Here is a 72,089-nt window from a genome sequence, read left to right as displayed (position 1 = left end):
TTCGTGCCAACTATTTGAACCCTTCGGGGATTTTTATCACTGTTTCCTTACTGCTTGACTTATTATTTGAACTCAGTCCTGTTGATATCTTCTGTTTTACAAACTCAACCACTTTTACTCAAATTTGAAACTTAAATAATATTTCTACATCATGTTTTGGGCTGAGAACTACTGTTTTACTAATGCCCAAGGGGCTTATGATGATTTCTGAACTGAGTGAGGCCGAGTGCCATATGTAAGGATATGCTGAGTGATATGAGGCCGAGGGCCTGAGATACTATTTATGCCATGCGGTGGCTTGAGTGATGTGAGGATATGCTGAGTGATGATGCCACGAGGTGGCTTGATATAGCGCTTGGGCTGTAAGGGGGCCCTCTAGAGTCTGCACACCCACAGTGAGCGCAGGTACCCATGTGATTTGAAACAGTGGTAACAATGACACTATATGATGCAATTTGGTCAGTTAACAATGGCTGACCATTATACTGAGTGATTGTGAGGTAGCCCGAGGGGCTGATACTGTACTGAGAGTGAGCTCGAGAGGCTGATACTATGCTGAGCGATTGATACTGTGCCCGAGGGGCGGATTTCTACTTGTTAATTACCTGTTAAATTACCTGTTTTACTTGTTTTAAAAAGGAATATCATTTGATTTCTTCACTAATTTACTGCTTTAAGTGATTTTACTACTTGATATGGAATTGCTTTGTGCCTTTACGTGTTTTCATACTCTCAGCCTTATTTATAATTATTACTCACTGAGTCAGAGTACTCACATTACCCCTACACTGTGTGTGCAGATTTAGGTATAGCAGAGTCCGCACCTGAGCGTTGATTCCTTCTAGGCTAGGCAGTGATTTGGAGTTACGAGGTAGCTGTTGACGTCCGCAACCCTTTATCTCTCTTATCCTCTATCATCTATGTTTTCATCAGACTGTTGTATCGGATTCTGTACTTTGTTGACCTATAGCAGATTCTGTAGTAGCTAATGACTTGTGACACCCCGGTTTGGGCTGTGTCGGGATGGTTCCTGCTGTTATTATCGTTAAATTCCGCAATTTATGATTATTATATTATATGTTAGTACTGTTTATGATGATTAACTGTTTAAAAGAGGTGTTCTATTTTGGTCTGGCTGGCCTTGTCTCCGCGAGAGGCACCATCACGACCGGGTTTGGGGATTGGGTCGTGACAAGTTAGTATCAGAGCCTAGGTTACTTAGGTTTCACGAGTCATGAGCAGGTATAGTAGAGTCTCGCGGATCGATACAGAGATGTCTGTATTTATCCTCGAGAGGCTGCAGAACCTTTAAGAAAAATTTCATATTCTTGAAACTCTTGTCGTGCGAACTTGTTGGTCCGAGTACTAAACTTCTGATATTCCATTCTCTCACAGATGGTGAGGACGCGAGCTACCGGACGAGGTGGACGACCACCAGTGCCATCCACTGAGGCTACCAAAGGCCATAGACGCGGTCGTGGATGTGGCAGAGGTAGAGCAGCAAGGGCAGCACGTGTTGATGCACCGGCTGCCCTGGTTCCGGATCAGGCTCCCGCTATAGATGCTCCAGCAGCACCAGTTCAGGCATCAGTTGTGCCTATCGTGGTTCAGGATCTTCAGGAGGCCTTGGCATAGATCTTATCAGTTTGCACTGGCCTGGCTCTAGCAGTTTCAGCCACTACAGCAGCAGCTACTTCACAGGCCAGGGGACGCAATCAGACCCCTGCTGCTCGCACACCTGAGCAAGTAATGCAGGGACTACAGACATTGGGGGCACCTCCAGCTCAGCCGGTTGCACCAACTCAGGAGTTTATTGTGTCAGTTATGCCGGATGATGAGCAGCGTCGTCTTGAGAGGTTTGGTAAACTCTAGCCTCCGTCATTCAGTGGTGCCGAGGGCGAGGATGCCCAGGGTTTTCTTGATAAGTGTCAGCGGATGCTCCGTACAGCAGGGATTCTTGAGACTAGTGGTGTGGCATTTACCACCTTTCAGTTTACTGGGGCTGCCTTCACATGGTGGGAGGCATATGAGAGGCGTAGGCCGGTTGGAGCAGTGCCCCTTACTTGGCAGCAGTTCTCCACTCTCTTCTTGGAGAAGTATGTGCCGTAGTCCCGTAGAGAGGAGCTGCGTAGACAGTTTGAGTGATTGCGACAGGGGGATATGACTGTGTCACAGTATGAGTCGAGGTTTTCTGAGTTGGCTCGTCATGCCATTTGGATGGTTCTGACAGATCGTGAGATGATCAAGAGATTTGTTAATGGCCTTAACTATCACCTCCATATTCTTATGACCCGAGAGAGGGTGTTGGGTGCTACGTTCGAGGAGGTGGTCGATATCGCTCGCGAGATTAAGACGGTTCGCCGTCAGGATCGAGAGGAGAGGGAGGCCAAGAAGCCTCGAGGATCTGGCAGTTATAGTGGTGCTTCTTCGAGGGGCCAATTTCAGCATGGTAGAGGTCGTTCTTTCAAGCATGCTCAGTCAGCCCGCCCAAAGTATCATGGGGCATCTTCGGGTCATGGTCATCATGGATCTCAGCGGGGCCAGTCATCACTAAGTGCCCTTCCAGCCCAGAGTTCATCTTGTGCCCTGTCAGCTCAGGGTTCTTCTATGTTGAGTGCATCAGCTGGTCACTCCGGTGTGAGGGGTTCCCTTCAGTCCCCTTCTCCAGCACCTGGGAGTTTTTATGAGTGTAGAGAGTTTGGACATGTGTGGAGGCAGTGTCCTCGTCGTATGGCTAGTTCATCTCAGCAAAGGGGGCAGCCCTCAACTATTACTCCAGTTACCTCACCACCCGCCCATCCAGCTAGGGGTGGAGGTCATGTAGCTAGGGGTCGCCCCAGAGGGGGAGGTCGATCAAGGGGCGGTCAGGCCCATTTCTATGCACTTCCTGGTAGGCCAGATGCTATTGCTTCAGATGCTGTCATTACAGGTATTGTTTCGGTCTGCGACAAAGATGCCTCTGTATTATTTGATCTCGATTCCACCTTTTCTTATGTGTTATCATACTTTGCTCGTTATTTGGGTACGCCCCGTGAGTTTCTTACTTTACCTGTTCATGTATCTACCCTAGTGGGCGATACTATTGTTGTAGACTGTGTGTACCAGTCATATGTGGTGACTATTGGGGGTCTGGAGACCCGATTGGATCTATTTCTATTGAGCATGGTGGATTTTGATGTCATTTTGGGCATGGATTGGCTATCTCCGTGTCGTGCTATTCTAGACTGTCATGCTAAGATAGTCACTTTGGCTATGTTGGGTGTACCGCGGATCGAGTGGCGTGGTGTGACTGATTATATCCCTAGTAGAGTGATCTCTTTCTTGAAGGCCCAGCATATAGTTGGGAAGGGTTGCCTTTCATATCTAGCATTTGTGAGGGATGTTGGAGCTGAGACTCCTAGCATTGATTCTGTCCCAGTTGTGAGGGATTTTCCTGATGTTTTTCCTGCAGACCTGCCGGGCATGCCACCGGACAGGGATATTGACTTTGGTATTAACCTGGTTCCGGGCACTCAGCCCATTTCTATTCTGCCATATCGTATGGCACCAACAGAGTTGAAGGAATTGAAAGAACAGCTTCAGGAACTCCTAGATAAGGGGTTCATTCGGCCTAGTGTGTCCCTTTGGGGTGCACCGGTTTTGCTTGTGAAGAAGAAGGATGGCACGATGAGAATGTGCATTGATTATAGGCAATTGAACAAAGTAACAATCAAGAACAAGTATCCTTTCCCTCGCATTGATGATTTATTTGATCAGCTTCAGGGAGCGAGGGTGTTCTCTAAGATTGATCTCCGTTCGGGTTATCACCAGTTGAAGATCAGGGATTCAGATATTCTTAAGACTGCTTTTAGGACCAGATATGGTCATTATGAGTTTCTTGTTATGTCCTTCGGGCTAACCAATACCCCAGTAGCATTCATGCATTTGATGAACAGTATATTTCGGCCTTATCTGGATTCGTTCGTTATTGTATTCATTGATGATATTCTGGTGTACTCGCGCAGTCAGGAGGAGCACGCGGAGCATTTGAGAGTTGTGTTGCAGAGACTGAGGGAGGAGAAGCTTTATGCAAAATTCTCCAAGTGTGAATTTTGGCTCAGTTCAGTGGCTTTCTTGGGGCACGTGGTGTCCAACGAGGGTATACAGGTTGATCCGAAGAAGATCTAGGCGGTTCAGAGTTGGCTCAAACCGTCCTCAGCCACAGAGATTCGTAGTTTTCTTGGGTTAGCAGGCTATTATCGCCGGTTTGTTCAGGAATTTTCATCCATTGCATCGCCCTTGACCAAGTTGACTTAGAAGGGTGCTCCATTCGTATGGTCGGACGAGTGTGAGGAGAGCTTTCAGAAGCTCAAGACAGCCTTGACCACAGCTCCAGTGTTGGTTTTGCCATCAACTTTAGGTTCATATACTGTGTATTGTGATGCTTCAAGAGTTGGGATTGGTTGTGTGTTGATGCATGAAGGTAGAGTTATTGCTTATGCTTCTCGGCAGTTGAAGCCCTATGAGAAGAACTACCCCGTTCATGATTTGGAGTTGGCTACCATAGTTCACGCATTAAAGATTTGGAGGCATTACTTGTATGGCGTATCTTGTGAGGTGTTCACTGATCATCGCAGTCTTCAGCATTTGTTCAAGCAAAAGGATCTTAATTTGAGGCAGCGGAGATGGTTGGAGTTGCTTAAGGATTATCATATCACTATATTGTACCATCCGGGAAAGGCCAATGTGGTGGCCGATGCTTTGAGTGGAAAGGCAGTGAGTATGGGGAGTTTGGCATATATCCCAGTTGGGGAGAGACCTCTTGCGGCTGATGTTCAGGCCTTGGCCAATTAGTTCGTGAGGTTGGATATTTCAGAGCCCAGTCGGGTGTTGGCTTGTGTGGTTTCTCGGTCTTCTTTATATGATCGCATCAGAGAGTGCCAGTATGATGATCCGAATTTGCTTGTCCTTACGGATAGTGTCCAGCATGATGATGCTAGAGATGTGACCATCGGTGATGATGGTGTGTTGAGGATGCAGGGCCGGATTTGTGTGCCCAATGTGGATGGGCTTAGAGAGCTAATTCTGGAAGAGGCCCATAGCTCACGGTATTCCATTCATCCGGGTGCCGCGAATATGTATAGGATTTGAGGCAGCACTATTGGTGGAGAAGAATGAAGAAAGATATTATGGGATTTGTAGCTCGGTGTCTCAACTGTCAGCAGGTGAAGTATGAGCATCAGAGACTGGGTGGCTTGTTTCAGTAGATGGTTATTCCCGAGTGGAAGTGAGAGTGAATCACTATGGACTTTGTGGTTGGACTTCCTCGGACTTTGAAGAAGTTCGATGCTATTTGGGTGATTGTGGATCGGCTGACCAAGTTTGCACACTTCATTCCTATGTGTACTACCTATTCTTCAGAGCGGTTGCAGGGATTTATATCCAGGAGATTGTTCGGTTGCATGGTGTTCATGTTTCCATCATCTCAGATAGAGGTACTCAGTTTACTTCGCAGTTTTGGAGAGCCGTGCAGAGAGAGTTGGGTACTCCGGTAGAGTTGAGCACAGCGTTTCATCCTCAGACGGACGGACAGTCCGAGCGTACTATTCAAATATTGGAGAACATGTTGCGTGCTTGTGTTATTGACTTTGGAGGTTCATGGGATAAGTTTCTACCACTTGCAGAGTTTGCTTACAACAACAGCTACCAGTCGAGTATTCAGATGGCTCCATATGAGGCTTTGTACGAGAGGCGGTGTAGATCTCTAGTTGGTTGGTTCGAGCCCGGCGAGGCTAGACTATTGGGGACAGATTTGGTTCAGAATGACTTAGAGAAAGTGAAGGTGATTCAGGAGAGGCTTCGTACAACGGATCACGTCAGAAGAGTTATGCGTACCGGAAGGTTCGAGATATGTCCTAAATGGTCGGTGAGAAGGTCTTGCTGAAGGTTTCGCCCATGAAGGGTGTTATGAGATTTGGGAAGAAAGGCAAGTTGAGTCCTCGGTTCATTGGGAATTTTGAGGTGCTTTAGAGGATTGGGGAGGTGGCTTATAAGCTTGCTTTGCCACCCAGCCTGTCGAGTGTGCATCCGGTATTTCATGTTTCTATGCTCCGGAAGAATAGTGGGGATCCGTCTCATGTTTTGGATTACAGCACGGTTCGTTTGGATGAGGATTTGACCTTTGATGTGGAGCCAGTAGCTATTTTGGGTCGCCAGGTTCGGAAGTTGAGGTCAAAGGATATAGCTTCAATGAAGGTGCAGTGGAGAGGTCGGCCCGTGGAGGAGGCTACCTGGGAGACCGAGCGGGAGATACAGAGCAGATATCCTCATCTGTTTGAGGCTTCAGGTATGTTCCTTGACTCATTCGAGGACAAACATTTGTTTAAGTTGGGGAGGATGTGACGTCCCGGCCAGTCGTCTCGTGAGTTACCGCTCCATTTCCCCCATTCAGCTTCTTTACGCTTCGTTATCCGTGTTTTATGTGATCGATTTTATTAGTTCGAGTTCGGAGAGGATTTGGTAAGAAATGACACTTAGTCTCTTTTAAGAAGGCTTAAATTGGAAAAGTCAACCAGATGTTGACTTATGTGTTAGAAGGCTCAGAAGTGAGTTCTGATGGTTCGGTTTGCTTCGGGAGGTGATTTGTGACTTAGGAGTGCGATCGGAATGGGTTTTGGAGTTGTAGAGATGATTTAGGCTTGAATTAGCGAAATTGATATTTTGGCAAACTCCGGTTGATAGACCAGATTTTGATATAGGGGTCGGAATGGAATTCTGAGAGTTGCAGTAGCTTCATTGTGTCATTTGGGATGTGTGTGCAAAATTTCAGGTCATTCGGACGAGATTTGATAGACCTTTGGATTAAAAGCATAATTTAAGAGTTCTTGGAGCTCTTAGGCCTAAATCCTATGTTAAATTGGTGATTTGATGTTGTTGTGAGCGTTCCGAAGTTTTGAGAAAGTTTGAACGATGTCATGATATGTGTTGGTACAATTGGTTTGAAGTTCCGGGTAGGTTCCGGGATGTTTTAGCGCAAAAATCATAGCTGTAGCAGGTATACAGGGGTTGCAGGCCCCGGAACTCACTCACGCGGTCTGCACAAAAATGAGTGCACCCGCGGTGAGTGCTGTGCGGACCTCACAAAAGCGGGCGCGGCCGCGGTGAGTGTTTTGCGGACCGCACAAAAATGGGTGCGGCCGCAGTGAAGAACCCTCACGATGGTCCTACTTCAGAAGCTCATATCTTTTAATATACAAGGAATTTTGGGATGATTCAAAAACGAAAGATGTATCCCTTCATGTCTAGTTTCCATAAAGGTATAGATATTGCAATTTGGACATTTGTAGCAAAACTTATGGCCAAAATACTAAAGTCTGGCACTGCAGCGGGAGGCCTCTGCGGCTGCACGCTGCCTTTGCGCGGACCGCACTGGCTTGCGCGGACCGCATGAGTTTTGGTGCGGCCCACGGTAGCTGAAACCTGAGGGGTACCTATAAATATGAGGTTTTGGGTTTTATTTAATATTTTGACCTAAGGAGCTCGGATTTAGGCGATTTTTCGAAGGTTTTTCAAGAAATTCATCGGGGTAAGTGATTTTAACTCAGATTTGTCTAGAATACATGAACCTATCACTGAATTCATCATTTAATTCGTGATTTGAGATGGAATTTGGGAAGAAAATTGTGAAACCTTTCAAAAATATAAAATGATGATTTCAAAGACCAAATGGTATCGGAATTGGATAATTTTGGTATGGTTAGACTCATGAGGGTATGAGGATTCTGAAAATGTAAATTTTACCCGATTTCGAGACGTGGGCCCGGGGCTCAGGTTTTACTAATTTCGAGATTTTTGATATTTTTCGAATGTTTTCGAATGGGCTTTGTTCCCTTAGCATATTGTGTCGTATTCATTCTGCTTTTGGATAGATTCGACGCACGTGGAGGCCAATTCGAGGGGCAAAAGTCGTCGCGAGCTAGAGAATTAGCCAGTTCGAGGTGAGTAATGGTTGTAAATGATGTTCTGAGGGTTTGAAACCCCGGATTGCACATCGTAGTGCTATATTGAGGCAAGATACGCACGAGATGATGAGCGTGGGGTCTTTCACTACTGGGGATTGTGACTTGGTCCATCCCGATTGATGACTTTACTGAATATTTGACTGAAATTCATTTGTTATCATCATGATTTGGGCTGATTGTCATACTTGGGCTTCGTGCCAACTATTTGAACCCTTCGGGGATTTTTATCACTGTTTCCTTACTGCTTGACTTATTATTTGAACTCAGTCCTGTTGATATCTACTGTTTTACAAACTCAGCCACTTTTACTCAGATTTGAAACTTAAATAATATTTCTACATCATGTTTTGGGCTGAGAACTACTGTTTTACTAATGCCCAAGGGGCTTATGATGATTTCTGAAATGAGTGAGGCCAAGGGCCATATGTGAGGATATGCTGAGTGATATGAGGCCGAGGGCCTGAGATACTATTTATGCCATGGGGTGGCTTAAGTGATGTGAGGATATGCTGAGTGATGATGCCACGAGGTGGCTTGATATAGCGCTAGGGCCGTAAGGGGCCCCTCCGGAGTCTACACACCCACAGTGAGCGCGGGCACCCATGTGATTTGAAACAGTAGTAACAATGACACTGTATGATGCAATTTGGTCAGTTAACAATGGCTAAACATTATGCTGAGTGATTGTGAGGTAGCCCGAGGGGCTGATACTGTACTAAGAGTGAGCCCGAGGGGTTGATACTATGCTGAGCGATTGATACTGTGCTCGAGGGGCGAATTTCCACTTGTTAATTACCTGTTAAATTACCTGTTTTACTTGTTTTAAAAAGGAATATCATTTGATTTCTTCACTGATTTACTGCTTTAAGTGATTTTACTACTTGATATGGAATTGCTTTGTGCCTTTACGTGTTTTCATACTTTCAGCCATTATTTGTAATTATTACTCACTGAGTCGGAGTACTCACATTACTCCATGCACTGTGTGTGCAGATTCAGGTATAGCAGAGTCCGCACCTGAGCGCTGATTCCTTCCAGGTTAGGCAGTGATTTGGAGTTACGAGGTAGCTGTTGACGTCCGCAGCCCCTTGTCTCTCTTATCCTCTATCATTTATGTTTTCTTCAGACTATTATATCGGATTCCGTACTTTGTTGACCTATAACAGATTCTGTAGTAGCTCATAACTTGTGACACCTCGGTTTGGGCTGTGTCGAGATGGTTCCTGCTGTTATTATCGTTAAATTTCGCAATTTATGATTATTATATTATATGTTACTACTGTTTATGATGATTAACCGTTTAAAAGAGGTGTTCCGTTTTGGTCTGGCTGGCCTTGTCTCCGCGAGAGGCGCCATCACGACCGGGTTCGGGATTGGGTCGTGACAGACTCGATGCACCTGCCGAACCTGGGTACCTTCTTGAATATTTGGTCGTATCAAACAAAAGCTCAGTAAATCAATCTTGCCATCTTTTCTTTACCTCAATTTTGGAACAGAGTTAGCTCGAAAGGGATTCAAAGAAAACAAACAATGGAATGGAGAATGAGTTTAAAACAAGAAGTGTCCCTTTCGGGGAAAGGAAAGAAGGACTTATCTGGATTACATGCGAACTTCAATGAACATGACATGCCTTTTGGACTGGACTCATGATCTGTATAAACCGTCCGACACTCAAAAATTCATCACAACTTTTGCCTCAAAATCAAGAAACCTTGCCAGGACTCTGTCGGTGCCGATGGCTGTGAGGATCCTTTTTTCGATCAGGGGTTCCCTTTGCGGGTTTTCACGACTGACCTTTCTCATTTCTCTTCTCACCATCGCCTTATAGTGCCCGTGTGGGTTTTCACTAACAAGACTCTCTCATTTTGATTTCTTTGCTTACTGTCGCCTCACGGTAACAAGACTCTCTCATTTTGATTTCTTTGCTTACTATCGCATCACGGTGCTCGTGTGGGTTTTCACAGATAAGATTCTCTCACTTTATTTCTCTCATTTTGACTATATCGGATCCAAGTAACTATATTCTTTGGTCCTTGAACATTCTTACCGATTGATCGGAAGGACTTGAATATGGTTTGGGTATAAAAGGATTTGGATTGAGTTACTACTTTGGAACCTTTTGGGCGGGATCATCGTCGAACCATTATAATATATGCCTAGTTTCACTTTTTGGGGGAATGTGGATTTTTATTTTGGTGTGACTGAACCCCCGAGAGAGTCCGCCTACGTATCCTTTCGGAATCAAATCGAACGTAATTCAGGAAATTTATTTTTGATTTTTCTGTTTTGTTTTGTTTTCTCTTTCTTTTTCCTTTCCTTTTTCCTCTTTTCCCTTTTTTCATTTTTCATTTTTTTTTCTTTTTTTTTTAATTTCATTTTTTCATTTTTTTTCAATAACACTTTCAGGTTCCAAAGAGGGTAATCAAAGAAGAGTAACCGGCTCAAATGGATTTGCAAAGGGTTAAGTGTTTGGATAATGAGAAAGAAAGCCTTTTTCATCCCAACCGGAGAACATTAATGCTATATAGAGGATCCAACATAGTACCTTTTGGCTGCATTTGCATTGGCAGTTATTTCAAGGACATTTTCTTTGATGTGTCTCAAGTACAACACATTGTTTTGGCAGTACTCTTGTTGCAATGTATGGACCATTCGAATCTGGAACCAATTTTCCTTCAGCTGTTCCAAATCTTTGTTTTATTTCCTTAAACTTATCTTCATTGCGATCTAATTTTTGATTCACTATTTCAAGGTCTGACAGCTTTCAGGATCTAGGCATGAAGTGTACGTCATATTATTGAAATCTGCATTTAGCAGAACTAAAAAGAGAATAAGAAAGAAAAATGACAAGATTAAGAAAAGAGACATTTCTGGACAATGAAATATTAATTTCATTTAATTTTTGGATTTTTGATTTTTGGATTTTTATTTCTTTTTTTTCAATTTTTTTGTAGATAGAAGGGTTTAAATAAGAAAGTAAGACAATAAGGTAAAACATCCGGATCACACCCTGAGATAATCCGGACATAGAAAGGATAGCAAGACTGGCTACTAAGACTCCCGTCTGATGGGGAATTTTCATGCTTGGCAACCATTTTTTAGCTTTTCTTCTGTCTCGGCAATGGATGCAATGGCCTTCAGTGCTGGATCAAATTCCTCATCTTCAAAAATCATTCTGACTATTTGCCCGTTGTTGTGGGCAGGCAACATATTGTTCATCACATTAGGAGCTTCAATCAAATCTTCAACTGCCCTTTTGAGGGTCCAACAGTCCTTTGTACTGTGTCTCACTGCTCCAGAGTGGTATTCACATCTAGCATCAACTCAGTGCGAGGGGGACTCGGGGTTTGGTCGGTTCGGGGCCACTGGCTGCAATAGATCTAGCATGATTAGCTTTTGGAACAAGCTTGAATACGATTCACCTATAGGGATGAACTGATACTTTCTGAAAGGCTCTCTTGGGTGAGGATTGTATTGGGGATCATTTGGTTGAGGATTATATGGAGCTTGTTAAGGATGGGCATTTCTGGGAGGTGGAGCTCGGTTTTGTGTATAATGTTGTGGATGCGTGTAAGATTGCACGCTCATCACCGCATAGGGAGGTGGTGCCACGGCATAAGCAGCATCTTGAAGAGGATAATAATGTTGAGGGACCTCATAAAGCATATATGATCGACTGGATGACCTGCGGGTCCCCCTCGAGCTTGAAACCATCATGGCTCCCTCTTCAACCCCATTTCTGTTCATCAAACTCTCCAAACCATTTTGAACAGCCTGTGATGTGGCCTTAAAGGCAGCATGACTCAAGATTCGCCCTGTTTTTAAACCGTTTTCAACCATTTCTCCAATTTTGATAGCCTTAGCGAACGACTTACCCATAACGGACATCATGTTCTGGAAGTAGTCCGCCTCTTGGGCCTGTAGAAAGACCGTGACCATTTCAATTTCGTTCATTAGAGGGTTTACCCTAGCAGCTTGTTCACGCCATTTGACAGCATTTTCGCGGAAGCTTTCTGCGGTTTTCTTTTTCAAATTGGACCGAGAGCTTCTGTCGGGAGCAATGTCCACATTATATTGGAACTGGCGGATAAAATCTCGGGCCATATCGTCCCACACATGACAATGGGTAATTTTTTGATCCGTATACCACTTAGAAGCAATTCCGGTGAGGCTTTCCCCAAAATAGGTCATTAGCAGCTCCTCTTTTCCACCAGCACCCGTCAACTGGTTACAGTATCGTCTCAGATGAGCGATCGGGTCTCCATGCCCGTCGTACTTTTCAAATTTTGGCATCTTGAAGTCAACTGACAAGTGGACATGGGGAAACATCCAAAGGTCAGAATATGAGTCACTCTTTTGGCCACTCAAACCTTGCATGTCTTTCAGGCTTTGTTCCAGGCTCTTCATCTTCCGAGCCATTTCTTCTTGCTCGGGTTTTTTAACAACTTTTTCTTGGTCCCCTGAGAGATCATATTGCGGAGGTTGAGTGAAAGAGTACGGGGTCACATATGTTATTTCTGGTTGAAGTTGTGGACCCTGAAAGATGAACGTTGGAGGCGGTGCCCTTGAAGCCGGTGCCTGGGGGCGAACCACAGAAGACATGCCAGGATCATTGGAGGGCATTGGAGGGTGCCCGCATGGGATAAGAGGGTTAGGCACATGGGCGTTGGTAACATTACCTGACCTGGGGATCAATTCAGGGAACCTAGAGATTGCACTTGGTGGTTCCCTACCATTAGACCAGGCGTCCCACATTTCCAATATGCGGAGACGCAACATCTTATTCTCTTCAGCAACTGCTGATTCTAGCTGCAGAATAGCCGATGCTGGGCTATCCTCGGGACCAATGATTGGTAGATTGCTTGCGGAAGCCATCTGTGCCTTTGAATTTTGTAAAGGAGGGAAGGCTAGACTACCAACAAAACCTAGCTAGTTTGCATATCCAACAACTTTGTTAGTTTTGAAACATTTAACATATAGGAAATCGCACGTTGGGATACAATGCACCTAATAGTTAAACGCTTCTACCGTGTGATTGAACGGTTGCATGTTTCATCCCGGCCTTAACTAGCCCTTTTCACTCTGTACCATTTTTCTTCATGTCTGCCTCTCTTTACTCACTCTTGATTTTTTTCCATATCGTTTTTGCCGCTCTTTTATTTTTTGCACTCTCTTTTTCTCTTTTGTTTGTCAGTCTTTTATTTCTTGTCGCTCTCTTTTTTTTTTCTTTTTTTCACTTTTTCTTTCTTTTTCACTCAATTTTTTTTCAGTTTATTTTATCACTCAATTAATTTTATGACTATGATCGAATCCGATGAGAATTGCTTACGTATCATGACGCCGCATGAATCAGATCTTGTGTAGTTCGAAAAGATTGAGAATAGAGTAAATAGGCTAACTCTTTTTTTTTGTTTACTTTTATAAAACTCAGACCATGAAAGTTTTAAGTAAAGGAAAAACATAATTAATTTTTGATTTTGTTTCCTTTTGGAATTTTCTAAAAAAATGCTTTAAAAGAAGAAAGGGAATTATTTTTTTGGATTTTTATTTTGATTTTGATTTTTCTTTTATTTTTGAAAGAAAGACTTCTAAAAATTTCTTTTCTTTTGATTGGAACTTTGGGAATTTCAAAAGTAAAAGAAAAATATTTTTGTTTGAATTTTCATTTGTTTTCTCTTTTTCTAAAGAAGAAAGAAAATATTTTTGGATTTTGGATGTTGCCTCTTAATTTTCGAAAGAGGAACTTTTAAAAAAATATTTTGGATTTTTGAATTTTTATTTATTTACGAAAGCACTTCTAAAGAAACGCGAAAATATTTTTGGGCTTCAATTTTTTCAAATTCTTTTTTTGTTGACATTTACGAAAGATATACTTTTAAAGAAAGAAAAGAATATTTTCTTTTTCTTTTTTTTGGCTTTTTAATTTTGAAAAAATAATTCAGAATAAAGGAAACCCGTATTTTGGATTTTGACTATTTATTGATTTTTTTTTTATTTTTTTCCGTATGAAAGACTTCAGAAAGAAGGAAACTACTCTTTTTTTTTTAGTTTTTAAAATATATTTTTTTTTGAATTTTCTAAGGAAATGTTTCTAAGGACAGAATTAATGGAAATTATTTTTGGAATTTTTAAAAAAAAAAATTGGGGTCGGAACCGATGAGGTTTGCCTACGTATCTCACATCCGATCAGAATCAGACCCGCGTAGTTTGGTCAGTTTTGACAGAACAGGGAAACGTGACTTTTGAAAACATTGGCTTATTTTCTTTTCTTCTTTTTTCTTCTTCAAATTTTCGTAGAGTTTCAGGATTTTCAAATACCTATCTCTCACTCTTGTTTTTTTTTTCTCTTTATTTTCTTTTCCTAGCCGGTCAACATGCAAGCCGAAACAACTAAATGTTCACATAGCACGTAGGATGCATCAGAATGGTCTGTTATTTTGGGTACATCTGTCCTAGACGGACCAAACCCCTGTGTTGAGTCCCCAAAGTCAAATGCACATGATGCAAACAAGCGTTCCTACTAGGGATCCGGCATGAGGCTGAGTTATTTTAAGTTTAAAACCTGGGAGTATTGTTCTAGACTTGGTTTACCCGAGCGGACAATTCGAGCCAGGGAGGGTTACGTACCGGGAACCAAAAGGTCATCCAGCTTTGTAACTTGTCCGAGCCTCTTTCTAATTCAAGGTATGACACTAACAGAAAAGGAGTCACGCCAACGTACACATCCCCGAAGATGAGAAGAGAAGGGTTTCGTAACAGGTTATATACAGTTCAAATAATATCAAAGCGGTAAAAAGCGACAATTAGAACATCATGCCCAAACATGTAAAAATCAGATAAAAAACAAAGCCAAATATAACAGTTATTCTAAGCTCGAATTCTTGAACCCTGAACCGAAAGTTCTGGGTTTTGATCCCCAGTAGAGTCGCCAGAGCTGTCACACCTCCTTTTTACACCCCGAGGACGGATAAGGAATTTTTCCAATTTAAGTGACATTAATCGAAATGGGATTATTTTATTTATTTTTCAGAGTCGCCACTTAGGATAATTATTTTGGTGTCCTAAGTCACCGGTTTATTTTTTTAAATTCCAAATCGAGGAAAATCGACTTTATTTTAAAAGTCTGCGAACCAGAAATTCTAGATAAGGAATTCTGTTAACCCGGGAGAAGGTGTAGGCATTCCCGGGTTCCATGGTTCTAGCACAGTCGCTTAAACTATTAATAATTGGCCTATTATCTTATTTACTACACATTTTAAATCTATGGTGCATTTTTAACTTTATGGCCGCTTTTTAATTATTTTATGAAATTATTCTGGAACAAGTTATGATTGTCGTACACTTGTTTGTTTGATACACATTGTGAATTGTGTCACGGGAACCGTACTCACGATCTACAACATGTTTAGTTTATTAAAGTTATTAGAAGTTGTGGCCGGATCACATAAATGTACCCACGAATTTGGAAATTAGGTATCACAACTACGTCACGGGAACCGTACCCGTAGCTATGATGATTTTATTATAAATGCGCCTAAAGCAAACTACGAATGTTCAAAGAATGTTTTCTATTTATACTAGTGTGAGGGCCATAGATTAAGTGATTCATTTGTGTATGGGACGCCTCAATTTATTTCAAAAGGTTTTGCTCCACTAAAACAAACTATGAATGTTCATATTTAAAAACTAATTTTAAATTAGGTATCACAACTACGCCACGGAAACTGTACCCATAATCATGATGATTTAATTATAACGTGCCTAAAGTAAGCTACGATTTTCATAATTGATTTATTTCCCATGCGTTTGAGATTGCTTGGGAGAGTCTAAAGTTTATGAAATATTGTGAAAAGAACAAAGTTGATTGATTGTGGAAACAATGAGCTAGATTATGGATTTTGCTATTATCAAAAGGTCGGTCTTTAAAAAGGCTAAATGGATAATATAGGATAGAGTTAATATAAAAAGCCCAAATTTTGTAAAATCTCATTATCCAGAACAATTTCTCCACTTCCCCTTAATTTCCCTTCCACCAAGCTAGCATTAAAAAAATAAAAAAAGAATTCTGTTTGGCATTACTTCTTCTTCAAAGTAATAAGAGGAAAGCCAAGAATATTCCTCTTCGTTTCTTGTTCTACGAGTCTGGTTTTAGACTTTGTGCATTGTTTACCCTTATTTCTCAATTAACTCAAAACTAACATTAAAAATCTCATCCCTAACAATTAAGAAATAAACAGTAACATGAATAATTACAAACAAAACTACTACCAACCTCAACATGTGACAATACCAAGCAGTAAATGGTTAGCTGAAATACGAATCGGATAAATCAGCCCATGGCATAAAATAGACTAAGTTAACTAGGACTAAATAATGAAAGAGAAGCTAATCCAAAAGCGCAACCGCTGAACAAAAACCATTCGGTAAACTAGCAAAAGGAAATGGAGATAAAATAAGTATAAGAATGGACCTTTGTTTTTAACCAAAAAAATGAATTTTAGTCAAAGCTAGAATTTAGAAGAACACGGGTTACTGATAATCAAAAAGATGTATAAAGGAATCAATTTAGGTAGCAAGAGAATAATCAAGAGAAAAACAAGTAAACCAAAGTTTATACCAATAGTATTTCGTGTCCTCACAATTGAACAGATATCTCCCTTTTATAGATATCTTGGAGATATACGTTTTGCCCAAATCATAATGAGATTATTATGAGTAATTAAAGATATTGAATGCTACGTTACATAATCATTACATTCAATACAAATTCTCTAACGTATTCCATATTTAATACCTATTAAATGTCGTATCTGCACTCTTTTCTATTGTCAGATTCATTCCTTTTGATTTTCGGACATAAATGACTTAGATAGGTACGGGCGCTGGGTTATTTGTATGACTGCCCGTGCCTCTTCCTCTGCCATTTGCTCGTATCTGTTGCAACTCGTGCCTCTTGGCTAGTTGTAATTCTTTGACCATTTGACCAGTCTACGTGTTTTGACACGTCACCTTTATATTTAAATACAATTTTTCCCAATACAGATAGTCCCCCCACTTTCTATTTATTCATCAGTTGAATATTTGGGAAGTGGATTTCATTAAAAGAGAATTTTTGTCCCCATTAATGCTATGACAAAATTGACGCTTCAATTGTTGCTTCCATTTAATGCTCCGTACACGTGTCATTTTTCCATTGGTTTTGCAGTTTTGCAGCCCTTTTCAAGGCTTTTTACAGCTCCATTATTCACGAAGTGCCAGTTATCATTATTATGGTCCTTCCATCACTGCACTTTTACCTTTGGCAGTGGCTTATTAATATAGATATAACTTCTTTCCTTGTCTTTTACCACATAAAGCTTTTTGAACACTTAATTCCTCAAATCTCAGTTCACTTCTTCCTCACATTATTCTTCTTCGCCATGTCTTCACCAAATCCTAACCCTAGGAGAGTTCCCATTGTCGATACCTTCCCTAATGCCCCAATTAGGCATAGAAGGGGAGGTAGGCTTCATAGCTTAGGGTCTACTCGTGGTGGTGGTTCATCTATTCCTTCTCCTAGTTCTGGTCCTTCTTCTAGAACCAGAGGTTCCCTTTCTCACAAATCTTCTTCTAGGGTTAAAGAACCTTCTGAACCATTACGTGAGCCTTTAGTAGAGGAGATAGTCCCTACAAAACTATTCTTGTACCATGATAGGGAATCTCTTAGAAACCAGGTTTCCGCTTTAGATCGTGCTGATGCTTACCCTACTCAAATTACAGAAGTTTTGACTCCTGTAGTTTGCAAAGACTGCCATTGGAGTAATGACTTTCCCATTATTATCCCTAATCCAAATCAGAGAATTACTTCTTACTTGACTGGGTTCTCTTTTGTTTATACATACCATTTCACTTTAGGGTTCAAACCAGCTGTTGACCCAGTCATTCTTGAATTTTGCCGTTTCTTTAATGTTTGGTTGGGCCAAATTGGCCCAATCATATGGAGGGTTGTTGCCTGTTTGAGGCATTTAACCAATATGGCTGACGTTTCCTTTACTTTTCCTCACCTGATTCATCTTTACTCCCCTAGACTTTTTCGTAATGATATTTTTACCTTAGTAGCCAGGAGTAAGAGGGTTTTGGTGAACCCTAAAGATGACAAGGACCGTGACTGGTATGCCTGGTTTATTGCTACCCCCACTGTTGGCTTAGTGAGTGAGGATAACGTTCTCTTCCCTGAGAAGTGGAATTTTGCACGTAAGTCTTTTATCCTTCTCGTGCCTTTTTTCTTCAAGTTTACCAACTTCTCTAATTCCCCCCCCCCCTTTTTAGCAACCATGGGAGTGGTGGAGGATATTCCCAATTTTCGTGGTTGGGTAGATAAATTGCTGAAGACCACACCAATAGATAGTAAGTCTTGGAAAACACTTTCTAACCGTTACGGTTGGAAAGTAAAGACTCATGGTAAGAGTTTTTATTTCATATTTGACGCATGTATATATTTTTATTTTATTTCATCTTTCACGCATATATATTTCTTTATTGCTCTAACTCACATCCTTCTTTTTATCAGGATTTGCTATTCGAGGAGTTACTGCTGAAGCGGTTGCAGCCTCTCGCGTCTTTTCGAGAACTCGTACTCCTTCGGGGACCCGTATCTCTTTAGAAAGAGTCCGAGAAATAGTCTTGGGTTCTTCTTCAGCGAAAAGGAAAGTTGTTGAAGAGAAAGACTCTAAAGAAGAGGAAGATGGGGGCTCCATGGTGACGAGACCACGAGCTAGGAGATGCATTGTCTCTGATGACGAAGCTGAAGTTTCCCCTCGTCTTTCTGTTCTCTTACCGAACTTGTTGAAACCCCAATAATAATTCCTGACGATGACGTCACTCCTCATGATACCCGTGAATCTATTGATCAACTTTTCATCAGTGATTTTGGTAGTGGAAGTTTAGGGCATGTTTTAGATGAAATACTCTTATCTTCTTTTTCAACTCCCGTGCCTGTGATTCGTTCCTTACCAGGACCAGTCGTTTTTGTTCCTTCTTCTAGTGTTTTCACTTCTTCTACCGCTCCTTCTTTGATAATTCCTACTCCTATTGTTCATCATACGGAAATGGGATCTTTAAGTAGAAATGCCGCTATGAGGAGGGTAATCATTGAAGTTCTTGCTGATAGCAGCCTTTTAAGGAAGTCAGGTCAGGCAGATGTATGGCTGGAACCTTTAATTGGCCCAATTGAATAAGCAAAGCTGGAGAGCCATAGTTCCCTAACTCTAATGAATGATATCGTGCATGCCACTTTGAAAGTATTTTCCTTATCTCCCTTCTTTACTTTGTAAAAAAAATTAAAAATTTTTTATCTTTGGGATTTTTATTTCCCTTCCTTTTTTTTAGGCCAATCTTATCGGCACAGAAATGATGAACAGGATCCCCCTCTTGGAGAAGGTAGCATATGATTCTCAGTTGGAGGCGATCAATTGGAAGGAACAATTTGAGAGTGCACAAATTGATATGGAAGATTTACAAGAAAGCAAGAGTACCTTAGAGCAGCAGGTGCGGGCTTTAACTTCATAGTTAGTGGTTGTAAAAGCTTCCTCAAGCCAAGCAGAAAAAGACAAAGAATGTCTCGAATCCTCCTTCTCAGAGCAACTATCTAAGGCCAGTGAAGAGAACAGAGAGTTGAAGGCTCTTTTGAGTCAAAAAGAAGTTTACGTTGGGGAGCTCGTGCAAAGCTTAACTCAAGCACAAGAAGTCTTTCGAGTTTCTGTTGATAAGGTGCGTGCTTTAGAGAGCTCCCATGCCTCTCTTCAAGCTTCTTATAACTCTACCTTGGCTGAAAATGAAGAGCTAAAGAATGTGATTGCTGATTGGGAAAAGGATTATGAGATCCCTGAAGAAAAATCTGTTGTTGATGTAAGTTGGGCATTTTTGAATTCACGTTGTGATACCCTAATTGAAGTTGGCCAAGAAAACTTTAACCTGGAGTCGGAGTTAGCTAAGATCAATGAGACCATTGAAAAAGCTCAGCAAACCCAGGACTTCCCTTCTCCCGTGGTTGAAACTCCCGTGAATGTTGAAGCTGATACAGGTATCCCAACTCTTTCAAGCCCAATCGTGCTTGTTGCTGCAAGCCAAGTTGAAACCGCATCTGTTAATGCATCTGCCCAAATTGAGCCCGCTGCTAGTGATGCTCTTGCTTCAGTTCCACAAACCTCTCAGTGACAAGTTTTAATCATTTGAATGATTTTGTTTTTGTTTTTATTTTGGAAAATTGTAATCAAACCCTTAGCTTCATTTGAGGGTTGGTTTTAGAAACGCAAGTTCCAAGTCTTTTATGGGGCAATTTGTATAAACAATTTCATAGTTTTATGACTAAGTTCGTACTTAGTCTTCAGTTTTTAAGTATTAAGAAGTTCTTCATGTTATTATCTTAAACTTCTATCTGTTTTATTCTTGCCCTTATTTTTAAAGACTTATAGAATAATTTGCATTTTTGTTCTTCGAAAATGCTTCTGTTAATCTCATGACTAACTAATTTAAACATGAGTTTTATAAAAGAGGGCCCTTTTATATTTCGACACTTATTGAAGAAGACGTCTCAACTTCATAATGGTGTTATCATACGATAAAAGAAATAGGAATACACATGTTTCTTTGACAAGTTTTGAATAATACTTTACATGTATTTGAATTATATCTATAACTTTCTCGTAACTGTTTTTCTTGTAACAGATTTTTACAAAAGAAGAATAATAGACACGGGGTTTTTCCTTTCTTATAACCAGTTTTAGTACATAGCCTTTACCCTAACTATAGTGAGGTTTTTCTTTGGCCTTAACTCGTGGCTCCATCTCATGACTTTTTCTCTGCACTTGACTCTTTTAGGCTTGATTTTTCCTCAATCTTCTTTGCCATTTTTATACACATGTCTGTGGATATTATGTAGTCCCCCAAGTGTTTGAGTGTTGAAGTATGAAGCCTCGAGCACTGGATAGTTTCTCTCATTTGGTCTTTTTCCTGAAAAGGAAAAACATACGGGACTCGGAGGTGCGATTATAGATGAAGACTGCTTAACCCATGTTTCTATCAGAATAATTGTAACCCTAGGCCAGGAATTTTAGGTTATTTCGTGTGCCTTACAGGTCGTGACTCATCATTTAGTATGGGTTAGCTTTTTGCCTATCATCTAAAATCGTTAGTAAAATTTTAACAATTCAAAAATTAAATTTAAAATGGTAATACCTGACCGTGGGTATTCCTTATAAATAGTATCTCTTCAAATGAACAGTATTCCAATGTGAAGGTAGTGCCTTGCCGTCCATTGTCTCCAGTTCATATGCTCCCTTTCCTGCAATATCTCGATCTCTATAGGGTCTTTCCCATGTTTGACTTAATTTACCCGCGTTAGCTGCCTTTGTAGATTGAAAAACCTTTTTAAGCACGAAGTCCCCCATTTTGAAGAATCTGAGGCATTGTAATATCGTTCTATGACTTGCTTTTGTGCTGTCATTCTTATTAATCCAGCTTCTCTCCTCCCCTCGAGTAAATCTAGATTGACCCGCATCTCCTTGTCATTAGATTCTTGTGTCGCCTGTGTGAACCGTGTACTTGGTTCCCCTATCTCAACTGGAATTAAAGCCCCAGCTCCATAAACCAATGAATACAGTGTTTCTCCTGTACTTGTCTTTGCAGTTGTGCGATATGCCCATAAAACTCCAGGTAACACTTCAGGTAAGTTACCTTTTGATTCCTCTAATTGTTTCTTTAAATTATTGATAATAAGCTTGTTCGTTGATTCTGCTTGCCCATTACCCACCAGATGATAAGGTGTTGACATAATCCTTTTAATTTGCCAACTTTGAAAGAATTCCGTGAATTGAGCTCCAATAAATTGAGGGTCATTATCACACACGGTCTCCTTTGATACACCGAATCGGCATATGATATTCCGCCAAATAAAATCTTTGACTTCCTTTTCTCGCACCTGTTTAAATGCTCCTGCCTCCACCCATTTAGTAAAATAATCAGTGAGTACGGGCGGAAACTTTACCTGTCCTTTTGCTTATGGTAATGGACCCACGATATCTATTCCCCATTTCATAAATGGCCATAGCGCAATGATCGGATGTAATAACTCCGTAGGTCTACGCATATTGTTACCGTACCTTTGACATTTATCACATTTGGCCACGAAACTTTCTGCTTCTTCTTCCATTTTAGGCCAGTAATAACCTGCCCTAATTAAGGTTCTTACCAATGACCTTCCTCCTGCGTGATTCCCGCAATGTCCCTCGTGTATTTCTTTCATTACATACTCCATTTGCGAAGGTCCGAGGCATCATGCTAAGGGACTACCGAACATTTTACAATATAAATTTCCTTGCTTTAAGCAGTGCCGAGCAGCCTTCTTTCAAAGCGCATGAGCTTTTTTCTTATCATCAGGGACAGTACCATACTGCAAAAAAGCAACAATCTCGTTCCTCCAATCCCAAGTTAAATTATTAAAATTTACCTCATTCTTATCAGGATCGAGAACTGAATGAAATAAATGTAGAACTGAGGCGTTTGCATTGCTTACCACATCACCTGCAGATACGAGATTAGCTAGGGCGTCCGCTTCAACATTTTCATTCCGTGGTATTTATATAACTTTCCAGGTTTGAAATTGCTTTATCAATTCCCGTACCTTTTTTAAGTATTGTTGCATCCTTGCTTCCCTAGCTGTATAAGTCCCCAGCATTTGATTAATCATGAGTTGCGAATCACTCTTGATTATAATCTAATTTATGCCAAGCTCTCGTGCCAATTCTAGACCTGCAATCACAGCTTCATACTCCGATTCATTGTTAGTTATGGAGTGACATTTAATAGCTTGTCGTATGTTTTCACTCGTAGGTGGTACCAAGATGATCTCTAAACCTGCACCTTTTACATTAGATAAGCCATCAGTGAATAAAGTCCAAGTTCCTGGGTTAGCTCCATTGAATACCTGTAATTCTTTTTCCGCTTCTAATTGCATCCCCTGGCTAAAATCAGCCACGAAATCAACTAACACTTGTGATTTTATAGCAGTTCTAGGTTGGTATGTGATTTCGTATTCACTTAATTCTATTGCCCACTTAGCTAACCTACCTGATAACTCATGCTTATGTAATATATTACATAAAGGGTAGGCAGTTACTACAGTGATAGGATAACACTGAAAGTAAGGTCTTAACTTTCTAGATGCCATGATTAATGCAAGTGCAAGTTTTTCTAACTGAGGATACCGCGTCTCCACATCTAACAAAGATTTACTAACATAATCGATAGGGGATTGTTTACCTTATTCTTCTCGGACCAAACAGCGATTACCGCAACTTCTGAAACAGCAAGGTAAATGAGTAGTCTTTCCCCAGCCTTTGGTTTTGCCAGCAAAGTTGGATTTGATAAGTACGTTTTCAAATTTCTGAGTGCCAGTTGACATTCCTCATTCCATTCAAAATGATCCTACTTCTTAAGGGCTGAGAAAAATTTAAAATACTTCTCTGATGATTTAGAAATGAATCTTCCCAAGGCTGCAATTCTCCCTGTTAATCTTTGAACTTCTTTCTTGTTTGAAAGTATGTCAGGTATTTCCTCAATGGCCTTAATCTATGTAGGATTCACTTCAATACCACGGTTAGAAACAAGAAAATCCAAAAACTTACCTGATGCAATGCCAAATGCACATTTTTCGGGATTTAACTTCATATTAAATTTGCACAAAATTGAAAATGTGTCAGATAAGTGTGATATGTGATCTTTTGAATACTGAGTTTTAAAAGCATATCATCTATATATACCTTCATAGTCTTTCCTAAATGCTCTTGAAACATTTTGGTAACTAACCTCCAATACGTTGCACCTGCATTCTTTAGACTAAAGGGCATTACTTTATAATAGTAAGTCCCCCTGTCTGTTATGAATGAAGTTTTTTCTTCATCTCCTGGATCCATTTTAATCTGATTATAACCTGAATATGCATCTAAAAAACTTAATAGTTCGTGACCTGCAGTTGCATCAATCAATTGATCTATGTGTGGTAGTGGAAAAGAGTCTTTAGGGCAGGCTTTATTAAGATCTGTGTAATCTACACAAACCCGTCACTTACCGTTCTTCTTTGGAACTACAACAGTGTTAGCTAACCAGTTAGAATACTTTACCTCACGAATGGAACCAATTTTTAGCAATTTTTGGACTTCTTCTTGAATCACCTGATTCTTGAAAGTTCCTTGCTTTCTTTTCTTTTGCTTGACATGAGGGTATAATGGATCTTCATTTAGTTTATGAATCATCACCTCCGATGGTATTCCTGTCATGTCAGAATGGGACCAAGCAAAGTAGTCCACGTTAGTTTTTAAAAATTCAATTAACTTACCTCTCATACCTTGGCTAAGATTGGCTCCAACACAGACTTTTTTATTAGGCCATTGAGCAAATAACACGGCAGGCTCTAATTCCTCTATTGTTGTTTTGATATTTTCATTCTCTTCTGGTTCTTGAATGGTATCAGACCTTAAATCTACATCTGTTTGCCCTTGTTCAGTTGAGGTTTGTGTTGTGGTATCCTCAACTGCCTTCTGTGATTTCTATTTACTTTCATTTCTCGTGCTTGTATCCGCAACAAAGTTGATAGCCCTGGTTGTATGTTTATCTCCACGAATTTGACAGATTCCCCATGGCAATGGAAATTTAATAACTTGATGCAAGGTTGAAGGAACAGCATCCATTTCGTGGATCCATGGTCTCTCAAGAATCATGTTGTAAGCCATCTCCATATCTACCACTTGGAACTTTGTATCTTTAACGACTCCTTCAGCGAATGTGGTGAGTGATACCTCTCCTTTGGTGAGGACACTAGAATTATCAAATCCAGATAGAGTATGCGGCTTTGGTATCACTTTATCTTCTGCTTGCATCTCACGTAACACTCTTAGTAAAATAATGTTCACGGAACTACCTGGATCAATCAAAACTTGTTTCACATTAGTATCATGTACAATTAAAGATACTACCAGTGCGTCGTTATGAGGGGTTAATATGTCATCTGCATCTGTGCCATTGAATGTAATGTTGTCTTCCTCTAAAACATGCCGCACCTGTTTCCCTTGGGTAATTGTTACTTTGGAAATTTCTTTAGCTGTAGTATAGGATATACCATTGACGTCTTGACCCCCACTTATAACATTGACAGTTCTTTTGGGAGAAGGTGGTTTTGGAGGCTCCTACATGTTCTTCATATAAGCTTGCTTGTCTTTCTCATTGAACAACTTAGTAAGATACCCTTGTTTTAATAAATGATCAACTTCACCTTGTAAAAATCTGCAATTTGTTGTTCTATGTCCGTGGTCATTATGAAACTCACACCAATGGTCAGGGTTGCACCTGTTTGGATTAGATCTCATTTCCTTTGGCCATCGAATCTTATCTCCCATGCTTCTCAAAACAGCTACGAGCTCGGAGGTGCTGACGTTGAAGTTGTAACCACTGAATCTCGCTTTTAAATTTCTATCATCATCTCGTGACTCATAGTTATTTCGTTCGTCCCTGAATCTTGATGAAGAACCTGATTCTCTGTTTCTTGATATATGATCGTACCTTTGATTATCCTGCTTTGACCGTGAGTCCTTTCCCTCAGGTCCCATGTAAGGCTCGTACCTGTTTTTACCGGATCTTTTTTCGATCTCCGTACATCTCGAACTTACCTTTTCTTCTTTTTGAAATTGAGGAACAGTATCTTCCTCAATCCTCAGCTTCGTGTTATACCTATTATAAACATCATTCCACGTTGTAGCTGGGAATTCTTGAAGGCTTTCTTGAGCCTCCTCGTAGCTTCCGAGATTTTTTCATTCAAATTACTTGTGAAAGCTATAACTGCCCAGTTGTCGGGTATACGTGGCAATGTCATTCTTTCACGTTGAAATCTGTCCATGAATTCTCTAAGTAGTTCTGAGTCCCCTTGCTTGATTTTGAAAATATCCTCCATTCTTTTCTCTACCTTTTGAGCTCCCGAGTGTGCTTTGATGAAAGAATCTGCAAGCTCAGCAAAAGAATTTATAGAATTTTTGGGTAAAAGAGAATAACATGTTAGCGCTCCTTTGGTGAGCATTTCACCAAATTTTTTGACTAATACTGAATCAATCTCCTGCTTAGTCAAATCGTTGCCTTTTACACCCATTGTGAATGCAGTCATGTGATCTCGTAGGTCTGTTGTTTCATCATATTTTGGAATATCGGGCATTTTGAACTTTTTTGGAATTGGGAGTGGAGCAGCACTTAGCTTATAGGGTTGTTGCGAATATCTATCCATATCTACCCCTTTGATTATGGGCGGCACCCCGGGTATTTGCTCTATGCGCTTCTTTGCTCCTTGAGCTATTTCTGCAAGGTTAGTACTAAATTTTGTAAATCTGAATTAACTAAATTACCTGGTTCTCCATCTTGCAATTCACTGGGGGTTCCACTGTTGCCTGAATTAAAAAGCCTGGAACGAGGGTTCTCCAGAGTGTTGTTATTTGGAGTAGGTGTGGGTAGTGCAGCAGGTAACTGGCTAACCAAGGCCTGAACGGCTTTATTGACCTGTGCGGTAATAAGTTTTTGCAAAGCCTCATCCATAGCTTCAACATTTTCGAATTGAGCCTGTCCATCTGTATGAGATCCCTCAGGAGTGCCTTCATGAAATCGTCGAGGAGAGCCTTGTGGAGAAATAATCAGTGCGTTATTATCCTGAGGGTCTCTCTGAAGTTGTTGGTTTATTTGATTTTCTTGGTTTCCTTGAATGTTGCCATTGTTGTTCGACATAGTTGATGCAATAAGGAAAGTTACGCGAAAAGAAAATAGATTATCAGATTCCTGGTAACGGAACCAATTTGTTAAACCAAAAAAATGGATTTTAGTCAAAGCTAGAATTTAGAAGAACACGGGTTACTGATAATCAAAAGAATGTATAAAGGAATCAATTTAGGTAGCAAGAGAGTAATCAAGAGAAAAACAAGTAAACCAAAGTTTATACCAATAGTATTTCGTGCCCTCACAATTGAACAGATATCTCCCTTTTATAGATATCTTGGAGATATACGTTTTGCCCAAAGCATAATGAGGATATTATGAGTAATTAAAGACATTGAATGCTATGTTACATAATCATTACATTCAATACAAATTCTCTAACGTATTCCACATTTAATGCCTATTAAATGTCGTATCTACACTCTTTTCTATTGTCAGATTCATTCCTTTTGATTCTCGGACATAAATGACTTAGATAGGTATGGGCGCTGGGTTATTTGTATAACTGCTCATGCCTCTTCCTCTGTCATTTGCCCGTATCTATTGCAACTCGTGCCTCTTGGCTAGTTGTAATTCATTGACCATTTGACTAGTCTACGTGTTTCGATACGTCGCCTTTATATTTAAATACAATTTTTCCCAATACACTTTGGGCGATAAACTTTCTTTATTTCACCAAAAAGACCTCTAGAAAAGTCGAATAATAGCTACCACAGCAACGATAGAGCTACGATCGGAAACCTTGTCGGAACCATGAACGAATCTACGAGCTACGACCTTGGCGGTGACCTCAAACTCGACTGAACGGGAAGACAAAATTGGACCTTTGCCGCGTTTATGGATGTATTTCAGAGGGCTAATGGTATTGCGTTTATTACTGTTATGGGGGCTGGTTTGGAGACGCATTTTGATTGGCTTTTAATGGAGTTCGAACAGCTGTTTTATGGTTGTTTCACATTGCAGGGAAGCTAGTTTTTGAGGCTGTTTCGTTTCTATTTTCGCAGTTGTTTTTGGTCTCTTTGGCAGCTACTTTTTGGTGCACTTTGGGTGGGATTTAAGCTGGTTTTATGGAGGATTTAGGGGCTGTTTTTAGCTGGGTTTTGGGGTGGATTTTGGTGGTGAAGATAGAGGAATTTAGTGTGTTTTAATGGAGGTTTTGGCTGACTTTTGATAGTGGAGCTTGGATGGTTGTTAAAAGTGAAGAAGGGTGGGAAACGGCTCTTGTTTCTTGTGGTTCTGTAGCTGATCTCCTTTTGAGTATAGTAATTCTTTTTCTTAGCTAGGTCTCCTGAAGAAGATGAAGTTCTGGGGGGAGGGGGGTCTTGGTATATGCCGCGGATTTCCAGCTTAGGGATCTAGGTTTAGGGTCTATCTGTCTAGGGGTCTAAAAATGTGTATTAAAGGTGAGTGAGTAGGATTTTTTAGGGTATTGGATTTAGGGAAGTTTTCCTTCCTATACCATAAAAGAAATTATATTACCAAACATGTTCATAGTTTGCATATTACCCTTCATGCTAATAGTATTTCTACAAAATATAGACCATGCATTAAATAAGGAATCATTGTAGTTGTAGGCTTCCTTATTTAGGCGCGCTAAAATTGGGGGATCAAATATTCTTCCAGATCTTCCAAACGCAAATCACGCACATTAATCTTCTTCGTCAGTTTCATTTCAAATTTAGCGTCTCTACATCAAATGCAATTATTCTTCTACAATTCAAAAACGAATTGATTATTCTTCTACAATTCAAAAACGAATTGATTATTCTTCTACAATTCACAAATCAAAAACGACTAAATTTTCTACAATTCTTCTATATCAAACGCAATTATGTCCAAATTTCAGTAATACAAAGCAAAGGAAAAGAGAGCAACAATTCTACCATTGACAGCCATTAAAAGCTTTGAATTCAAATTTGGGTTTTCAAAAATCATTATTTGTTTGGATTGGGCGTTGTTGCAAATAATTGGGAATATGGTTTGGAGTTTATATCTCAATTTTGAGGGGTTTTAGTAAAGATTAGACTTGGTTTTAGGTGAATTTCGGATTGAAACTCGAAGAAGAAGAAGAAGAAGAAGAAGAAGAAGAAGAAGAAGAAGAAGAAGAAGAAGAAGAAGAAGAAGAAGAAGAAGAAGAAGAAGACATGACATGACATACATTATATTGTAGAAATTGTAGAAATTGTAGAAAAATTGTAGATAAATTATAGTTAAATATTAGAAAAATTGTATTCTGTTGTTTATTTATTTTTCTTTTATTCATTTAACTATTGTATGAAAGTTGAATTACATTGTATAAAAATTATATTTAAGTGGTATTATATTGTAGTTGTATATAACTTAGTAGAAATAATGTACAAAAATTGTAGATAATTTGTAGATAAGTTGTATAATATATAATTAGTTGTATGAAAATTGTTTTTAGTATGTATAAATCAGATACAAAATATACAAAGACATATTGTATAAAATTTATATAAAATTTGTATGTAAGTTTTATGTTATTGTAGTTGTATTTCACTGGTTAGAAATAATATATGAAAGTTGTAGAAAATTATAGATTAGTTGTATTCCTCTATAACGGGAGATGTTGGCATATCAAGTAACTTTAGTGTTCCACACGAACATGCATAAAAATAAAGATAAATTCTGTTATGAACAATTTGTAGATAATTTGTAGAAATATTGAAATTCTGTATTTTCATATTTAATTTTTCAAATGATATGTAGTTTTGTTGTAGATTAAATGTAGAAAACAAGCCATTGTGAGTCTTATTTGACTCATTCCTCACATTTAACCTATTCTACAAATTCATATCTCTTTAAATACAATACAACCATACTTTCTTGAATTTAAAGGTATAGCAATATATATAACTTAAAAAATATCTTCTTCTCTGCACAAGTTAGCTCCAAAACAGATGAAGTGGAATAACAAGCTCCCATCAAAATTTTTAACACAAAAACACAAAAGCTCAAAAATAAATAAACAACAGTCTACAAATTTTCTACAATTTATCTACAATTGCTGCAATATAATGTATGTCATGTCTTCTTCTTCTTCTTCTTCTTCTTCTTCTTCTTCTTCTTCTTCTTCTTCCTCTTCTTCTTCTTCTTCGAGTTTCAGTCTGAAATTCAGCCAAAACCAAATCTAATCTTCACCAAAACCCCTCAAAATTGAGATATAAACTCCAAACCATATTCCCAATTATTTATAACAACACCCAATCCAAATAAATAATGATTTTTGAAAACCCAAATTTGAATTCAAAGTTTCAAAGCTTTTTAATGGCTGTCAATGGTGGAATTGCTGCTCTCTTTTCCTTCCTTCTTATATTACTGAAGGAACCCGAAATCATAACCATCAAAAGTTATTGCTGTGTATGAACTTTGAAGATTTGACTTCAATTTTGACTGGTTATAGAAGAAAAAACCTTGATTTTGGACATTAATGGTAGAGGGTTTCAATTGTTTTTCTGGTTTTAGCAGAGGGAATAATGGTTTGAAACGTGGGCGTGTGGTGATACGTGGGTGAGGGTGTGGGATTGGGAGAGAGAAACATGGGGGTGGGGATTTGGAGGAATATACGGTACCATAAATTTAGAAGTGATATAAGGTACAATTAATGTACAGTTAAAACACGTTATGGTATAGAATTTGTAATTAGGTATACTAAATGTAATTATATCAAACCTTAAACATTGAGGGTAATATAGTTTCCTATATGACATAGGAATGTAAAGATTCCTTGGGTTTAATGGGTACTGGGCCTGTCTTGTTTGGGCCAAGTCCGAATTTGGGCTCAATTTGGCTTTTAATTCTACACTTCTTACAATTTGGCCAAAAATATTAATTTCTTTTCTAAACTAATACCATAAAATGTAAAATTAATCCTTATTAACTAAAATGAACAATATTATGTTGTGAGACTATTTTGGTATTTTTCAAGATTATATAAAAATAAAAATCCTAGTAAGATAGTATGACTACAAAACATTAATGAAACTATTTTTGTAATTTTATTTTTTGTGATAAAAATAAAATAAAAGAGTCAAGATTAGTTGAAATAACTACATTAGACCTAAACTACGCATTTAAATGCTAAAATATGTAAAATCTTGTGGAGGGTCAAAAATCACATATATATACCCTCCGGTTCATCGACTTCGTTGATGGTGTGAAGGAGATTGGTGGCGAGATCTGCTATTGCTTTCCTCTTTTCCTCTTCACTGCCTGTCATGTTAGATTTGTGTACACAAGGAAGCGTAGGGTTTTTGCACTTTTTTAGATCTAGAAGAAACTAAAACTTTACCTAGAAAATCCCCACACCAAAATATTTGACCAAAAAGTAAAAACTTTTTATTAAACTAATTAAATAAAAAGATTAGGGGCTAATCCTAGTTAAAGATAATAACTTTAGATCTAAAATATGTTTAAATGGATGATGTTGGACCACGTTAAAACGGGTTTAATGCAATATGTATTAAATGTTAAGGTAATAAATGAGATGAGAATAATGATAAGCAATAAATACAATAAATGGCACTAAATGTAAATAGAGGGAATGATTCACCCAATATTGAATGAGGTGTGTATGATTCCTCCAATGATATATGACAAATGAGTATGAGAATATAGGAGGCTTTCTCGGATCTGATTTGAGAAATGTAGAATAAATAATAAATCGAATCTCTTTGGAAAGACAATGTTTATATTTTTCTAGAGAGTCAACTTTTCAAAAGAGTTCTTATCATATAGAACCTTACATGTCTTTTGTTTTATCTCTCCTACTATTTATATGGGATATTCCCAAAGAACCCTAAAACGTACAACGAAGGAATATTCAATAAAATATTCCCTTTGAAAGTTCCAAAGCGGTACTAGCCGTTACTTCTGTCCATGTTGCTTGACCTCGTCCCTGATGAGCCGCTCAGCGGCCTGTTCTGTTGATTACTGATCGACCTTGGCCAAACTGTCCATGATAGTTACAAATCTCACGATAATTACCTCCTCGTGCTGAATTTCCTCGATCAGATTTTGACCCATACATAGGGAAATCTACATGTCTGCTCGTTTGATAGATAAAACAGTTCATGCTTGAACATTTTAAAAGTTTCGGCATCAACAATATGGAATCATCGTTAACGATTAAGTACTAATAGAGAAAGAGCACATATTTACTCTTTAGACATACTCTTTAGGACTTAATAGTATTCTGTTGGAATTTAAGAGAATTTGACCCTTAGCATACCACCATTCAACTCATTTAGGTTTCGTAAGATAAGACAAATGAATATTGGGTATGTATTGAAACCGTAGTTTGAGTTCCTCATGCTAAACACTATTATAGGGGTAAGACCTTCAAGTCTTTAGTCTTGATCCCTCTGTTTTTGTCTAGATATAATATAGAGGAATTTGTGTGCGATTTCCTATAATTCCATTTTAGATAATATAATTTGAGCTTTCTTTCTATGTATATACAAATATGTGTGTATTATAGATGGTGATTCTAAAGATATATGTTTCGACAATATTTTTGCTTGAGTTCGAAAGATGTCTCTATCGAGAGAATTACCAATCCCTGTATCTATTACATTTGCTTTCATTTAGATGACCTCTCTCTAGGATCTTATTAAAAGAAAGAAGACAAAAAAATGAAAAAGGTTTCATGCTTTTAGTTATTACTTTGTACCGTATGAAAAGGCAAGAGTAGGTTGCTCTAATGGTGAAGACCATCGTTCTTGGAGGGAGGGATGTCGTGGGTCTATCGGAAACAGTCTCTCTATCCCCAAGGTAAGGGTAAGGTCTGTGTACAAACTATCCTTCCCATACCCCACTAATGAGATTATACTGAATTATTGTTGTTGTTGTTTGTAATGTATGAAATGACTTTTGAGCTTATGGGTGAATCAAGTGCTAATGTTTTCCTATTCCATTCGTGTACAGTTAAGAAACTGGTTCTTCTTCTCTAATTCATTTCCTTCTTTTTTTTCTTTTCTTTATTTACATGTACCATGGAGCCACAAAGAGTTTCAATGCGAGACTCAACGTTGTTGCCATATGGAATCCGCATGGCCTCACTCTTCAGCTTTTGCATCATCATCTAGACAACGGATTTTGGAATATAATTAAATATTCTGTTGGAAGCCGAACACGGCTTTTGATCATTCCATTGTTACTTCGCTTATGTTGCTTTTCCAATATTGTGACTAACAATATCGTTTGTTTAGTGGCGTATTTGTTTTTGATCTTGGGTATGTCATGACTAACTCTTTTAGTAGCAAATAATGAAGATGTCTTTTTACATAGAATATGACATAGGTATGAAGGAATTTTATTTTTCTTTAAGAAGTGAGGATGATAGATCAATTTAATTTTGGGTAGTATTTGAAACAACTGAGCTCGTTATTTACCCAAGTCAAACATGGTTTTCTTTCTTAAGTTCTGATGCATTGAAAGAGGGCGTGACTATAAACAATGGTGTTTAACAAAACATAACATTTTTGAGTATTAAATCAATCACATTTGTTTTACTTGGTTCCTTAATCTATTTTTATGGCAGAAGTGTACTTACTTCCCAAAATAAGACGTTTTGGCATCAACTCATTTTATTCTTAAGCAACATCCATTTTAAAAGCAACATGTGATTTTTGTCTTTTGAATTTCTTCAAATCGTGCTTTCAAAATTGGCTCTTTTCATAACAATCCCTTTTTCCAAATCAAAGTTACTACCTTTTTTTATTTCTCTCATTAATCATTTTTTTACAATACAACAATTGGTCTTAATTAATTTTAGTCCGGTCGGTTAACCATTTTAATGTGGATCTTAAAAGCTACCTTAATAATCTTCCTTTAGATTAATTGAACCCTTACCTAGAATCTTTAGGTTAAGTTGACCATTAACAGAGTTATACTTTGCTAGTTTGCTTAATTAACATTACGTGTCCTAATTCACTATAATTAATTAGATGGCGACTCTTTTACTTTAATCTACAAGATACAGAAGGCGAGGCTCAGATGATTCAGACACGTACAAAGGAGAAGTCCAGATGCTCCGGTAAGGAGGTGTGAGCGGCTGGCTTTGGAGGGCACGAGAAGAGGTAGATGACGGCCTAAAAAGTACTGGGGAGAGGTGATCAGGTAAGACATGGCGAAGCTTCAGATTTCCGAGGACATGGTCCTTGATAGGAAGCTGTACAGGTCGAGTATTAGGGTTGTAGGTTAGGATGTAGTTGAGTCTTTCCTTACTTCGTACCTTTGTGAAGCTAGTCTCTGGTAGGGTTTGTTTCGATGTCAGCTAGTGGCAATGGTGTGTCTTACTACTCTTTTGTTTTCCATAATGTCGGGTCTATGTGTTGTCTATCGCTTTTGCTTTGCATCTACTTTCTCATTTTCATGATGTTATTTTTCCTAAGATATTGATATTGTCTCTTTTCGTCTTCTTGAACCGAGGGTCTTCCGGAAACAGTCTTTTGTACTCCATCGGGATAGGGGTGACCCTACTAGTAGGATTTTACTGGATCGTTGTTGTTGTTGTTGTCTTTTACTTTAATCAAACTCAAAATTACCTATATGTTGTACATTACTTTAACCAGCTTAAAATGGGGTGTAACAATGAGTAACGACACAAAATATGACTGGAATAACTTGTAATTAATTAACCCCTTAACAACGCATGGGTCCGCCTCCGATGCAGTGGAATTGGTAACTAATCAGTCACACGAGTGAGATAACTAATTAACCCCTTGTGCTTATATTATTATCGTTACTATAATTCTTCAACAAGACCATGACACATATAGCCTTTTATTGGTACAACGGCAATTGATGATGTTTCTTCTTTTCGATCTAGTTAGGCTATGCGCGAAATTTGGCTTTATAATCACTCCAAAGTTGATCAACCGTCTTCCCCAGCAAGTCAATAAAGAACTGATTACTATAGCCAGTTCTCATCTTTTTGTTAAGTTGTGCCACGAACCCATTTCTCAAGCTGTTGCAATAATCAAGAAATCGAGCAGTCACATCGTAGCCCTGGTCCCATCGGTCGCCCTGGCCTGGTTTCACCCAGTGGCTAGGTGCGAAACCGGCTTTGAGCCTCACATAATCAGCAATCCCTTCAATTAAACCGCCTGGAGCCCCACCATTCCCATTCCACTGCCAAACGTGGGTGCTCTCGTGGTACAATACTCCAGTAATCTCTCTCCTGACGTCACCGGAGTAACCTTGGATGTAGCTGCAAAGAGGGATTTAAGATTTTGATATTATAAGGCAAAACTTAATATTCTCCTATTTTATACGATTATATAGTTTTTTTAGTTTGTTTAGAAAAGAATATTATATTTCGATATTTAGTAAGTATCTTATTCCAATATTCCGATTTGATATTAATTAATGACACTTTCTTATAAGAATGAAATGATATGTTTGAGGTTACAAGATTCAAAGATATTTTAACTTTAGATGTATGACATTATACACAACTTTATCTAAAATTTCAATATTCAAAAGTCTTTTATCGTGTCTAGTCAAATTATGATACATAAAAATAAAATAGAAGGAAATATGCATATGTTAGTACTATTTAATCTCTCTCTCTATACATATACACATAGAGTAAATTTTATGAATGATTATCGAACTTTTAGCTTCATTACACAAAAGTCATTATTCTTTCTTTTGTTACACAAAAATCATTTAACTTTGCTCCGGTTATCACAAAAATCATTTTGATCGGATTTGACAAAGTTCCCACCGGAAAAGTGACATGGCAGCCTTAATTAGCGTATGTGCTTAATTAAATAGGGTTAATATAGTAAACCCATTATACCCGCCTAAGTTATACCCGACCCACTATACACCATAACATAAACGTGACCTATCCATTCTCCTTAAAATTGATTCTCTCTCTTCGTTACTTCCTCACTTAGGGCTCAATGTCTTGAAACAAAAATATTCCTTAAAAAAGATGGAATCCTCTTCAAGATCGAGGAATAAATTAAGCAACTCTCTGAGCTCTTTGCTCCTATTATCGCCATATGTTGCTTCAAGGGACCACCATGAAACACAACCAACGAAAACAAGGGCGGAACATGAGGTACAAACAAACCCTTTTTATCTTTGTTTATGTGTTATTCAAGGAACTGCCATGAATATTATTTTGTTGTTCTTGTTTATTTATATGTAATTACAACATGCCCATTATCAATTTTTCAGAGTTTTAGGGTTTGTAACACTCAATCTTAGGGTTTAAATCGGCCTTTTTGGGGGGTTATTTGAAGGGTATTTCATGCATGAATATGGGTCTTTCTTGTTCTCTTATCTATGTTGAAATAATTCCCAAAGACCGAAGTTGATTTTTTGTTGATTTTGGTTTCTCATAATGATATTTTTTTTTACTTTTGTTGGTTCTAACTATGATTATTTATTTGATTCATATGTAGAAATTTGAACATTTCTTGAGTGGAATTAATGAAAGGAAATTTTGGGATGATACAAATTAGTCTGATAATGATTTTAATAATGATGACTATCACTTGTCTGAGTCTGATGATGATTTTAATGATAGAATAGTTGAAACACATGTTAGAAAGAAAAGGGGAAGACCTAAGAAAACAGCAAGCAGGTTGTCATCATCCACTAGTATTCTAATACCTGAACTTAATGACAAATATGACTCTGATTTTGCCTCATCAAAAGAACTAAATGATGTCAAGTCTGATAGAGAAAATAAGGAGGAGGATGAGGTGACATATCCAGAGTATGAGGAAGAAAATAATAAGTATAACCCAAGCTTGGAACTTGGAGAGAAATTTAGAAGTCTTGGGCAGTTTAAAGAAGCCTGCAGGAATTGGGGTATTAAGAATAGGTGCCAACTTTATTTTCCTACAAATGACCAGGCGAGGGTGATATGTGCTTGTAAATTAGATGACTGTCCATTTAGGGTGTATGCTGGTGTTGTGAGTAATGTGGATCCAACAGCTCAAATAAAATCTATTGATATGGCACATAGTGGTGGGTATGTGTTTCAGAATTTTCATATGGATGCTCAATGGATTGCTAAGAGGTATTTCAGTACTTTTAGGGCTGATCCTGCATGGAGTTTGAATGGAATCATAAAGAGGCTAACTGATGATTATAGTTATACCATAAGTAAGACTAAGGTTTGGAGGGCCAAACGGTTAGCTTTGAAATGGATATATGGAGAAGAGGGTGCTCAATATGCAAGGCTCTTAGCTGAGCTATTAAAATCTAATCCTGGCTCAACTGTCACTATTTGGAGAGATAGGAAGATTTTTGGGATTCTATGTATGCCTTAATGCACTTAAAGTTGCTTATAAATCAGGTTGTAGGCCACTAATTAGTTTAGACGGCTGCTGGCTGAAAGGAAATTATGGTGGAAACTTGTTGAGTGCTATTGCTATAGACCCGAATGACTACATATTCCCACTAGCTTATACAGTCATAGCTGAAAATGAAAGTAGGGAAACTTGGAGTTGGTTTCTTGCTAATCTTGGCCAAGATTTGGAGATCAATAATAGCCATCACATTGCTTTTATATCAGATAGATAAAAGGTCAGTCTTTGATTAATTATTTTTCCCAATGTTTATATAATTTTATTAATTGTTTGAGTTAACGTGCATAACAAATTGTTATCGTTATTTTTTATAGGGTTTGATAGCAGCAGTTAGAGACTTATTCCCTAATGCTGAGCATAGAAATTGTGTGAGGCATATGTACCAAAATTTCAAGACAAAACACAAAGGAAAAGCATTAAAGGGCATGGTTTGGAATGCTGTTTGGGAAAGCAATAATGTGATATTCAGAAAATGCATGGAGGAGTTAGAAAATGAGGACAAGGCTGCTAGAGAATGGTTCAATCATCCAGAAAGACCCTTCAATACATGGACTAGATCAATGTTCAGGACTCATATAAAATGTGATATGCTATTAAACAATTTGTGTGAGAGTTTTAACAGGTAATAATTGTTAAATATTTTCTTATGAGTTCTGCCTTTTAATTTTTAATGAGATATTTCTTCTAACAAATATAACTTTTTTAGATATATTCTTGATGCCAGAGATAAGCCCATAATCACTATGTTGGAGATGATAAAAAATCAGTTGATGAGGAGATTGTGAAAAAAAAGAGAGTGGATTGATAGATACCAAGGGGCGATATACCCTAAAATTGTCAAAAAAATGAACAAAATCAGAAATGAATGTGCACCTTTTAAACCAAATTTTTCAGGTGGTCCGAAGGTTCTAGTTGAAGGTCCTAGAGGGCCCTTCATAGTTGATTTGGTTGTCAGGACTTGTACATGTAGGAGATGGGATTTGACGGGTTTACCATGTCTGCATGGTGTTGTGAGTATCTTAGGAAATAATGAGAGAGTAGAGAATTTTGTAGTGGCCTATTATCAACCCCACTAACCCCGAGTCGTATTGGCCAGAAGTTATTAATAATGGTATAGTAATTCCACCTAAATTAGTCAAGAAAAAAAAAGGGGAAGACCTGCTAAATCGAGGAGGAAGGAAGCTGGAGTGATGGAACCAAAAAGACAAGCACAAAAAAAAAGCATGGCAGCTAGAAAATTGTCTAAAAAGGGGCAGCACTTCCATAACTTGCTCAATCTGTAAAGAAGTTAGTCATAATGCCAGAGGGCATTCTAAGTTTGTCCAAAAAAAATGCTCAGATGTCAATTCAAAAAGAAACAACCACAATTCCAACTCAAGAAGAAGATGATGATTTTTGGGGATATTCAAATTTGTACCACTCTGAAATGTGGTGTAATTCTGGTACTAACGAAGATGGAGGACTGAACTTTAACTTGACAAATCAGTCTACTATTACTGAGGTTTGTTGGTTCTGTTGTGGCTTCTTTAATTAAATTTTAAGTAAGTTGTAATTAAATTTTGGTCTTTCAGGTGGCTACTATGTGTACTAGTTCTGTTGCTGAACTTGGAGTTGTTGAACTTGGAGTTGCTGTGTGTGTTGAAGTTTCTGGAATTGCTATTTGTGATGAAGTTTCTCAAGTTGTTGTTGTTGGTGTTTCTAAGAGAGGCCGGAGTGTGAAGAAAAAAATTATGACCGACTATGTTACTGCCGTGATTAAAAAGAAGTCTAGGGTCTCTAGGAAGTTATGAAGTATTTTGTGTTTTTGTATTAAATATATATAGTTTGAATGGCACAAAATGTGCATTTTGTAGTTTTCACTATGCGATGCATTCTAACTGTTTATGTTGGCTTATTAAGCAGTATTTTGTTGGGTTGGTCTTGCTTAATAGCCAACATTTTGACATATATTAGAATGCACCATTATGAAATGGTTTCACTTTATTTAGTCCCTTTTTTATTTTGCTGTTTAAGGTATCCCATTTTTGCATTTTAAATAGTCTTACTGAATAAACTGAAAATTTTCTTAAGTTGCACATAAAATGGGTCAAGGCATAGGTAAATCATGGCAGGTGCAGAGTATGGAGAAAAATGAGCTTCATTCGGGCAATTGGGTCAAGTATTTTATGGGTCAAGGTATAATTTAATATTATATTTAACTTTCTTAATCAATATAAAACACTAATAAAGGCTGCGACGTCACTTTTTCAGTGGGAACTTTATCAAATCCGCATGATTTTTGTGATAATCGGAACAAAGTTAAATAATTTTTGTGTGACAAAAAAAAGAATAATGACTTTTGTGTAATGAAGCTAAAAGTTGGATGATCATTCATAAAATTTACTCTATATACACACGCGTATGAGAGTAAATATTTGTTTTTGAATTTAAAACGTGCATTCCCTGCTTAATTATATGTTGAGTTCATGTATTTGTGTACCTGGCACTAACATGAATCTCATTGTTGCTAGCGTAAGCTACTCCGTCCATGTCGTCAACGAACATGCTTACCTTTTGCACATTTTTGCGGTCAGCTGGAGAATTCTGTTGGAAGGTATTCCATATGAACGAAGTAGCAGCTGCCAGTGTTTGCTGGCTATATTGAGCACCGATATCTCGATTGAAACGGGCACCGCCCGCGGTGTTTGCGGCCGTGTTGGTCACAGAGTAATCAACTGCATGGATTTTTTGGGTGAATATTGCTAGGACAAATAGAGAAGAAAAGAAGAAAATCTTGTGATGAGCCATGGCTAATTTGCTAAGCGAGTGATATAGTATGTAAGAAGACGATCATTTATATAGTATTTCGATATACTTATTAAATAGTGAAGCTTGACTAAGTCAGTTGACTGTGAAGTAATTAAAAGCCGCCGAGTTAGAGAATTTAATGCTTTTGTTGTGAAAAAAGAGAGAGTTTAAGTCGTGTACGTAATTAGTATAAAGAATTTTTAGACCAATCAATTAGATCAGCTTTATCATTATAGTATCTTATTTTTAAGATACCGAATGTCACAGTTTAAGAAGATTAATTATCTGTATATATGATCATTTAAGTGAGCTGATAATATAAAAATTAATTACACTAATCTTATACTACCTTAAACTCAAGAAAAAAAATGTTCTTCTACGAAAATGCATTATAGCTAATACTACTACTAATTATAGCTTCTTATTTCATTTCAACTCGAATTCAACCCGCATTATTTACTATTGGGAATCAAGTCCAGAACGCGTCCAAATACAGATTAGGAGTTGCTATAAAAAAATATTTAAACAAAAAGAAATTAGGCCATGAGGAACATTCCTCTGACCAGAAAAAATAAGAAGGGGGGGGGGGGGGGGAAGACGGCAGACGGGGAGTAACGGTCAATCGTGGGCTTATTATTTTTTTTTCCTCATCAATCGTGGGCTTAATAAAAAAGAATAATCTGGTTTTTCCAAAGCCATAATTTACTTCCGGAACAAAACAAGACCCGTAGAAATCCTTTGAGAAGAGGTTGTAACAAAGTAATTAATTAAATCGAACAGTAATATGAGATATTGATTAATTACTTTAATACTTAATTATGTGGTGCTTATAGTAGCAAAAGTTACTACAAAATGCGCTTTATAGCCCGTTTGGCCAAACTGCAAAAATCAGCTTATTTTGAGAAGTATATTTTTCAAAAGTGTTTTTTTAAAGTATTTTTGGTGAGAAGCAGTTTATGTTTGGTTAATTAGTTTGAAAAGCACTTCTAGCAGCAATTAGTGTTTGACCAAACTTTAAAAAAGTACTTTTAAGTGTATTTTTCTCAAAAGTGTTTTTGGAGAGAAGCTACTTTTTTCTACTTCTCCAAAATTGTTTCTGCTTCTCCTCAAAAGCTAATTTTTTCCTTCCAAAAGCTTGGTCAAACACTTCAATTTTTGGTCAAAAGTGTTTTTGGCCAAAAAAAAAAAAACACTTTTGACAACAAAAAAAAGCTTAGCCGAACAAATGTGTAATTCTTCTTCTTGTCTTTTTTGGATGAAGCAAAGTGTTTCTCGACTACATTAAAACCCAAAGTTTGCTTCACTTGTAAATATATAATTTCAAAATTATATTAGAGTAGAGGCTCAACTTAATCCAAATGGTTTGGGGTTTTTTCTTTTATGAGTCACGAGCCGGTGTTAACGAAAGATTGGAAGTTTGGAGACAGACTCTTGAGTCTAAGGGTTTCAAGCTAAGCAGAACGAAGACGGAATACCTCGAGTGTAAGTTCAGCGCTGAGCCGGGGGAAGTAGACGTGGATGTGAGGCTTGAGTCACAGGTCATCCCAAGTAGAGGCAGCTTCAAGTACCTTGGTTCGGTTATCCACGAGGGAAGGGAGATCGACAAGGATGTCACACACCGTATTGGTGTAGGATGGATGAAGTGGAGGTTGACATCTGGAGTCTTGTGTGACAAGAGAGTGCCAACGATACTAAAAGGTAAGTTCTATAAAGCGGTGGTTAGACCGGCCATGATGTATGGGGTTGAGTGTTCGCCTGTTAAGAACTCACATATCCAAAAGATGAAAGTAGCAGAAATGAGGATGTTGAGGTGGATGTGCGGGCACACTATGATAGATAAGATTAGGAATGATGACTTTCGGGGAGAAGGTGCATGTCGCTCCTATTGATGACAAGATGAGGGAAGTGAGACACGGATGGTTCGGGCATGTACAGAGAAGAAGCTCAGATGCTCCAGTAAGGAGGTGTGAGCAGTTGGTCATGGAAGGCACGAGAAGAGCTAGAGGGCGACCTAAGAAGTATTGGGGAGAGGTGTGTCACACCTCCTTTTTCCGATCCCGCGAAGGGCGTAGGAGTTTTTTTCCAATTAAAGGACAATCGAAACGGGATTTATTTATTTATTTCAGAGTCGCCACTTGGGAGATTTAGGGTGTCCCAAGTCACCAATTTTAATCTCGGCTCGAGGAAAAGAATGACTCCATATTACAGTCTGCGTACCAGAAATCCGGATAAGGAATTCTGTTAATCCGGGAGAAGGTGTTAGGCATTCCCGAGTTCCGTGGTTTTAGCACGGTCGCTCAATTGTCATATTTGGCTTATTTATCTGATTTTAATACAATTATGACCCGATGTGCCAATTTTAACTTTTTACCACTTTATTATTATTATTATTATTATTATTATTATTATTATTATTATTATTATTATTATTTATTATTATTTTTTTTAAAAAAAAATTGTGAACATCGTTTAAAACATGTCTTTGGATTACGTCACATGAAATGCACCTGCAATCCGGAACACATTTTTATTCAATGTTTTAGGATTTAGATTTGGGTCGCATGAAATGCGCATCCGAGTTTAAGAAGGTAAAATTAATTAAATCGCGCCTAAAGAGTCTAGCGCGTCATTATCTTTGGGGAAGGAAGTGAAATTCACTAAACAATCCATCCCAAATTCTAAGTAATTTTTTTTAAAATAATTAAATAAATAAATGAGATTGGAGAATCCTGTATTTTTTGTATTATTTACATCTATTTATTTTTAGCGAAATCCTTCCTTATTTTAAGAATATCCTTTAATGACTACCTTTTTATTATTACTAAGTTTGTCTATAAATATAAAATCAATATCTACATTCTTGAAAATAACATATTAAATAGAAGAGAAAAACAAATATTAACAGAAAGTAATAAAAATTATAATCATAAATACAACATGGAATTATCGAAAAATAAAATAAAATAAAATAAAAAACTAATTATCCCATAGTTGGATTAAAATTCAAATTGTTAGTAAGACTTAAGCTTATTGAAACTAATTATTTACAAATACTGAAAATTGAAAGAAAGAAAAAAAACTTGATTACTAAACCATATTTCTAAAAAATTTAAACAATTTAACCTTAACTAACTTTGTTTTAATTCACATCATGTCCTAATACTTGTTCGCAAACTAATTCATGTTTTAACTGAAATTGACTACATGATTCCGATTAACTTATCGTTGACGAAAAACCTTATGAATAAGGAACTTAGTTAATTTTTGCCAAACTGATTCAATAACGCCATTTTTTACGTTATTTCTTCTATTTTTTGTTATTAAACAGTTTTAATTAATAATCAGGCTTAAATATATTTCCTAATAATCTGGTTAAGGCGTTATTTAATATGTCGCTATAATATGCCTAGTTATGCCAAATGACAGTGATTTACAGAATAATAATACATGAATAACCTAAATACAATACAAAAAATTAAATTAAACTAAATTAAAAATTTAACACTCCATTCTTCATTTCAGCTTACAAAATGCCAAAATTACAGTTGTGTACCTGATATTGTCAATATAAGAAGAAGAAAGTCAGCAACGTAATACGTAACACAGCAACAGCAACAATAACCAGCAATAACCAGTCAACGAAAATCCCAGTGACAGCTTTGAAAAATTCAAAATAAAATCCAGGAATGCCGAAAATAACGGACAGAAACCAAGGGAAATTTTCAGATTTTTGAAAGGCTAGTTAATCTTCAACCCTTAATTTCTACACTTGTATACCAGAATATTTATCAGGTGTGTACTACTTTCTTTTCTAATTTTCAACTTTTTTTTTTATTTTTCTTTGTAGGTTTTTTTTTTCTTGAGAGTTTCAATGTTTTTTCGGAATAAATGTTCAGCTCCTTTTTTCTCTAATCTCTCTTTTTTTTCTGTCTCTCGTTTTTTCGTATCTGTCTGTGTATTTTTTCTTGTCTCCCCCTTTTTGTTTTTGATTTCAAGACTTCTTATAACCCATCCCATAAATCTTTTAATCAATTAAAATCAACCTATTTTCTCTACCAAACCCATTATCTTCCCACTCATCCCCATTACATTAAATAAACATATCACACCACCCCATTATATTTTGTCCCCCATGCCTAACATAAAATAATGCAAGATTCCCCCACTAAATTTTGTCTTGTCCCCCCTTTATATTAAATAATCATATCACAACCCACCCCATTTCATTTTGTCCCCCATGCTTCAAATAAACAATTACAAAATGTACAATTCCTAAACTACCCCTCACGACCTTACTGAAATTACCAAACTACCCCTGAACGTACTACAAATTACCAAACTACCCATCAGCTATAACACATCATTTAATCAAACATAACCAAAATATAGACAATATGATTAATTTCTAACAATGTTCAAACAACAATTTTCATGAACATGATTTCTTCAACATTTCAACAACAAATCACATGAACACAAATTGAACAACAAAGAACAACTAAAATTTGATTGAACAATATTTTAGCAACAAACAATCCTATTTTCGGATTCAACAACAACAACAAACAAGTATATTTAGATTTCTAAATTCAATAATATTGAACTTAAAATCAACTACTCTAACAACATTACAACAAACAATTCCTATCTTAAACTTAAACAAGATTATGAGACAAATTCAAGAGATAATCATAAATGATAAACAAAAAATCAAACTATACACATTTCGGATTCAAGATCAAACAAACATAATATGAACATGAATTAAATCTAAAAATCAAAACGATGGATTCAAATGATTAAAACCAACATACTTCCCTTATTACAACTAAATTCTTTTAGGCAAATGACAAAACAAAACCTAAGAAGAAACAATTATGAACTTAAGCTTGAACTTAACAATATTAACAATTTCCGGAAAATACATAAAATACATGAAACAAATTGAAGAAACAATTAATTAAATTTTAATTTGTATCTAACTAATATTAAACTAACAAATATTCATTTAAACAATAATACAAACATGAAATAAACATGAAAACAACTAATTAAACTTCTATTTTGAAATCTGAAAATTAATTTTAACAAAGCACATGAACATGAACAAACTAGAAAAAATGATTTCAACGATAAACAACGAACAAAACAAGAATCAAATATTTAACGATTTTAACTTTTAGAAATATAAAAACGAAATATGGACAAAATAAAACTCAAAAACAACTAACCGGAGATGAATCAACGAAGAACTTTGATTGTAAACAAATCTGTCCGAGCCTCGACCAAAGCTCGAACAAATGACGACGAAGACGAAGAGAAGATGAAGCAACCCGTAGCTACTGCCGCGACGAGTAGCAGCAGCAGTCCGTCCAACACATGCTGCGACGAGCAGCAGCAGCACGACGTCGAGACAGCAGCGGCGGTGGCGACAGGCAGCAGCAGCGGCGGCAACAGGCAGCAGCACAGCGCGGATAGCCATGGACGACGACATGGTCGACGTCGAAGCTCGTCCATGGCTGTGTCCGTTTGGTTGTTTGGTTGAGACAGAAGCAGCAGCGACGAGGCTTCGAACAACAGAAGGAACAAACAACGGGCTGGTCTACACACAAGCAGAAGCAACTGGTGGCGACGACAGACTGTTTTGCCGGAGAAGATGAAGCTCGACCAAACGACGACGAACTAGAGCAACAATGGTGGACGAAGAAGATGAAGTGCTTGGGCAGCAGCTTTTTGGACGATGAGGGTGTGTCGAAGAAGAAGGTAAAGGGCAGCCATGGATGCTTGGTTGGAGCTTTGGAGGAAGAAGAAGAAGATAGGAGAGCGGGGGGCAGATGGTTTAGATTTTAGGGTTTTCTTCTTTTAGTTTTTGTTTTGTTTTGTAAAATGTAAGACAAAGGGGTTTGGGTCTTTTGGGTTATGGACTGGGTCGACTCAGTTCGAAATGGACTGGGTCGTAGGGAAGATTGGGCCATTTTTTGGGCCTGGGGCTTGAAATTGAAGAAGAGGCCCAATTCCGACTTTCTTTATATTTTTGCTCTCTTTTCTTCTTTTATTTTTCTAAAACTAAATTTTAAAAATACTTAAACTATTATTAAGAATTAAATTAAGTTATAAAAGTGCAAATTAACTCCCAATAACAATTAACGCACAATTAAGTAATAATTAAGCAAAAAATTGTATATTTGGACATTAAATGCTAAAAATGCAAAAGATGCCTATTTTTGTAATTTTCATTTTTTGTAAACAAATTTAATTAGTAACAATTATAGAATTAAATCTTACATGCAAATGCGACATATTTTGTATTTTTTTATTAATTTAACAAATAAACAAATACAGACAAATACAAATAATTATCAAAAATATCACAAAATCTCCCAAAATTTCACACCAAGGCAAATCATTTTATTTTGAATTTTTGGGAGTAATTCTCATATAGGGCAAAAATCACGTGCTTACAGCTGCCCCTCTTTGCCCGAAGACACGAAGGGTTTTCGTGCAAAGATAAAGCGAGCGATTTTTGCCCATCCGAGTACTCTGTTGAAGCATTTTTTGAAAAAGATTTGACCGAACCTTTGCTTCAAAGGTTTCCTACATATCCTGGGCTAAATAGGAATCAGGTCAATGTAGTTCGGGAAATTTTGGTAGCTGGGACTACCGTGGGACTGCATTGTTACTGTTGTTGCATGCTATTACCACTGCTTACCGATCTCCTTGTTACACCATGCTTAAAAGAAAACAAGAAGCTAGGCTAGAGTACAATTTGTTTTTTGTTGCCTTGCTTCCTTGTCTGCTTGCATTTCTTCCGGTGCTTTTCTTCTTTTGACACATGTACTTGAGTTTGTATTGTGACCTCTTGTTGCAACTTTCTGTTTCCCAGTGTCGGGGAATTTTATTGTCTCCTACTGGGGATTCCTATTGTAACCCTCTATTTTATTGTCCTCTGACTTGATCTTGAAATGTATGCCTCTTGTTCTATGGGCGGGCTCCCAACTTCAACACTTGAAATTAAAGACTGAATGTATGCCTCTGTTATCTGGGCGGGCTCCCAACTTCAACTCTTGAAATGTAAAGACTGAAATGTATGCCTCTGTTATCTGGGCGGGCTCCCAACTTCAATGCTTGAAATGTAAAGACTGAAATGTATGCCTCTGTTATCTGGGCGGGCTCCCAACTTCAATGCTTGAAATGTAAAGACTGAAATGTATGCCTCTGTTATCTGGGCGGGCTCCCAACTTCAATGCTTGAAATGTAAAGACTGAAATGTATGCCTCTGTTCTATGGGCGGGCTCCCAACTTCAACAATTGAAATGAAAAGACTGAAATGTATGCCTCTGTTATCTGGGCGGGCTCCCAACTTCAACACTTGAAATGAAAAGACTGAAATGTATGCCTCTGTTCTATGGGCGGGCTCCCAACTTCGATACTTGAAATGTAAAGACTGAAATGTATTCCTCTGTTATCTGGGCGGGCTCCCAACTTCAATGCTTGAAATGAAAAGACTGAAATGTATGCCTCTGTTATCTGGGCGGGCTCCCAACTTCAATGCTTGAAATGAAAAGACTGAAATGTATTCCTCTGTTATCTGGGCGGGCTCCCAACTTCAACTCTTGAAATGTAAAGACTGAATGTATGCCTCTGTTATCTGGGCGGGCTCCCCACATCAACAACAACTTTTAAAAATAAGCGCCATTCCTCTCTTCAGGCGGGCTCCTGATTTCAAATACACAACTTTTAAAATAAACGCCTTTCCTCTCTTCAGGCGGACTCCTGACTTCAACAACAACTTTGAAAATAAATCGTCATTCCTCTCTTCAGGCGGGCTCCTGACTTCAACAACAACTTCTAAAATAAAATGCCTTTCCTCTCTTCAGGCGGGCTCCTGATTTCATCAACAACTTTGAAAATAATCGCCATTCCTCTCTTCAGGCGGGCTCCTGACTTCAACCAATAAATCGCCATTCTATTCTTCAGGGGGGCTCCTGACTTCAACAACTTTTAAAAAAATGTCATTCCTTTCTTTGGATGGCGAGATTTCAACAACCCCTTTTTTTAAAAAAAACGCCTTTCCTTTCTTCAGGCGGGCTCCTGATTTCAACCAATAAATCGTCATTCTGTTCTTCAGGGGGCTCCTGACTTCAACAACTTTGAAAAATAAAATCCTATTCGAGGGCGGATGAACCCGAAATATCCTATTCGAGGGCGGATGAACCCGAAATATCCTATTCGAGGGCGGATGAACCCGAAATATCCTATTCGAGGGCGGATGAACCCAAAATATCCTATTCGAGGGCGGATGAACCCAAAATATCCTATTCGAGGGCGGATGAACCCAAAATATCCTATTCGAGGGCGGATGAACCCAAAATATCCTATTCGAGGGCGGATGAACCCAAAATATCCTTAAGACTTGAAAATGTCTTACCTCGAATACTTGCTGGGGATAACACTGTTGGGGAATTATTTACTTACCTGTTGGGGGGTAAAATGTTATCAGCTGGGGATAACGCTGTCGAGGATAACACTGTTGGGGGATTCTGATTCTTTCAGAACTAGTGCTTCACTGAGCTCAAGTTTCATCCCTTTGCTGGGGAACAACTTCCTCCATAGAAACTTATTATGTTGGGGGCAACACTGGTTCTAAGACCACTTCCCTTGAGACTGGCGTTATCTTTATTCTTCCCCGCATGGGTACTCGACTTCCAGAAAATTTTCTAAGCGGAAGGAAAATTTTCTGCCCCAGTTTGATAATATCCCTTGCGGCATGCATTTCTGGCATCAATGCCATTTCCTTTACCCATTTCAAATCAAACAAAATTTGTTAGTTTAAAATATGGTGGTTGGTTGTGATACCCCTACTAGGATGACTTTTCCCTTTCTCCCTCCTTGCTCTACGCTCCACAACTTGTTGGGGATGATATTATTTGCTGGGGATAATCCCTTTCTGCTAGGGATATCCCTCTTCTTTTGTGGCCTAGCTCGGAAACTGGCATTTCCCCGACCTTTTAGTCTCATATGAATTTCCCACACCATGCTCATTTCTCTCCTTGCTTTGTCCACGGGCCTCGGCCTTGAGGTTTATAACCTTTAATTTCGGCAAGGATATCCCTCTTGACACTCGTCAATCCTTTTGTCGATTCCCTTTTGCTGGGGATATCTTTTTGACACTGGCCTCGCGTTTGTTCCCTGCTGACCATACCACTTGGATGTGCTAGTCAGATCTTATCTTGAAAAGCTGATGGCATATTTGAAGTCATTTCATACTTGTTCTGGCCCGACAGACTCTATTGGGGAATTTTTCTATGAAAGGAGAAAGATAAAAGAAACAAAATAAAAGACAAAGGAAACGATGACTCTTTTACAAAAGAAACTGTAAATAAAAATCTATCAAATGCAGATACCGACTCTAATGGTCATGACATGCGTATGTGGCCTATCCTCTACTGTCAATCATCTTTCAAGATCTTCAATTGGCGATTCCCCATCTGATTCTCAATCTTATTCGACTTGTAGTGCCCGAAGGGTTTTCACTATCAAGTCTCTCTCATTTTTGGGTTCTTCTCTCAGCTTTCATCGCCTTATTGTGCCTGTGAAGGTTTTCACCAATAAGACTCTCTCGTTTTATGTCTCTCTCCAGCTGGGGATTTGGAGTGTTGCCGATATGACTCTTTCTGTTGGAGATTAGAGTCCTTTCTGCTGTGGAATAGAATGTTATATGCGCCGGTAAGACTCTTCATTTGTCTGACTTGGCATCTTTTGAAGACTGATCAGAAGGTCTTTCTTTGGACCGTAATATGGGTTTTGGATATAGGCTAGAAAGAAAGGGTATAAAAGGCTCAAAAAATACATTAATTTGGGTTATTAGTTACAACCTTCGGAATTAGATTTATTTACAACAAACGCAACCTTTGCCCCAGTTTCTCTCTTGGGGATATTTTAATTGATTTTTTTTCTTTTTCAAAACTATGACCGAGCCGTGAAGCGCCTACGTATCCTCTTTGAGGAATCAGGTCAAACGTAGTTCCCAATTCCTCTGTTTCATTTGACTTTCTTTTTTTTTTCTTTGTTATCAGTTTTCTTTTCTCTTTTTCTTTTCTCATTTCTCCTTTCTTTTTGTCGTTTTTTTTTCTTTCTCTCTTTTTTTTCTTTTATTCTTCTTTTTCCGTTTTGTTGTTTTCTTTTCTTTCTTTTCTCTTACCTGCCATGCTTGCGTATTCTATTCGTTGCTACTAATTCCGAACGAGGGGTATGAAAGAAAATAAATAAGGCTCAAAAGGGGTAACAGAGATAAAGTGTTTGGGTAGCAGAACAAAATGCTTTCGTCATTCCAGTCTTCAAAACATGCCAAGTGCAAACAACACAATTTAAACTTGTAGTCTCTTCTGATGGTGCTGGACTTGACAATTATGTTAAACGTTTTATTTTTCCTTTGTCATTTCTAAAGCACCATTGGGCGACACTCTCATTATCATGACCGACCCTCATGCCAATTTGACGAATCTTGCTTTTAACGGTTTTCTTTGTGTTTTACTTGCCCCAGTTCCATATGACTCGAGCTCTGAATAATCTCAACCGTCCTTATTTCCTTTAAATGGTCTGATCGCCTTTCCAGGGTTTTATGATTAACTTTTAAGATTAGGCCCAAACTGTGTGCGCATGTCATGTCACTAGAATCGGCATTGAATAAAATGATAAAAGGACTAAACAAAAGAAAACTGGAAATAAAAGGGACCGGATTTTGCATTTGACACAAGACAATATTCGGATTACAACCCTAAGAATAATCCGGACAACAGAAATGGCAACAAAATAAGCCACCAACAGCTTCTTTCTTGCTAACCAAGGAACGGAGCGGCCTCCCATTTCATCAAAAACTGGCATCTTAGCCACTGAGCTTTGCATCAATACTGCCAAGACCATTACCAACTTCAATATCATCAACCTCCGTCAACAAGTTCCCAATAGGATTCTGCGCGATGTTCTGGGTGTCATTATCCGGCTTACCACAAACCAACCACCTTAACATTCTTTGCGAAACAAACAGGTTAGAATGGACTCAGTCGGTCCTCATTATTAACAACATCTTTTTTTCGATTTTCTTTTTTTTTCTTTCTTTTTTCCGATTTTTTCTTATCTCTTTTTTCATTTTTCTGTCTTTTTTTCATTTTTCTTTTTTTTTTCATTTTTTTTGTTGTGGTCGAATCTTATGGAGATTGCCTACGTATCATGACCCCGCATGAATCAGACCTTGCGTAGTTCGGACCAAATGAAAGGTAACAACAATGAGACACATTTTTTTTATCAATTTTCATAATAAAATAAACTGGGTTTCAAAGGTTGAAAGATGACCAACAAACTCAAAAATCAAACAACCCATATATTCTAGCCAAAAGATTTATAACCTCAAAACAAAAAGGCCAGCTTCCTTTCCCCGTTTGACAAATGCAACCAAACGGCTATTTTTGCAAATGTGCCCCCTTCCAAATCTCACATGAATTTTGAGGCCGGGGAGGATTATTTTGACATTTTACAAACTTGTCTGTTCTTTTACGAAAATAACCTTTTGACGATTGAAAGATACTCTAAGGCTATTTCGGCAAGAACGGTTTTAAGACGCGGCCGAAGCTGGCTCGACTTTATTTTGACCAAAAATTCAAATGGTATTCACCTAACCGCTGACTCTTTGTTGTTTTTTTTTCTTTTCAAATTACAATAAAAACCGGGTGTTGTAAACACAGCCCTTCAGCACCTCGGGGACGAAGATTTTTAAGGTTGTGTGGGTCAACTAGACCAAAATCCTAAACATGACCCAAAAGGTGGCTGTTTATGCAAAGTCAGCCTTCCGGCGTCCCTTTCGGGAACATTCGGCTATGTCTTGATAAAACAGCGTCACCCGACTTCTTTATGACAAAATTAAAATTTGACATGTTTTTTTATTGGCTATTTTTAGCAAAAGGGGAGGTTGGACACCACTAAATTTATTTATGACAAAATAAAAAATTTTGACACGTTTTTTATTTATTTTTTGGTTTTTGACTATTTTAGCAAAAAAGGGGGTTGGACCCGATGAGGGTTGCCTACGTATCTCACATCCGGTGAGAATCAAACCCGCGTAGTTCGGGCCTCGCGAATAAGTAAATGAACTAATATTTTTTTTTAATTGGAACTGTGAAAGAACTGCTTCAAAAGAAGAAAGGAAGTATATATATATATATATATATATATATATATATATATATATATATTATTTTTTTGATTGATTTCTTTTTGAAAGAAAGAATGTAAAAATTCCTTTTCTTTTGATTTGAACTTTGAGAATTTCAAAAGTAAAAGGAATTTTTTTTTATTTTTTTTTTGAATTTCCGTTTTTTTTTCTTATTCTAAAGAAAAAAAAATATATTTTTTGGGATTTTACTTTTGATAAAAGAAATGCTTCTAAAAAATATTTTTTGAATTTTGAATTTTCTTTTTAATTTTGAAAGAAGTATCAAAATATTTTCGGATTTTTTTTTTAAAGAAAACATTTTTATTATTTTTGTTTTATCAACAGTGGAAAATAAAGATATTTATATTATTTTTTGCAAGACATATCTTTTTTGGAATTTTACTTTGAATTTTCTTGGCAAGACAAATACTCTTTGCAACCAATAAAGATATATATATTTTTTTGGAAATAAAAAAAAAACTTTTCGGATTTATATATATATATATATATATATATATATATATATATATATATATATATATATATATATATATATATATATATATATATATTTTGCGACAAATAATGAAAGACTTTTTTTATTTTTTTATTTTTTGCATTTTCATAAACAAATAAATAATAAAAAAAAACCATTTTAAAAATAAGACTCTTTTTCATTTTCATTTTCATGGCAAGACAAACTATATATTTTTTCTATTTTTATTTTTAAAAAACAAAACAGAACAACGACTCTTTTTTTTTCTTTTCTTAGCTTTTAATAAAACAAACTAATAAGACATTTTTTTTCATTTTCTCAAAATTTCGGCAGAGTTTTGACAGTATTTGGGCATTTGTTTTCTTTTAAAAAATAAACAATCAATTCCCTAACCGCTATTTCTTTTTTTTTCAATTTCAAAATATTATTCCTGATATTCACAAGTCAGTCAACACACAAGTCCGAATCAAATTAATGCGCAAGTAGTAACAAGTAAGATGCAACAGGATGGTCATTTTCATTTTTGGTGCACCTGCCCTAGACAGACCCAACCCCTGTGTTGAGCCTCCAAAGTCAGATGCACGTGATGCAAACAAACGTTCCTACTAGGGATCCGGCATGTGGCTTTGTTATACTAGGTTCAGAACCTGGGTGTTTGTTCTAGACCTGGCTTACCCGAGCGGACAGCTCGAGCCGAGGGGGGGCAGCGTACCGGGAATACAGAAGCTTCACCGGCTTAGCAACTTGTCCGAACCTCGTTCTAAATTGGGATTTGACACTATACAGAAAAGAAGTCGTACGAAGTACACCCTTCTTCATGATTTAGAAGACTCAGAGAGGAGATGGGTTTCGGCACAGTTTATACACAGTTCACGTAATATCAAAGCGGTAAAAGCAGCATTTAGCACATTAGGCTCAAACATGTAAAAATCAGATAAAACCAAATATAAAAATTTATATGAGCTCGAATTTCTAACCCTGAACCAGTGGTTATAGGAAAATAATCCCCAACAGAGTCGCCAGAGCTGTCACACCTCCTTTTTCCGATCCCGCGAAGGGCGTAGGAGTTTTTTTCCAATTAAAGGACAATCGAAACGGGATTTATTTATTTATTTCAGAGTCGCCACTTGGGAGATTTAGGGTGTCCCAAGTCACCAATTTTAATCCCGGATCGAGGAAAAGAATGACTCCATATTACAGTCTGCGTACCAGAAATCCGGATAAGGAATTCTGTTAACCCGGGAGAAGGTGTTAGGCATTCCCGAGTTCCGTGGTTTTAGCACGGTCGCTCAATTGTCATATTTGGCTTATTTATCTGATTTTAATACAATTATGAACCGATGTGCCAATTTTAACTTTTTACCACTTTATTATTATTATTATTATTATTTTAAAAAAAAATTGTGAACATTATTATTATTATTATTTTAAAAAAAATTGTGAACATCGTTTAAAACATGTCTTTGGATTACGTCACATGAAATGCACCCGCAATCCGGAACACATTTTTATTCAATGTTTTAGGATTTAGATTTGGGTCGCATGAAATGCGCATCCGAGTTTAAGAAGGTAAAATTAATTAAATCGCGCCTAAAGAGTCTAGCGCGTCATTATCTTTGGGGAAGGAAGTGAAATTCACTAAACAATCCATCCCAAATTCTAAGTTTTTTTTAAAATAATTAAATAAATAAATGAGATTGGAGAATCCTGTAAATTTTTGTATTATTTATATCTATTTATTTTTAGCGAAATCCTTCCTTATTTTAAGAATATCCTTTAATGACTACCTTTTTATTATTACTAAGTTTGTCTATAAATATAAAATCAATATCTACATTCTTGAAAATAACATATTAAATAGAAGAGAAAAACAAATATTAACAGAAAGTAATAAAAATTATAATCATAAATACAACATGGAATTGTCGAAAAATAAAATAAAAAAAACAAAAAAAAAACTAATTATCCTATAGTTGGATTAAAATTCAAATTGTTAGTAAGACTTAAGCTTATTGAAACTAATTATTTACAAATACTGAAAATTGAAAGAAAAAAAAAACTTGATTACTAAACCATATTTCTAAAAAATTTAAACAATTTAACTTTAACTAACTTTGTTTTAATTCACATCATGTCCTAATACTTGTTCGCAAACTAATTCATGTTTTAACTGAAATTGACTACATGATTCCGATTAACTTATCGTTGACGAAAAACCTTATGAATAAGGAACTTAGTTAATTTTTGCCAACTAATTCAATAACGCCATTTTTTACGTTATTTCTTCTATTTTTTGTTATTAAACAATTTAAATTAATAATCAGGCTTAAATATATTTCCTAATAATCTGGTTAAGGCTTTATTTAATATGTCGCTATAATATGCCTAGTTATGTCAAATGACAGTGATTTACAGAATAATAATACATGAATAACCTAAATACAATAAAAAAAATTAAATTAAACTAAATTAAAAATTTAACACTCCATTCTTCATTTCAGCTTACAAAATGCCAAAATTACAGTTGTGTACCTGATATTGTCAATATAAGAAGAAGAAAGTCAGCAACGTAATACGTAACACAACAACAGCAACAATAACCAGCAATAACCAGTCAACGAAAATCCCAGTGACAGCTTTGAAAAATTCAAAATAAAATCCAGGAATGCCGAAAATAATGGACAGAAACCAAGGGAAATTTTCAGATTTTTGAAAGGCTAGTTAATCTTCAACCCTTAATTTCTACACTTGTATACCAGAATATTTATCAGGTGTGTACTACTTTCTCTTCTAATTTTCAACTTTTTTTTTTATTTTCTTTGTAGGTTTTTTCTTTCTTGAGAGTTTCAATGTTTTTTCGGAATAAATGTTCAGCTCCTTTTTTCTCTAATCTCTCTTTTTTTTCTGTCTCTCGTTTTTTCGTATCTGTCTGTGTATTTTTTCTTGTCTCCCCCTTTTTGTTTTTGATTTCAAGACTTCTTATAACCCATCCCATAAATCTTTTAATCAATTAAAATCAACCTATTTTCTCTACCAAACTCATTATCTTCCCACTCATCCCCATTACATTAAATAAACATATCACACCACCCCATTATATTTTGTCTCCCATGCCTAACATAAAATAATGCAAGATTCCCCCCACTAAATTTTGTCTTGTCCCCCCTTTATATTAAATAACCATATCACAACCCACCCCATTTCATTTTGTCCCCCATGCTTCAAATAAACAATTACAAAATGTACAATTCCTAAACTACCCCTCACGACCTTACTGAAATTACCAAACTACCCCTGAACGTACTACAAATTACCAAACTACCCATCAGCTATAACACATCATTTAATCAAACATAACCAAAATATAGACAATATGATTAATTTCTAACAATGTTCAAACAACAATTTTCATGAACATGATTTCTTCAACATTTCAACAACAAATCACATGAACACAAATTGAACAACAAAGAACAACTAAAATTTGATTGAACAATATTTTAGCAACAAACAATCCTATTTTCGGATTCAACAACAACAACAAACAAGTATATTTAGATCTCTAAATTCAATAATATTGAACTTAAAATCAACTACTCTAACAACATTACAACAAACAATTCCTATCTTAAACTTAAACAAGATTATGAGACAAATTCAAGAGATAATCATAAATGATAAACAAAAAATCAAACTATACACATTTCGGATTCAAGATCAAACAAACATAATATGAACATGAATTAAATCTAAAAATCAAAACGATGGATTCAAATGATTAAAACCAACATACTTCCCTTATTACAACTAAATTCTTTTAGGCAAATGACAAAACAAAACCTAAGAATAAACAATTATGAACTTAAGCTAGAACTTAACAATATTAACAATTTCCGAAAAATACATAAAATACATGAAACAAATTGAAGAAACAATTAATTAAATTTTAATTTGTATCTAACTAATATTAAACTAACAAATATTCATTTAAACAATAATACAAACATGAAATAAACATGAAAACAACTAATTAAACTTCTATTTTGAAATCTGAAAATTAATTTTAACAAAGCACATGAACATGAACAAACTAGAAAAAATGATTTCAACGATAAACAACGAACAAAACAAGAATCAAATATTTAACGATTTTAACTTTTAGAAATATAAAAACGAAATGTGGACAAAATAAAACTCAAAAACAACTAACCGGAGATGAATCAACGAAGAACTTTGATTGTAAACAAATCTGTCCGAGCCTCGATCAAAGCTCGAACAAATGACGACGAAGACGAAGAGAAGATGAAGCAGCCCGTAGCTACTGCCGTGACGAGCAGCAGCAGCAGTCCGTCCAACACATGCTGCGACGAGCAGCAGCAGCACAACGTCGAGACAGCAGCAGCGGCGGCGGCGACAGGCAGCAGCACAGCGCGGACAGCCATGGACGACGACATGGTCGACGTCGAAGCTCGTCCATGGCTGTGTCCGTTTGGTTGTTTGGTTGAGACAGAAGCAGTAGCGACGAGGCTTCGAACAACAGAAGGAACAAACAACGGGCTGGTCTACACACAAGCAGAAGCAACTGGTGGCGACGACGGACTGTTTTGCCGGAGAAGATGAAGCTCGACCAAATGACGACGAACTAGAGCAACAATGGTGGACGAAGAAGATGAAGTGCTTGGGCAGCAGCTGTTTGGACGATGAGGGTGTGTCGAAGAAGAAGGTAAAGGGAAGCCATGGATGCTTGGTTGGAGCTTTGGAGGAAGAAGAAGAAGATAGGAGAGGGGGGGGGGGCGGATGGTTTAGATTTTAGGGTTTTCTTCTTTTAGTTTTTGTTTTGTTTTGTAAAATGTAAGACAAAGGGGTTTGGGTCTTTTGGGTTATGGACTGGGTCGACCCAGTTCGAAATGGACTGGGTCGTAGGGAAGATTGGGCCATTTTTTGGGCCTGTGGCTTGAAATTGAAGAAGAGGCCCAATTCCGACTTTCTTTATATTTTTGCTCTCTTTTCTTCTTTTATTTTTCTAAAACTAAATTATAAAAATACTTAAACTATTATTAAGAATTAAATTAAGTTATAAAAGTGAAAATTTACTCCCAATAACAATTAACGCACAATTAAGTAATAATTAAGCATAAAATTGTATATTTGGACATTAAATGCTAAAAATGCAAAAGATGCCTATTTTTGTAATTTTCATTTTTTGTAAACAAATTTAATTAGTAACAATTATAGAATTAAATCCTGCATGCAAATGCGTCATACTTTTGTATTTTTTTATTAATTTAACAAATAAACCAACACAGACAAATACAAATAATTATCAAAAATATCACAAAATCTCACAAAATTTCACACCAAGGCAAATCATTTTATTTTGAATTTTTGGGAGTAATTCTCATATAGGGCAAAAATCACGTGCTTACAAGGTGATCAGACAGGATATGGCGAGGCTTCAGATTTCCGAGGATATGACACTTGATAGGAAGTTGTGGAGGTCGAGTATTATGGTTGTAGGTTAGGAGCTAGTTGAGTCTCGCGTTACTTTGTACCTTTGTGAGCCTAGTCTGGTGTGGTTTTGTCTAAGATAGCTAGGGGCAATGTCGTGTCTTACTATTTTTTATTTTTGACGCAGGATCCATTTACTAGCCATCGTTTTTTGCTTTGCATTTTTCTTCTGCATTTTATGTTCCTTTTTCTCTATGATCTCCGTGGTGAATCTAATATTCTCTCCTTTTGTCTTTTTATTAGCTTGAGCCGAGGGTCTTTCGGAAACAGCCTCTCTACCCCTTCGGAGTAGGGGTAAGATCTGCGTACACACTATCCTCCCCAGACCCCACTTGTGGGATTTTACTGGGTTGTTGTTATTTATTTATTTTTATTTTTTTGGGAGGGGGGGGGGGCACTCCGCGTTCCCAGCTAGGCGGCTGGTTTTTAATTTTTGGAAGGAAAAATGCTATTAAAACAAGTTTAATATATACTAGTCTTTTAGTACGCGCTTTGTGTGTGTATCTTGATCAGTGAATATAGACTTTTTAAAAACATAAAATTATAAAAGAATACATTTGAGCTAGAAAAATAAGAAAACAATTTTAGTCCTGAAAATGATGATTTTTGATGTTATTAAACTACTCAGAAAAAAAAAAAAGAAATCCTGCCTCATAGAAGTGCTCACAATATTATTCAAATATTAACTATACGTTTGCCCAAGAGACATAAGTACCAATAGAATATTATAGTGTCCATATTTTCCTTCATAACAAATGACCGGATAGTTTTAAGTACGCCTTTGTGCTTTTAATATAGTATAGATTTTAAAGTTTTTGGATTTTTTACATAGTTTAAATAAAAATATATATAATAATATAGTTTTAAACTCCTAAACCTAGATTTGTACAAAGTAAATTCTTAATGTTTTCAAAGTTCTAAATTGTAGAACTTTCTACATAGTTCAAGTAAGAAAATTTAATACGTAAAATTTTAATTACTTTGAAACTCCAATATTAGAAAATTAATTAAATGAATATTCAATAAATTATTTCTTATGGTAATTTACCCATATTTAAAGGGATTGCAGATTTTTTATTTATTTATAAAGATCAAATTTGGATGAGATAAAAAGCCACAAGTTTTAAGTTATATTTTTCCATTTTACGTAAACATTGGTAATGTAAAATTAAAACTATAGTACGTAGAGTATCTCTTGTTAATGAAAGGAGAGGGGAGAAAAAACGTGGTAGAAGTATATTTAATTTTTTCTTTCTTTTTAATTTATATAAGGTAAAAGTATAATTGAAATTGAAGTCCTAAGTATTAGGATGTCATACCTAGTTCAAATAAGGAAGAATTAGATACACAAAATATAATTAATTTTAACTCCTAAATATTAGGAAAGTAATTTAAATGACTATTTTATCCAATATAATATTAACTTTTAAAGGGTAAAAAGGGCGAGCGATATTTCGTTAAGGGCCTTCGTGCTTTTAATATATTATATAGAATAGATATAGATATAGATAGATAGATTAGACTATTTTGTCATACCTTCGTGCTTTTAATATATTATATAGAATAGATATAGATATAGATAGATAGATTAGCCTAAAAAGATTTTGTTCTACTTCTTTTTTTTGTTCTTGTGGTAAACAATATATCTTCATCTGCACTTTATATTATTTTAATTTAATTTGTTCGACCAGTTTTTTTTTTCTTGTGATAAATCACCAGATAAAATATTTATATCTTCATCTGCGGTTTAAATCTTTCATATTTTGTTTCTTTTATGTTCTTTACTTTTCAGTCAGTTCATAACATGATAACAATGATATCTTCGAGTCCATTACTCAGATGGTCACTCAACTTTCCGAAATTATCTATCAAAGTCATTTTTCTTTCGCTTGTAACAAAAAAGTCACTTAACTATGTCAATAGAACTCAGAAGGTCACTCAACTAGATTTCTCAAATTTTTGATCGCCAAATATGTGTTTTACCCTCTAAATTATCAACTTTTATCTTCTTTTTTATTTTTTTAGCCTTTTAATGCAATAATATTTTTTTAATTTATATTATGGCTTACCTTAGAATAAATAAATTTTATTTAAAAATAAAATATAAAACATATTCTTGCATTATAATGTCGAAATAATAATATAATTGAGCATAATATTCAAGAATATGTAATATATATTACAAAAATACTTTTATTTTAAATAATTATTTTCTATAGTGCGTGCCTGAAATATATCTTTTAAAACTTTTATTTTCTTTCATTCTCAAATGTGTAATAATTTTTGAATTTTTTTGTTAATATCAAAATTATTATTACGAACAAATTGTTCTAATTAACTTTCTACCATGCTCAATATTTTGTTATTCCAACATTATATATGCTTAAATATTATTTTAAATTTTTAAAATTTTTAAATAAAATTTATTTTTCAAAGGTAAATTTTATATAAGGAAATAATATTAAATACCTTTTCCTTTGGAACATTCTCCAGAATTGTTTATCTAATCTAATTAATAATTATAAAGTGCATAAATGTTATCATCGATTAACATAAGAAAATATTACTAAATATCTTTTCCTTTTGAAAAAATATTCTCTAGAATTTTTCCCTGATTAATAATTAAATAATTTTTATGAATGATAGATTAGAACTATGATTGATTATATAAGGAAATAAAATTAATACTTTTTACTTTTGAACATTCTTCAGATTTGTGTATCTACTTAATAATTGATTTTTTTAATGAATTGCATATTAGAGATGTCGCTTATTTATCTAAAAAATTAGTATTAAATATTTTTTTCCTTTTGCAAAACCTTCAAAATTGTGTATTTATTTAATAATTATTTTTTATAAATTGCATATTAGAGTTGGCACTGATCTTTATAAGGAAATAGTATTAAGAATCTCTTTTAATTAGGGTTTTGCCGCTTATAGCTTTTAATATATTAATCATATGACCTAGTACAAAATACCTTACGATACAGTTCATTATAAACAAACCTACAATTAATTAGAAAGTATAAAATATGGTTACAACCATTAACTATATTAGTGAAATATCGAGTATCAAAATGGATTGGAGTTGTTAGTTATGACACGTTCCATATCGTGATAAATTAGACAGCCCCTTGAATTACTTATTCAGGATGAAAAGGTGCATACATTTTTAAGTGCTATTAAACTTTTCCATTACCATGTAATGTGGATATTCAAGTTGTTTTATATTTTCTTCAACTTACACGTATATTTAATCCACATTAATTATGGTTTTGTTAGGGTCTAGATAAAGATTTATTATGGTTTCATTTACAATTTGAACTGGTGTTAGGCAATATAAATTTATCATTGAAAATATATTTTCCTTTATGATTTTATGTGAGAAATCTGCAAATGTGATTGATACATTAACTCAAGATTTTAATTTACAAACGAGTTTATTTGTATTTCTTTGCATATTCAATGAAATTTGCTGATTTTGTGAGTTTTTACTTTTATAGTTTGGTATTAACTATTATTTTCTTATGTTAGTTTGTACAACTTTTATGCTTAATGCATAACAGAAAAGGATTTTTTTCTTCTTGGCAGATTTTGAATTCAAACGGCTAAGCCATTAGTCAGAGAGTTATGATCAAATTTTGTCCATGCTGCCAAGTTAAAAAATTTATTTGGGTATTGATGCATGTTTAGTAATACAATGTGTCATCCAGTTTTACTATTAGCGATAGTATACCCATGCCTATTGATGCTTAGTATGTTGTGGGTTTTTACAAACAAAATAATGTATAATCTTTATATGACATGACCTCCTACTAACTTACATTTCTTTTTTTTTTAGGGAGATTGAATTTATGAAACTGTTGGATGGTCTGTTATACGTATCTTTAAAAGAAAAATACATGAAATGAGATTGTATGTTATGAAGAATTTTGTAGTTGGACCAAACGATATGAAATTTAAGATCAACAAGCATAAATTGAAACTGACGTTTTCTCATAGGAAGGATATGGTTGAAATTAATGTTCTGCAGTTTAGGTTGAATATCATCAACTTTAAACCTTGTGAGCATTTGATAAATCAACTTGATGTTAATAAGAATAAACTATTCGATAATTGTTTTATCTTTCACTATTTCTTCTACAAGGTGTTAATCCCACAAATGGCAGATGGAGCAGAATCGAAAATGAAGAAAATTAATCCTACTTTTGCGTGATATAACGAATGGTCAGTTCCAAATAGGTAATCGTTTTTCACTATAATTGTGCATATATAACTTATCTAAACTGATTATTGTTCATATACAATTTCCCAATCGAGATAGAAGAGGGTGTCTTTTAAGTATTGGTGTCGATGAAATGAGGATACAAAAAAATGTAATAAGCTCAAACATGTTAGTTAATACAACTGCATTGACAACATAGCGGCTATAAAATAGGGAAGGTTGATCCATAATTGCAAAGTGAATTTGCACTCATTGATATGTATTTTAAATGTGGATAACTGAAGGAAGCTGAAATTTATCTCAATAACTCCATGAGAATAGTAACATACTGGCATTTAGTTAATTACTCATATATCTCAAATGCTTATGAGAACTGAGATTATTTTTTTTTTGTAGTATTTCGTACGTTTTTAATCTTTTCTCACTTTTTTTCTCCTATGCGTGTGTATTTTAGATAATGAGCATACAATAATGAACCAAAGTTAAAGTATAGTATATTAAGTAATAAACTTAAAGTTCAAGATCTACTAAAAAAATATACTAATATATTTAAGAACATCGATCAAGGGTATGTAGAAGATGAAAAATTAAAGAGATCATTAAACTGATGTTGCTCACCGGCTTCATATGAAGCAAAATTTATAGCATCATTATATTTCATGGAATATCTATTAGGGCGGCGGAATAAAAGTTTTACTGGAGTCTCAAAATATATTTAATGTTTGGTTGTAAAGATAATATCAACACTAACAAATTAAAATATACAGTATAAATTGTTCTTTTTAATTCTCCTCGCATCGTGCGAGTACTAATACTAGTTATAATTTATACAAACAAAAAACTAAAGTAGGCACAAAACATGAAAGGGATTTGAACACACGACCTCACCAATACTTTGAACCCGCTTGACCACTTTTGCAAGAGCAAAACTTCTATTAAGTGGGTTCAAAGATAATTTCTATACAAAATTTACTTGCTTTAGCCGTAATTTATATATATATATACAGTATTATTTTTTGACTAAGCGGGTTCAGCTGAACCCACTTCTCACCATGTGGGTTCGCCCCTTAGTGGAAGAGTTACCAAACCACTGCCAAACATGAGCTGATTCATGGAAAATGATTCCAGTGAGCTCCGTTTTGATTTTTCCAGAATAAGATTGTATGTAACTTGTGCTGAGATGAATTTCATTGCCAGTAGTATAGGCGATATATATCCATTAGTGGTGTTCTCAATAAAAGTATTGAGAGTTGTGTATGGTTTCTTGTCAGCATCAACTGTTTGATGAAATATTGCCCATATGAAATTTGTGGCGTTGGCCAGTACTGTTTGCTTGGTGTAATTTAAGCGGACTTCTTTTGTGAATCGTTTGCCTCCAGCTGAGTTTGGATCCTTGTTTGTTACATTGCAAGTTACAGTTAGTGCATGGCCTCCTTATTGAGCTGCTAGGAGAAATAAGAAATAGATTAATATACAAAAAACCTTAGCTATTGACAACAACAACAACCTAGTATAATTTTACTAGTGGAGTCTGGGGAGGGTAGCGTGTACGCTATTCCTTCCTCCAAGACCTTCCCACCTTGCTCTTCGAACTCATAACCTCTTGGTTAGAAGTGGAGCAACTCACTTCTTGTCAAACCTTAGCCATTGAGTATCGATAATTGTTTTTCCTGTTTGTGTGTTTTGGTGCATGTTCGATTCCGTTAGGACTATATTTATAGCACACTAAATATAATAATGTAAATAAAAGCATTAGTTGTTGCCTAAATTATACCTTTTGGGATACGATCCTTACATAATTTAGCGTGAATATAAAATATTTTATGCATCAAACTCTCCTGTCGTCGTCACTCCGGCAAAGTAAAGTTGATGTTTGGATAATATCAAAAAATTTATTATAGACCACAAATCTAGCCTTTTTTGGTTCTTTATTAGCCGACCATAATTAAATTGGTTAGGTGAAGTGACAAATGGAGAATTTATGAGGAAAAGTTGAAGAATTTGATGGTCCAATATACTACTCCGGTCACTTTTATTCGATTAATTTTAACTTTTCGCGTCCCTTAAAAAATAATAAATAAAGTATATAATTTCTCATTATACTCATATTAATTGATGCTTATTTTATTGAATTTACGAAAATAATTTAAAATAAGTAATAAATACTATGGATAAAACAGGAAAAAATTTGTTGACTTCTCTTAATATATGTAAAGTGTCAAGTAAAAATGAATATTTATTTTTAATATACATGCCAAATAAAAGTGATCGAAGGGAGCAGTTGAGTTGGGCCGATTTAGAAAAAGATTTTCTCATATTGATGGAGCTATACATTTAGAAAAATTGAATTATATCACCACGAACCTACTCTTATCTTTAGACTCGATTTGATTAATTTCTTGAAACTGAAACAACAAGAATAGACTTCGGAACTCATAAAAGAATAAGAGTCCGTTTGGTCAAGCTGCCAAAATCTGCTTATTTTGAAAAGTACTTTTTTTAGAAGTACTTTTGAAAAAAGTACTACTTTTGAAGGGAAAAAAAAAACAATTTGTGTTTGGCCAATTCATTTAAGAAGTATTTTTTGTAATATTTGATAAACAAATTGTGTTTGGCCAATCTTTCTAAAAAGTGTTTTTGAGTGTCAAATTACCAAAAAGGATAGTACAAAAGTTTTATAGTAATTACTTTAAAGAGAAAAATAAACTTAAATATTTATCATAAGATACTTTATTATTTTTTATTTTATTTAATTACAATATGAAACATAAAGTAAACATACATATTAAAGAATTAAATCAGTTTTACATATATAGTTATACCAAACAAATAATATTATCTTGTATAATTACTTATTGTTACATGATGACTTGAATAATCAAAATACATCATTCAGTATGAATTAGAAGTCTATTCCACAAATTACTATATATTGATAACCCACCATGAAATAAGAAATAAAGTCACTCATATATGATAACATTTCTCAATAATTTCAGCTCTACGTCTATCGCACAATGCCTCCATATTAGTAGAAGACTTGCCTTGCATTTCTAAAGGAATACCAGAAGGCCCATCTCCTTCCTCAATCTCTGCAGTAATATTTGTATTAGTATAATAGTTGAATTCCTTATCGTTAGAAGAATATTGTCGGATGAAATTATATATAGCCATGGTAGTTGTAACTAGATGATTCTTAGTGTCAAACTTGAAAAATGGCATTAAGCATAAAATAGAAATATAATTTTAAATATATATTTTTTTAAAAAATTATTTTCGTAAAAAAAGAAGAAGTTAAATATGTTTAATTCAAATTCAAAAAGAATAACTAATTATTAACAACAAATAATGTCTAATTTAATTTTTGAAAAAAAAATAATTATTACCTAACCTAACTAACTTTGTACTAAATTGTCAAATGGCCTATTTTGAGGCTGCCACTTGGCTTAATGTAGATGCTTTTTCTTCTTCTTTTAATGATAATATAGATACACTATATGATGCTATTATAAATTTATTACTTATTTGTAGGTAATTTTCACAAATTAGATTTGATAACTATTTTAAAGATTCGGGAACTAATAGCATGTAGCAGAAGAAATTATAAATAATTATTTGTAGGAAGAGAATTTATAATCCAGAGAAGGATGTTTATAATTTACTTTAGTGTGAAAAAAGAAGAAAATAAGTTGGAAAGTTACGAGACACTACACAAACAAAAAATCAAAAACAAGAAAAATCAATAAAGAATTTAGAAAGTTACAATATGATTCATGAATATGATATCTTCAATTTTTAAAAGAATGGTAAAAACCAGAAACAAAAATAAAAAGAAAAAACTTAAATCGGCAAGGGATAATTTGGACAATATAAATTTATGGTGAGGATAGTTTTGTCTTGAATAAATTAAATTTCGGCTTCCACTTCTGCTTCTTGGAAGAAGCTAGAATTTTCTACTTCTTCCCAAAAGTGAAAAAACTGCTTCTGCTGCTGGCCAAAAGTACTTCTCCGTCTTGGCCAAACAGCTTAAATTTTTTTAAAAGTACTTTTTTGACAGAAAAAAAAGAACCTTTGGCTTCCCAAAAGTTTGGCCAAACAGGCTCTAAGACACACTACACAGTGTTGTACACTAGTCGGTTAAAAAAGTAAGTTTGGTAAAACATTGCATGCTTAAAATCTGAAAAAAAAAATAAGAAATTAAAATTAATACTACATCCGTTCATTTTTACTTGCCATGTATACTAAAAATAAATGTTTATTTTTACTTGTCACTTTACGCATATTAAGAGAAGACAAATTTTTTTCCTGTTATACCCACAGTATTTCTTACTCATTTCAAATTATTTTTTCAAATCCAATAAAATATACATCAATTAATATGGGTATCATGAAAAATTATACGCTCCATTTATGATATTTTAATGTGCATGAAAAGTCAAAACGTGCCAAGTAAAAATAAACGGAGGGAGTAGATGTATATGTAGCTTGAATCAAACTTTTCAAAAGTTGTAAAAGCAACATTGGCCAAGCTTCTTTCCGGCTACAAAACAAAATGCAGGTGAGACGCGTTCGCGGGTGAAGAGACGCGTTCGCGTAGCATGTTTTTAAATGGTTGGAATTTTGTTCTACACGATCGCATGAGATGTTCCGCGATTGCGTAGTGTGAGCACCTGGGCAGAATATAAACTTTTCAAAAATGAGGGTTAGTCATTTTTATCAAAACTTGAGTTTGGGAGCTCGGATTTGGACGAGATTTTGAGAGATTTTCAGAAACATCGATTTGGTAATGATTCTATACTTGATTTTAGTTATATCCCACTAATCTATCATTAATTTCATCTTTTAATTTCGAATTTGGGTGGAAAATTTGGAAAAAATGGGAAGAAGTTCTTCAAAAAAGATTTTGGGTTTTGAATGAGATATTGAGATCGGATTTGGATAAATTTGGTATGAGTGAACTCGTGAGTGAATGAGTGTTCATATTTGTGACTTTTACCTGATTCCGAGACGTAGGCTCGGGTCAACTTTTTGGGGCAATTTTCTAATTTCTTGTTTAAGCCTAGATTTCATTAGTCAGATTAGTTTCTATAGTTATATTTATGATATGTAATTGCTTTTGGCTAGATTTGGACCATTCGGAGTCGGACATTCGTGGAAAAGGTATTATTACCGATTGATTGAGCTTGGTTCGAGGTAAGTGACTTGACTAACCTTGTGTGGGGGAACTCCCCTTAGGATTTGGTATTGTTTTTGATATGTGAGCGCCGTGTACGTGAGGCGACGAGTACGTACATGGTCTAATTGTTGTAAAAACTCGATTTCTACTGAGTAATAACCTGTTTTCTTCTTATTTGACTTATATCAGCATGTGTAGTATCCTGTAGAATAGCGTGTCTACGTTCCTTAATTGCTTATCTGAACGTTGTCCAACATGTTTAGTGGATTTCATGCTTTTCCCTTGACTTGTAATTTGTCTAAACTGTAGGGTTTTTCTTGCTGTAACTATTATCTCCATTGTTTGAGATGCATATTTACTTTGAGACTACAAAACGGTATTCCGGGAGATCCCCCTGCATATTTATTTTGGGACTATGGAATAGTATTCCGAGAGAATCCCCTATCTTGCATATTTACTTTGGGACTACGGAACGGTATTCCGGAATATCCCCTTGTACATTTACTTTGGGACTACGGAACAGTATTCCGGGAGATCCCCCTGCACATTTACGTTTGGGACTACGAGACGGTATCTGGGGAGATCCCATGTTATTATCTCTGTGTATTGTGTTGTAATCTTTCTATGATTTCTTTCCGGTTAAATTTCAGTTTATTTTATTGTAAAATTTTGTTCTGTCTTATATATATCCACACACACACACACACATACACCCCCACCCCCAGTAAGGCCCTGACCTGACCTCGTCACTCGACCGAGGTTAGGCTTGGCACTTATTTGGTACCGTTGTGGTGTACTCATGCTACTCGGTTGAGATTATTCCCTTTCTCACTTAGAGGGAAGGCATTGTATTGGCTTGAACGACTTCCCAACCATTACATCACTACTTGGGATGAGTTGGCGGATAAATTCATTGCAAAGTTTGGGCACATGGCAGCATTGAGAGATGAGATCTTAGCTTTCAAGCAAGAGCCCATCGAACCATTACATGAGATTTCGGAGAGATACAGAACCATGGTAAAGGAATACCCCAACAATGATATGAATGAGGCAATGATACAACAGACTTTCTATCGGGGCATTAACACAACAAATCAGTGCATAGTGAACCAACTTGCTGGGGGTAATTTCATGAAGTTGTCTTATGATGAGGCTTGTGAAATTCTTGACGAAATGGCTGACATGTCCTCCGCTTGGAAAAGTAGAGCCAATGTGCCACGGGGTGACCCCACTGTCACTCACTTGCACAAAGAGCTACATGATCATGGGCAGGCTATAGTAGAGCTGACAACAACAATGAACCAGTTAGCAAAGGCACAGTAACAACATGTTCAAAATCCACGCCAAGTAAATGCTATGGAGGGTGTCAACATGCTAGTGAACATAAGAAGACAAAGAGATCAACAGAACCAAGGGAGTTCAGATCAATTTGACAATTATTGTGGTGGATTCTAAGATGATGGTTATGATGGGCAGAATGAAGAAGTGCAATATGTAAACAATTATTAGGGCCAAAGGGGCAATTCTTCTAACTAACAACAATGAAGACCCTAAGGTAATTGGGGCAATCAACAACAACAAGGGAATAGTAATTGGGGGAATAACAACCAAAATTCCAATTGGGGGAATCAGAACAATTAGGGTAATTGGAATGGCAACAACAACAACAACTGGGGTGGTAACAACAATCAGGAAAGTTGGAACAATGACAATCAAGGAAATCAGCTGCAAGGCTTTCAAAGGCCCTCAATGTATCAACAACCGAACAATCCACCCCCATTTCCATCCCAAGGTCCTAGTTAATGGGGAGAATTGAAATGATGTTTGAACAGATGATGAAAACGAATGCGGACTCTGATGCTCAGTTGACTTCCCACAATACTTCAATCAGAAACTTGGAGGTTCAATTAGACCAAATCTAGCAATCCTTGAATACTCGCCCTAAGGGGGCTCTATCAAGTGATACGATAGTTAACCCGAAGGGTGGGAACAATCATGTTATGGTGGTAACTACAAGAAGTGGATGAGGTGGTGATGTGAATGCCTCCAAACAAAAAGAAATTTTGAGTAAAGACGTTGAGTTGCAAGAAGATGAGATTCCTTTGGTGGTTGAAAATGTGATTGATGAGAATGTGAATGAGGAAGTGAGGATTGATATCCAAGATGCCGAGGTGGAAACTCAGAATGACGTGAACCCGTCTAGGGAACACGTAATAGACATGCTGGAAACGGTTATGCCTAAAACCAAGGATCATTTTCCAAGGCTACCTCCACCTTATCCTCAAAGACTCGCGAAGCAAAAAAATGAGAATCAGTTTAAGAAGTTTATTGACATGATGAAGAGATTATCTATTAATGTTCCTTTGGTAGAGGCTCTAGAGCAAATGCCGGGTTATGCTAAATTCATGAAGGACTTGGTGACAAAGAAAAGATCCATGGATTGTGAAACTATCAAGATGACCTACAAAGTTAGTGCAATAGTGCACTCAATGTCCCCGAAGCTAGAAGATCTCGGTGCTTTCACCAGTCCTTGCACTATTGGGAGTGCGGACTTTGCTAAAGCTCTATGTGATATGGGGGCGATTATAAACTTGATTCCCTACTTAGTTTTTAAGACTTTGGGTATTGGGTAACCGAGGCTGACTTCCATGAGATTGCAATGGCGGATAGAACTATGAAGAGACCATAGGGTATTATTGATGATGTTCTTGTCCAGGTGGACAAATTTATCTTGCCAGCTGATTTTGTGGTCTAGGATTGTGAGGTAGATTATGAGGTTCCAATCATATTGGGAAGACCTTTCCTTACTACTAGGAAGGCCTTAGTTGATGTGGAAGCAGGGGAATTCACCTTCCGGGTGGGTGATGAGAAAGTGGTCTTTCATATGTGCAAGTCAATGAAGCAGCCCAACAGTTCTGAGGTGTGCTCCTTTATGCACCATGTCACGGCAGTGATAGTTGATTATACTAGTGCAATGATCAATGTGGAGGACCCTCTAGAGGCAGTATTGTTGAATCTTGATGTAAATTATGATGAAGGCCGAGTGGAGTGTGTGAATGCTTTACATGGAATGGGCTCTTACTCTTATGAGCCTAGGAAACTCTCTTTGGATCTTGAAAATAGGAAGACTCCACCAACAAAACCTTCAATCGAGGAACCTCCGGTGTTGGATTTGAAGTCGTTGCCTCCACACCTCAGGTATGAGTTCTAAGGCCCTAGTTCAACTTTGCCAGTTATTCTTTCCTCTTGTCTTACTAACATGCAGGTTGATGCCATATTGGCGGTGCTCCAAAAGCGGAAGAAGGCAATTGGATGGACCTTACTTGATATTCTGGGGATAAGCCCCGTATTCTGTATGCACAAGATTATTCTGGAAGATGATGCAAAGCCCTCCTTGGAACATCAAAGGAGGTTGAACAAGGTAATGCAAGAAGTTGTGAAAAAGGAGGTGATCAAGTGGTTGCATGTCGGGGTTGTGTACCCCATCTCTGATAGGTCTTGGACTTTGCCGGTGCAATATGTGCTGAAGAAGGGTGGTATGACCGTGGTTACAAATTTGCAGAATGAGTTGATTCCAACAAGGATTGTCACCAGGTAGAGGGTATGCATGGACTACGCAAGTTGAATAAAGTGACCCGCAAGGATCACTTTCCATTGTCTTTTCTGGATCAGATGTTAGATCGACTTGCTGGGCGTGCCTTCTACTGTTTCTTGGATAGGTATTCTGGGTACAACCAAATCTTGATTGTTCCGAAATATCAGGAGAAGACCACCTTTACTTGTCCATATGGCACCTTTGCTTTTTCTAGGATGCCTTTTAGGTTGTGTAATGAACCGGCTACATTCCAGCGGTGTATTATGGCCATTTTCACCGATATGGTGGAAGATATTTTGGAGGTGTTAATGGACGACTTTAGTATTGTGGGTGATTCATTTGATTAATGTTTGAAAAATCTTGATAGAGTGTTGGCCCGTTGTGAAGAAACCAATCTTGTTCTTAATTGGGAGAAATTCCACTTCATAGTTGAGGGGGGGCATAGTTCTTGGGCATAAAATTTCAATGTATGGTATAGAGGTGGACAAAGAAAAAATTGATGTGATTTCAAGGCTCCCTCCCCCTACCTCTGTCAAGGGAGTTAGAAGTTTTCTTGGGCATGCGGGGTTCTACCGGATATTTATCAAAGACTTTTCGAAGGTAGTGAATCCCTTATGCAAGTTATTGGAAAAAGATGCCAAGTTCGTGTTCGATGAGAGATGTATGCAAGCCTTTGAACTTCTCAAGTACAAGTTGACCACCACTCCTATTATTATCACACCTAATTGGAGCTTGCCTTTAGAGCTTATGTATGACGTGAGTAATGTTGCAGTTGGGGCGGTCTTAGGTCAAAGAGTGAACAAAATGTTTCATCTGGTGTACTGTGCGAGCAAGACAATGAATGATGCTCAAGTGAACTACACAGTGACTGAGAAAGAGCTTTTGGATATTGTGTTCGCGATGGAGAAATTTTGGCCGTATCACATGGGTGCCAAGGTCATAGTTCATACTGATCA

The 72,089-nt window shown here is 36.5% G+C and overlaps 2 protein-coding genes across 8 annotated transcripts; one reads left to right on the top strand and one right to left on the bottom strand.

The window, feature by feature from the left end:
* Nucleotides 1-34,417: 34,417 nt before the first annotated feature.
* Nucleotides 34,418-39,923, bottom strand: LOC107820113 (uncharacterized; the record flags this gene model as incomplete). Its single annotated transcript, NM_001326059.1, is given in 2 exon segments — nt 34,418-35,016; nt 39,618-39,923. Coding segments are annotated over 2 exon segments (682 nt in total), but the record flags the coding sequence as incomplete, so codon positions are not given.
* Nucleotides 35,613-39,122, top strand: LOC142161607 (uncharacterized). 7 transcript variants are annotated; one of them, XR_012693686.1, is made up of 4 exons: nt 35,613-35,877; nt 37,453-37,760; nt 37,845-38,639; nt 38,710-39,122. XR_012693686.1 is itself a non-coding variant. In XM_075218037.1 (3 exons), exons 1-3 carry the CDS (start codon nt 35,749-35,751, stop codon nt 38,855-38,857), a joined length of 585 nt encoding a protein of 194 aa, XP_075074138.1. In that variant the 5' UTR covers nt 35,613-35,748; the 3' UTR covers nt 38,858-38,994. The 7 variants fall into 7 exon arrangements, 5 of the variants coding, with proteins under 5 accessions (XP_075074138.1, XP_075074140.1, XP_075074141.1 ...); XM_075218037.1 differs by lacking the exon at nt 37,845-38,639 and having other exon boundaries at nt 38,710-38,994; XM_075218039.1 differs by having other exon boundaries at nt 35,665-37,355; nt 37,453-38,639.
* Nucleotides 39,924-72,089: the final 32,166 nt, after the last annotated feature.

This window comes from Nicotiana tabacum, chromosome 7 (assembly GCF_000715075.1).
Source record: "Nicotiana tabacum cultivar K326 chromosome 7, ASM71507v2, whole genome shotgun sequence".
NCBI lineage: Eukaryota > Viridiplantae > Streptophyta > Magnoliopsida > Solanales > Solanaceae > Nicotiana > Nicotiana tabacum.
Note: the sequence above shows the minus strand (reverse complement) of the source record. Positions and strands in the feature narration are given on the sequence as shown.

Excerpts from the sequence above, each read along its gene's own strand:
- LOC142161607 (XM_075218037.1), top strand. The coding sequence starts at position 35,749 with ATGGAATCCTCTTCAAGATCGAGGAATAAATTAAGCAACTCTCTGAGC. Across the intron at positions 35,878-37,452 it reads AAACAAGGGCGGAACATGAG|GGTTTGATAGCAGCAGTTAG; the intron begins GTACAAACAAAC and ends TATTTTTTATAG. Across the intron at positions 37,761-38,709 it reads TTGTGTGAGAGTTTTAACAG|GTGGCTACTATGTGTACTAG; the intron begins GTAATAATTGTT and ends TTGGTCTTTCAG.